This window comes from Muntiacus reevesi, chromosome 9 (genome assembly GCF_963930625.1).
Source record: "Muntiacus reevesi chromosome 9, mMunRee1.1, whole genome shotgun sequence".
NCBI classification, from domain to species: domain Eukaryota; kingdom Metazoa; phylum Chordata; class Mammalia; order Artiodactyla; family Cervidae; genus Muntiacus; species Muntiacus reevesi.
In genome coordinates, this window is record NC_089257.1 from 6,538,273 (window position 1) to 6,610,361 (window position 72,089).

General features: G+C 38.6%; 3 protein-coding genes and 1 pseudogene across 3 annotated transcripts; all 4 read left to right on the forward strand.

Annotated features, from left to right (window-relative positions):
- Nucleotides 1-12,941: 12,941 nt before the first annotated feature.
- Nucleotides 12,942-13,844, forward strand: LOC136174034 (olfactory receptor 4C6-like). Its single transcript, XM_065943826.1, has one exon. The coding sequence runs from the start codon at nucleotides 12,942-12,944 to the stop codon at nucleotides 13,842-13,844; it is 903 nt and encodes a 300-aa protein (XP_065799898.1).
- Nucleotides 13,845-29,318: 15,474 nt separating this feature from the next.
- Nucleotides 29,319-30,262, forward strand: LOC136175032 (olfactory receptor 4C15-like; annotated as a pseudogene).
- Nucleotides 30,263-37,837: 7,575 nt separating this feature from the next.
- LOC136175220 (olfactory receptor 4C11-like) lies at nucleotides 37,838-38,752 on the forward strand. Its single transcript, XM_065945546.1, has one exon. It carries the CDS (start codon nucleotides 37,838-37,840, stop codon nucleotides 38,750-38,752), a length of 915 nt encoding a protein of 304 aa, XP_065801618.1.
- Nucleotides 38,753-54,574: 15,822 nt separating this feature from the next.
- Nucleotides 54,575-55,507, forward strand: LOC136175267 (olfactory receptor 4C16-like). The gene has a single exon (XM_065945584.1). It carries the CDS (start codon nucleotides 54,575-54,577, stop codon nucleotides 55,505-55,507), a length of 933 nt encoding a protein of 310 aa, XP_065801656.1.
- Nucleotides 55,508-72,089: the final 16,582 nt, after the last annotated feature.

The window sequence follows — 72,089 nt, forward strand, 5'->3', positions numbered from 1 at the left end:
TCTCTCTTTTTTTTTTCCACTTTGGCATAGTGAGCTATGCCAACTCACTTTTACAAAAGGCCAATGTTAGTATGGTAACAAATTTGTTTCTTTCTTAGAAAAGCAAAAATCTTCTTCCATCTCTTTCCATTAGTGAGATTGAGTACTAATGTTGGTCTTCAGTGACCCAAAGGACTGTAACCTGCCAGGCTCCTCTGTCCTTAGGATTCACCAGGGAAGAATACTGGACTGGGTTGCCTTGCCCTCCTCCAGGGGATCTTCTCAACCCAGGGATCTAACCGGTCCACCCTGGATGCCCCTCAAGCTGTTAAAATGATCATTTACAATTGATAATGATAATTAAGCATTTCACGGGTGTAGACTTAAATAATATGTGGTTCATTTTTTCTTGTGACAGTTAGAGATTAGCTGAGCATAATCCAGGGATAAGAATAGGGAAACTCTTGAATAAATATTGCTTCTACTCTAAGACTAAAGGGAGAATCTGAAGAGGAAATCTGAGGCCAATGGTTGGGCTTTAGGGGCTATATGAAGGGCTTGCTGGAGGGGTGAGATGTTTAATGAGGTGTATATTAAAAATTGTCAACAGAAAACTTAGAAGATTTCAGAGCTGAAGATGGAAATATAAGACCATCTGGCATTCTCACTTGGAGACTTGCTGGCTTGTGAATAAATTTAAGGTAAATTAAGATGCCCTTTCATACTCATCATCAAGAATGTCTCTTGAAGACTAACAGCTACCTGATTATTTCCAATTTTTTAAAAATAAAACACATAAGCATGCAAGTATGTTTCCTTAAAATTACTGACACAAATGTGTGGATCTTTATATAAGGATACATTATTTTAATCTGGACTTTGGTGAAATTATTAGGCATTAAATGAGGAAAGTGAGTTCTCTATTGTTGAAGGCAGGCTACAAGGCTTTTCTCTCCCTTCCTCTTCTTGTTTTTCTGATGAAACCAATCAAATATAGTGAAACTATCTGTCTATATACAGTCTAGCGAAAAGGCTTGAGTTAGAGCTTGAAGCTTTCATACCAACATGCTAGAATAGAAACGTGACTATTAAAGTGAATTTTGTTTTTTAATAACCAGTAACTGAAGAAGACTCTCCCTCTGCAGTGTGATAACATTGAAGTACTTGCTGTATTGCATCTGAAGTCATGGCTGAGCTTTTAAAATTTGAATTAATTAGCAGTAACAATTTTAATTTATATTTAAACATAAATTTAAGATTTACCTTAATAATAAGACTAACTGTTTTTGAGTAAAATTAATAAACCATGTGCATGAAGACCAGCACCACTTACACAAGAGATGCAGGTTTGATCACTAGGTCAGGACCATCCCCTGGAGAAGGGAATGGCAACACATTCCAATATTCATGCCTCGGAAATCCCATGGACATAGGAGGCTGGTGGGCCGCAGTCCATGGACTTGGACAGGACTGAGCAACTAACACAACTACAAGGCATACTTTTGGGTAGTTTCTTTAAATAATTTAGGCAACAAGTGTAATTAAGGACTTTACTGCATTTCATAGAAAAAGATATGACTCAATGAAGGTAAGCCACACATTAAGTTTTTAGACTTTGTTTCCTTCCTCTCTTCTCTGCTGACAACAGTGGTCCTTGTTGTCATAATGTGAAAATATCAAAACACAGATGTGATCACTTGCCACATTGTGGATACTGCCACTGAGACGTTGCCCCCTTTGTGGGGCGGGGACGCTGCCCTCTCTCAGCTCTCCCTTGACCTTCATTCCTCGGGTGACTGCACTTTCCTGATTCCACTTTTGTTGGAGAGAGGCCACCTGATGATCTCATCTTTGAAGATATATTACCCTCCATGGGCATCATGAAAAGCGAAACATAATGGGCTCAAGAAATGAAATTCAGTGGTTGAATTTCAAAGAAAGTGGCACTTGGGTGAAAGGCATTTGGATGAAAAAAAACAGCTGAATCATTGAGGAGACTGATCCTGGGCTCGGGCCTGAGGGCGGCGCCTTGAGGAGCTAATCGGTGTCGTTTCTCTAGGGCCTTCCCCACTGTTATCCCACAAGGTCACCGTCTTCACTGGAGAAATGGCTTCATGGCCAAGTCAGTTTAGGAAATCAGACATTTAGTTCATTCAAAAAATATGGGTCGGTGTCTACAATGAAAAAGAAAAGCTGTGGGATTAGGTCTACGACATTGAATAATACAAATAGGGTTGTATTTGTGTGGAACTAATTCCGGTGGTGAGTAGGTAAGTAATAAGCAAGTGAAGAAGTAAAAAATAAAATGTTGTTAGTAATGGGTAATATGAAGAATATTTTATCAGAGGGTGGTGTAGGAGAGAAAAATTGGATATAGATTTGTGTAGTTGTTTGAAGCACAGCTAAAATTTCAGTTTACTCAGAGTTTAAATAACCATACTATCCTCCTTCCATTTTCAAAAATAAGCAAGTTATTTAAAAACATGCATTTGAAATGAGTGTAATATCTTTCCCAAGTAAGTAAAAAATGGTTTCTTGGGGGATGAACTTTTTTTTACTGTTTTTGCATATAATGCACAGACATACATACATCACATAAAGAGGTAGCAAATTTGTGGCATTCCTATTTCAGAAGAGGAAGCGATTAAGGAAACGAAACATCCAACAAAATGCCCTTTGGGGCGGCAGTACTGGAAAAGAACCGTGCTAAGTTGCCCTGCGCTGGCTCTGCCTGGTCGCTCTGTCGTGCCCGACCCTTTGCGACCCCGTGGGCTGCCGCCCGCCAGACTCCTCTGTCCGTGGGGATTCCAGACAGCAATACCGGAGTGGGTTGCCATGCCATCCTCCAGGGCATCTTCCCAATCCAGGGATGGAACACGGGTCTCCTGCGTTGCAGGCAGATTCTTTACCGTCTGAGCCATCCGGGAAGGTCAAGTAGCCCTAACTCATGTCTATGTTGTTAGATGAGCGCATGGAGTACTTTTAGAATGCCAGGAAAGTTAATCCAAGCAGAGGTTGGCCCATCTCCTGACCCTCAGTAAATCTGAGACTCTTGCTTCTCTGGAGACTTCTGAGAGTGCGGTCAAGTATGTTTATTGGGCCAGTTATAGTCTGTGAAGTATGTTGCAGATGTAGGATACTGATTTTTTAATTATTAATGGTAGAAAAAGAATAATGGCCCTAGCCCCCAAATATTTTTAAATTTTAAACATGCTCTTTGAGAATACCAATTTTTAAGGAATGTGAAAGAATTTAGCCTTTCCTTTTTCTTGCCGAGGAGCATTTTTAAATGCTTTATAATGGCAGTTAGATGTGATACTATTTTAATGACAGTCTTAAAAGATACAGAGAAAAACACCAATACAGTATACTAACACGTATAAATGGAATTTAGAAAGATGGTAATGATGACCCTGTATGTGAGGCAGCAAAAGAGACACAGATGTATAGAACAGTCTTTTGGACTCTGTGGGAGAGGGCGAGGGTGGGATGTTCTGAGAGAATAGCATTGAAACATGTATATTACCACATGAGAAATAGATCGCCAGTCCAGGTTCAACGCATGAGACAGGGCGCTCGGGGCTGGTGCACTGGGATGGCCCTGAGGGATGGGATGAGGGAGGTGGGAGGGGGGTTCAGGATGGGGAACACATGTACACCCATGGCTGATTCATGTCGATGCATGGCAAAAACCACCACAATATTCTAAAGTAATTAGCCTCCAATTAAAATAAAAAAATTAAAAAAAAAAAAGATACAGAGAACTCCATATCAGGTGATGGAAAAATTCAGCCCCGGAGCTAGTGAGGTGATCAACAATAAGTCCTACTGACTTTTCTTCATCTCTATTATCAGGCAGATGAACCATTGTGTGGTTTTTCTTCTACTGAAGAAGAGAACTTAGTTAAACAAATAGCTCAATAGTTATCACCCGCCGTGACGGTTGTGTGTTTGTGGAGCATGTTTGGCCTCGCTCCAGTGAGGGTCCTCTCCTGGGAGATGTGGGTCATTGCAGGAGTGGATGCGAGTTCACTGGTATGGTGATTAGTGTCTCAGGCAGTGGAGACACAGCCTCAAAGGGGTGCAGTTGAATTGATGCAAGTCTACACTTTTTGAAATCCTGTGTCATTTGAAAATAACACTCTGTCCTCTTTAACCCAAGTCTATTACCCAAAGGAAAACGTCTTAGTAATGATGTTTTTTCTAAGATATGCATTGAAAACTGTTTACCAATTAAACTCAAATGTAGCTAAATGGTAGGCAGTTCCATGAATGATTTTGCAAACTGTTTATATCTGGCTGCCTTTTTAAGAAAAAGTTCATGTTTGAATTTTGCTCCTATCCACAGAGGCTGTTTCCTATATAAATCCTTGGACATTTAGATATGTTTTAAATGTGTTTTTCAAAATCATTAGAAACTCTGGTCCTATCAAAATTACCTCCCATTGACTGACTGGATGATTTGCTTCCAGGGTGATCCTGATTTCCTTCATTCCATACTTGAATTTTCTAAGTTGCAACTATAATACATCATGATTTCTAGACCTTTTGTAGAGAAAAGTTCATGTAAGTATATCCTGGATGGAGCCAGACTTTTGATTACTCTGACATGATCTTAGAAAATTACTCACACACTCTCTGCCTTCTAGTTACAGAGATCATCAGGTAATTGGAGAGATGACATGAAATTGAGTTTTGGAGGTGATTTTAACAATTTTTTTGAGTATTAAACATGGTCTTAATAATTTGAATTACTGTTTTGAGGTCACTGAAATTACTGAATCATATACACACACAATTTTATTTAAATGTCAGTTGTCAACCTGTTTTGTCTGTATAAGCAAATTTTAGCCTCAGGTTGAAAATTCTTGAGTTATAAACAATTTTTAGCTTAATTTACTTTAAACTCTTTCTTTGGGCAAATTACCAGAACTTAAGTGTCTACTTTTTGGCCTCTATCCAGTTCATGAGATTAGCAAATAAATTGTGTGTTTACATGTCAGCGGCTTGTCTTAGAAAAGGCAGGAATGGGGGTAGCTGGTACACATAGGAGAGTTGTAGACAGACTGAGTTTCCTTCTTTCAAGCAACATTCTGTGTGCATGTGTATCATACAAGCAACGTATGTGTGTATACACATAGATATAGCTCTGTGTTCCTCTTGTTCCAGCTGCCTTTCTTTTTCTATTAGTCACCTTTGATAAAGACCTTATTTAGTATTTTTTCTTTCTGTTTTGATAAATTATTGATTCTAGTTATTTCATACATATATTAAATTTATATATATAAAAATAATGCATGTTAAATTTGCATATATATATGTTAAAACACAGGCATTTATTTCTAGGAGCTCTGCCTATAAGGATGGTGTCTGCATTGGTCCTGAGGGTGAAGCAAACGGTTGTTCAGGGTTGAAGGCCCCTGCCTCTGGAGTCATTTCAAGAAAGCATTAATTTTTGTATCTACAATGATATACTAATTTCTATCCAAAATCGTGCTGCTGTATATAATTGCATGTCTATTCCTCTTTCAAGGAAAGCAGGTGCATTGCGAAGACTTAGGGACAGAAATAATCCTCTTAATGCCCTTCATTAGAGACAGTCTGTTGATGCCTGTGCTTAGGGCATGAGTCTTCTAAGAAACACAGGACACGGTTGCTCCTTAAAAACGATGACCCAGAGGCTCTCCCTAAATACCTTGCTATCACTTCCTGTTATCCAAGATTTTATGGAATAAATCATTAAGCTCCATGAGAAATTCAGACACAAGAAACACATATCAAGTTAGATTTGGCTTCTTGGGTTCATATCAAGGCTTTCTTAATTACTGACTGTATACCCTTAAGCAAATTAATCATTCGGCTTTATCTCAGTCATAGAATGTGTCTCCTCATACTTAGATGTGAGGACTAAGTGAGAAAACATGTATTAAGTATTTTCAAAATGTCTGATATATAGAATATACTAAATAATTTATTATTAGTTTGATTTGGATATGTGTATAGATGGTGGCTCTGTGGTAAAAAAATCCGCCTGGAATGCAGGAGCTGCAGGAGACACAGCTTCTATCCCTGGGTCGGGAAGATCCCCTGGAGGAGGGCATGGCAACCCACCCCAGTATTCTTGCCTGGAGAATCCCACAGACTGAGGAGCCGGCTGGCTACAGTCCACAGGGTCACAAAGAGTCGGGCGTGACTAACGCGACTTAGCATGCACAGATCAAGTATCTCTACACAGATATTATAATATCTCTACATAGATATTATATTGCTTTAATTTGGGCATCCCTAGTGGCTCAGTGGTAAAGAGTTGGCTTGCCAATTCAGGAGACATGGGTTCAGTTCCTGGGTTAGGAAGATCCCCTGCAGGAGGAAATGGTAACCCACTACAGTATTCTTGCCTGGAAAATTCAATGGATAGAGGAGCCTGGTGGGTTACAGTCCACGGGGTTGCAAAAGAGTTGAACATGATTGAGCAAATGAGCTCACAGGCACGCAGCCCAGCTTTAACTCTGGAGACTAAAATTTGCTGTTTATGTCACCAATGAGATTCTAAGACTGAATGATTTAGCAAATTCAAACTAAAATAAGATGATTTTTCACTTCATTATTTTTAATATATTCAAGGTTCTTAATATTTAGTGATAGCAAAGCTGTGAGGAAAATTAGTTTTTAATACACTATTTTGGGGAATAAAAGATACTTCAGGATTTTGAGGTCAGTGTTACAGAATCTGTCAAATATAAACATATGCATGTATTTTGTCTTGGTGATGACAGATTTCTCCAACAGAAATAAGTGAAGATGTCTGTAAATGATGTTCTTTGTGTACCTATGTGTAAGTCAAAATAGTAAAACTAAAATAAATTTCAAGAAAAAATGGACTAAAGGAATTATATTGTAACAATGAAATGGAATAATAAGTACAAATTAAAATCAAGGAAAATTCATCAATATTGACAGATAATGCTCACACAAAGTGTAATTAGGATTTCAAGTGCATTATTATATTTTGTGTATTTTCATATAGAATAAAAGCATCAGTGATGGTGAGTGAATCAGTGAAAGTCGCTCAGTCGTGTCTGACTCTTTGTGACCCCATGGACTATACAGTCCATGGAATTTTCCAGGCCAGAATACTGGAGAGGGTAGCCTTTCCCTTCTCCAGGGGATCTTCCCAACCCAGGGATTGAACACAAGCCTCCTGCATTGCAGGCGGATTCTTTACCAACTGAGCTCTCAGGGAAATCCCTCAATGATGGTATATATACCAAATACAAATGCATATTTTAATAGCATTTACTAAGCTGTTAATAGAGGATCAAATGAGTGAGTGCTTATGGTTGGGAGAGGGTTTCTGACTTTAATCTTTCTATCAATCTATCGATATAAACTATTTCTCGTGGGGCATGTCTTGCTTTTATAATTTATGAAAATAAATTATTTTAATTTGAAATATTCTACTTTTGGCTAGAAGAGTGTTTTAGGAAACAGTTGCTTTTGAAGGTTTCCTTTAAAGTCAATTCAGAAACTTAGACCTTACTAGGTGTTCAGGAGTAATTAAGCTGATACCCTTTTAGCAAATTTGGTATATAATAGACCCAGGGGTTGTTAGTTGTAAAGAATCGGCCTGCCATTGAAGGAGACCTAAGAGATGCAGGTTTGATCCCTGGGTTGGGCAGATCCCCTGGAGGAGGACATGGCAACCTCCTCCAGTATTCTTGCCTGGAGAATCCCACAGACCGTGCCGCCCAGCAGGCTGTGTTCCATGGGGTTGCAAAGAGCCGGGCATGACTGAGGCAACTCTGCACACAGAGACACATGTGTATTGATAAACGCCTCACCCAAAGGCAGGTGGTCTGTTCTAAAATGGCTTTCTGTCTGTAGAATTCTACTCATTCTGGGGAAAGAAACAGGGGTACTTATCTAAGTTCTCTACATTTATAAAGTTATTATTAATGTATTATTACAATCATTGCAACAAGCCTTTCAGGTAGGTAACGTTACTTTGCATTTTTACAGGGAATAGAACTGAGGCACAGAGAGGTTATCTGACTTATTATAGAGCTCAGAAGAAAGAACAAACTGTAATGTGAAAAATCATGAATTTGCGTAGATTTCTTTAAGATTATAGCTCTTACTTGTGCTTCTCACCTGGTGCTAGTGGTAAGAATGTGCAGAGTCAGAGATGACTGAAGCATCTTAGCTCATAACTCATAACTTATTCCCAATGGACTCTAGTATGGCTAAATGCCTCTACTCAAAGTAACTCATATATGGGATTAAAAGGAGTGTATGTGACTTTCATGAGACATACAACATATACCAGGGCATTGCAATATTTTAAAATATTTAAGCTACAATTTAAGTTCACACTTTAATCATATATTTTTTTTAATATGGAGAAGGAAATGGCAATCCACTCCAGCATTCTTGCCTGGAAAGTTTCATGGACAGAGGAGCCTGGCAGGCTACAGTCCATGGGGTCACAAATAGTTGGACACTGAGTAACTAAACCACTTTTTTATTACATTGAATGTTAAAATATAAACTGTAATACTAAAAACTTAATTTGTTTAATATAATAACTCTGATAAAAGCAACTGAGATTTAGAGAGAATAAGTAACTTTTAGTTAATTATACCCCTGGAAGATCCATAATGAAATCCAGGTTTTCTGATGTCAAAGTCCATATATTTTGACGATGCACCCCATATTTTCACTTTATTTTCTTCATATCTTGATCATGCTGTTGCTCTTCTTACTCAATTTCAAAATTACAAATTCATAAATTTAGAGTTGTCTAAAATCTGATGTCAAGGACTAGCTGATTTCATCTTTTTTGAAGTCTGAAGAGCATCCCGATGTTTTACCTTTTGCACATGCATTGTTTCAGGAGTGCTAATTCTGTCTCCCTCTTATGGAGAAGTCCCTGCCTTGTACCTCTCACACCATCAGATGTGCTATAAATGAGAAATATGTACAGTTTAGGTAATAATTAGGCAATTGAAGAAACAAAATTCTTCACTTCCTTGTATGGACTGTCTTTTGTGCAATGGTATTTCAAGGAACACTGGAAAGGTATAGCATTGCAAAGAGGATTTGATGGCAGCAATTTAACACTGATTGAGAAGCCCAAGGTATGGTTCAGCACTTGGTTTTGATAAAGCATAAAAATGATTAAAAAAAAAAAAAAAAGAACGGTGATAGATTGGAAATTTGAGCCTGATTGTCAGAGGAAGAACAGCCAAGCTCTGACAATGGCCCTGTCAATCCTGGAGGTAGAGACTGTCACTGGTTTGCTTGTGCCCTAATTGAATACAGTTTTCTTAAGATAAATTCAATTTCATGAATATATCTAACTTTAATTAAATGACTCCTTGGAAGGAAAGCTATGAAAAACCTAGGTAGTGTATTAAAAAGCAGACACCTCCCTTTGACAACAAATATACATGTAACCAAAGGTATGGTTTTTCCAGTAGTCATGTATGGGTGTGAGAGTTGGACCAGGAAGAAAGCTGAGCACCAAAGAATCAATGCTTTTAAATTGTGGTGTTGGAAAAGACTCTCTAGAGTCCCTTGGACAGCAAGGAGATCCAACCGGTCCATCCTAAAGGAAGTTAGTCCTGAATACTCATTGGAAGGACTGATGCTGAAGTTGAAGCTCCAATACTTTGGCCACCTGATGGGAAGAACTGACTCCTTAGTAAAGATTCTGATGCTGGGAAAGGTTGAGGGCAGGAAAAGAAGGGGATGACAGAGGATGAGATGGTTGGATGGCATCAATGACTCGATGGGCATGAGTTCGAGCAAGTTCTGGGAGTTGGTGAAGGACAGGGAGGCCTGGTGTGCTGCAGTCTGTGTGGTCACAAAGAAGTGGACACAACTTAGGGGCTGACAACAAACTTTCCCTGATGGCTCAGACAGCAAAGAGTCTGGCTGCAATGCAGGAGACACAGACTTGATCCCTGGGTCTGAAAGGGAATGGCTACCCACTCAGTATTCTTGCCTAGAGAATCCCATGCACAGAGGAGCAAGGTGGGCTACAGTCCGTGGAATCGCAAAGAGTCGGACATGACTGAGTGACTAACACACTCAGAGTGTACAGGGAGCAGCATTCAAAATTTGATAGAAAGAGATTAAATTAGCTATCACTAAGCATCCACGTCATTTTTAAATTTATTTCATAAACGTTAATTTTCTTAGCTAACTAAGGAGATACCTGAATTACTTCTGATATGCAAGCTATACAGATGCATATAACATATATCCAGAATAACAGGTGAAGGAGATTTGGGAGATGATGTGAGACTGAAAGCTGAGAGTAATGGGTTTGTTTAACAGATGACATGAGTGTAGAAAGGGGAGGCCAGGAGCTTATAGGAATGGAAGATAACCATGATGACTCCTTGGACAGAGGTCTCCAAACATTCTCATGTTTGTTGCTTCCTTTGATTTTCATGACAGTGTTGTGAGACAGGGTGTAAAATTTGTGGAGGAGCTGTGGTCAGTGACCTGAGCTATCAACTTAATCACAAAGGCATCAAGAGGCTTTGAGCAAGTTATATACATTGTCTAAGTCTTATTCACTGCTTTGGAAAATCAGGATAATGCTAGGTCTTTTTCCATATGGTTTCTGTGAGAATTAAAAAAGAAAATCATAAAGATTTTAGCACAGTACCCTCAATTAATAACTCCTTGACACTTAATGACTTTAACTGCTGTGGCACTGTTTTATTTTCACAGGATGTAAAGGTTAGCTAGTCAGTAAGTGGCCTGATTGCAGTGGGTAATTAAGTTGCTCATTCTTGACCTCATGGACTTTCCCACTGTACAAATCACACTCGGATGTGTTCTGACAGAGATGGGCTTGATGGCAGTGGGAGGGAGTCACAGAAAAAGATGAGCTCGACTTCTTTGGCAAGGGAAGTTGAGATGCAGACTAGTAGTCAATAGATATTAAAATAGAAGGGGCATTGTTATCTAGTACAGTGTACTTTGTTTTAAAATATTTGAAGTCATGAGATAGTTCAGATGAAATATTACTTGTAAGTGTAAACATTTATGTAGATAAGAGCTGAGCTGCTGTGTTTGAAAGGAACAGAGTCTCTATGCTGGCTCCTTTGAACCCCAGTTCTCTAATAAGCTGCCATAGCCTCCTCATTCTCTAGACAAGAAAACTGAGGCCCAGAATAGTGAGCAATGTAGCAACACAACCTAGGAGTGAGAGGGGCAACCTGGAATAAAACCAAGTTATCCTGATTTCCAAGAACAGGTCCTTTACACTTCATTTGTTCTATTAAAAATTTTTGAAGTTCTTAGGCTGGAGATGAGCGAGATTGAAGTTAATCTACACTGTATATTTGCAAAGAGTGTCCTGGAAGTTGTATAATTTTGTTTAGCAAGAGCAATAATCCTAAGAGTGGGTCTTAGGTGTTTACGGGAGTCTCAGAAACTGTGTAGCTTGCATCCCCATTTCCCCATTTAAAGCAATCATCTCTAACAGAGGTCCACTAAGACAGCCTCTGCTTAAGTATCCCTAGCAAAGAGACCTTGGCTAATGAAGCACTTCTCTTAACATCTCATCATCCATCTGTGGTAACAAATGTGTTTAGCCAGTGGAGGCCACCATTCACTTCTTTAGTGGGATAAGACAAAGACTAAGAACTTGTGTTTTAAAAATGAGATGACACGGATTTGTAATTTTCACTCTTTTTAACTGAGATACTCAATGTGTCTAAGCCTCTGTTGCCTCATCCTCAAGATGAGATCTGTGACAGTACCCTGTCCCAAGTGATATGAAAATAAATGTAATAATGCAAATAGCAGACCGATCACCTTTCGTCACATAGTGAGTGCAAAACAGATTAGTTGCTTTGTTAATGTTTTTATTATTCGTTAGAATCTATGGCTTTCTCTGGGGGTACCCCTTTACAAGAAAAAAAAAAAAAATGGAAGAAAGGATTTATGTTGACTCAGGCTTGTCTGCTGGGATGAGGCAGGCCAAGTTGAATCTGGGTCTTCCTAGCTCAAAGAAAGAGATTTAAGCTTTTGTTTTTTTTTAATCAGCATTTTTGCAAAATAATTAGAATCTCAAGAGGTTAGTTAAAGGTTATAAATCATGGTTTCAGGATCGGATTATAGTTATAATAAAAATTTATTCTTCATTGTAGTCTCATCATTGAATTAATTATTGAATTTTACTGTAGAATTATTGAATAAGATAAGCACAGGAAGCATACATTTGCCTCTCTGGATTGTTATGATATAGAAATTATTGGGGTATAGTTCTTAATAAGTGGAGAGGCCTTGGGATATGACCTACCTGCTTTGCAGGCTCTTCAACTAGAGCATCCTAGTGATCAATAAGAATATGAAACAAATGAGATGAAATAAAATGTTCTGAGGTTACTAGGTATGCCCAGTGATACACTGAGCTCAGCTTCCTGGCTTGAGAGTCCTAAAAGGCAGCAGCTGAGAGGACTTGTGTGTAGGTAGTTCATTTTGGAAAAGAGAACAAAGGTAGTGAAGAGGGGAGAGTGAAACAGGGGAGGAGCAAAACTGAATCCTAGATTGCGCTAGGCTGGTTACCGTCTATCCACTGGCTCCTATCGACTGGTGATCTAGGCTTTCCTAAAGGTATGCTAATTCTCCATATTGCCACATGGTTTACATCCCAGGGTGATGAACCAGGATCTTCTAAGTGTCTCAAGCAGCAAGTGTCAGAAAAGCAAGAGATACACTGGTTAGAGGTTTTACAGGGGTAATGACAGGGATCAAGGTGTTATCAGGATACGATTGTTTGCAGCTAGCTGCTGTACTGATGGCTGAAGGAAAAGGTAAGTCAAGACGAGAGAGAGTCCAAAAAATAAAAATCCCAAATTTGTAATAATTACTAACTTAGAATAATACTCTTTTGTAGATTTTCCAGCTTAGAGAGATAAGCTTACACCAGCCCGCAGTAAATGGGGAACCCCAGCAATGTGACGGAATTCATTCTTTTGGGCATTGCAAAGAACCCAGAGCTGCGGAAAATACTCTCTGCTGCGTTTCTAATCATGTACGTGTCCACCGTTTTGGGGAACCTTCTCACTGCGGTAACTGTGGTCACAAGTCAGAGCCTGAGGTCACCCATGTATCTTTTCCTTGCCTCCTTGTCTGTCATGGATGTCACCTACTCTTCCGTCGTTGCCCCCAAGTTGATCGTGGACTCCCTCTCTGAGAGCACCGCCATCTCGCGCAAAGCCTGCATAGCCCAGCTCTTCGCTGAGCACTTCTTTGGTGGAGTGGGCATCATCCTTCTCACTGTGATGGCCTATGACCATTACGTGGCCATCTGTAAGCCTCTTCACTACAAGACCACCATGAGGCCTCCTGTGTGCTGCCTCCTACTGGGAGGGTCATGGGTGGGGGCATTTATCCATGCAACTGTGCAGCTTCTCTTCATGTATCAAATTCCCTTCTGCGGTCCCAACGTCATTGATCATTTCACGTGTGATTTGTTTCCGTTGCTGAAACTGGCCTGCATGGACCCCCGCACCCTGGGCCTCTTAGTCATCCTCAACAGCGGGGTGATGTGTCTCACCATCTTCTTCATCCTCGTCACCTCCTATGTGGTCATTCTCTGCTCCCTGAAGTCCTGCAGTTCTGAAGGGCGGTGTAAAGCCCTCTCCACCTGTGGCTCCCACCTCACGGTGGTCTTCATGCTCTTCATGCCTTGTATTTTCTTGTTCGTGAGGCCTGTGGTCACTTACCCCATAGACAAGGCAATGGCTGTGTCCTCCACCATCGTTGCACCCATGTTAAATCCCCTGATCTACACCTTGAGGAACATGGAGGTGAAAAACGCCATGAGGAAACTGTGGTGAAACAAGGGGCCTTGTGTGGTCATTAGCTCTCATGCCAAAAGCAGTTCTTTCTTACAAGGACAATGTGCCTTTCAGTTCAGTTCAGTTCAGTTCAGTTGCTCAGTCGTGTCTGACTCTTTGAGACCCCATGAATCGCAGCATGCCAGGCCTCCCTGTTCATCACCAACTCCCGGAGTTTACTCAAACTCATGTCCATTGAGTCGGTGATGCCATCCAACATCCAACATCCTCTGTTGTCCCCTTCTCCTCCTGCACTCAAACTTTCCCAGCACCAGGGTCTTTCAAATGAGTCAGCTCTTCGCATGAGGTGGGCAAAGTATTGGAGTTTCAGCTTCAGCATCAGTCCTTCCAATGAACACCCAGGACTAATCTCCTTTAGGATGAACTGGTTGGATCTCCTTTCAGTTCAAGGAATTCTCCAACACCACAGTTCTCCAACACCACAGTTCAAAAACATCAATTCTTCGGCGTTCAGCTTTCTTTACAGTCCAACTCTCACATGCATACATGACCACTGGAAAAACCATAGCCTTAACTAGACAGACCTTTGTTGGCAAAGTAATGTCTCTGCTTTTTAATATGCTGTCTAGGTTGGTCCTAACTTTCCTTCCAAGGAGTAAGTGTCTTTTAATTTCATGACTGCAATCACCATCTGCAGTGATTTTGGAGCCCCCCAAAATTAAGTCAGCCACTGTTTCCACTGTTTCCCCAACTATTTGCCATGAACTGATGGGACCAGATGCCATGATCTTAGTTTTCTGAATGTTGAGCTTTAAGCCAACTTTTTCATGCTCCTCTTTCACTTTCACCAAGAGGCTCTTTAGTTCTTCTTCACTTTCTGCCATAAGGGTGGTGTCATCTGCATATCTGAGGTTATTGATATTTCTCCCGGTAATCTTGATCCAAGCTTGTGCTTCATCCAGCCCAGCATTTCTCATGATGTACTCTGCATATAAGTTAAATAAGCAGGTTGACAATATAGAGCCTTGATGTACTCCTTTTCCTATTTGGAACCAGTCTGTTGTTCCATGTTCAGTTCTAACTGTTGCTTCCTCACCTGCATACAGGGTGCCTTTGCCTTCCCATTCATTCCAATCTATTGAGGATACAGCAGTCACTGGCATCATTTAATCATGCAAATCAGGGGAAGATTCTCTAATCCTGTTTATCCCCACCTCTCCAGTGCATTTTGGGTTCCATTCCCTTTCTCACAAGGCTCTGGCCACTTTCTCTTTCTCTCTATTTTTTTATCCTGCCTTTTGAGTAATTCAAGCCTTTTTTGGTTTGAGGCTTTTGCTTTTCTTACTCTGCTTACTCCTGAAATTCTCTTTCCCAGAGTTTTTCTTCTCTGTCTCTATCATTTTTTTTTCCCCCTCTTTTAGATGAACTCTCATTTCCTTAGACAAGTTTTCCCTGATGGCTTTCTCTAGCCATTCTTCTAGGTTACTCTTTAACTCTTCATCTGATTATATCCTTAGTATCAGAATCACAAACTATACTTTAAAAATTATTTCTTGGCTTTTTTTATTAGCTTTTTTTATTTTTATTTTTTTTCATTTATTTTTATTAGTTGGAGGCTAATCACTTTACAATACCGCAGTGGGTCTTGTCATACATTGACACATATATATGGAATTTAGAAAGACGGTAATGATAACCCTATATGTAAAACAGAAAAAGAGACACAGATGTACAGAACAGACTTTTGGACTCTATGGGAGAAGGCGAGGGTGGGATGTTTTGAGAGAACAGCATCAAAACATGTATATTTCTTGGCTTTTATTTTATCTTTTCTTTCGAACAAATTTGTAATCTTTGTAAGGTCAAGGATTATGTTTATTGCTTCATGCTTTGGATAGAACACTGTCAGTAAGCTAGTAGGTGCTTAATAAATATCTTTGAATGAATATAAGTGTAAAAGTAACTTGTTTTTTAATATTACAAATTAATACTGAAAAGTAGAGGTGTATATATATGTGTGTGTGTGTGTGTGTGTGTGTGTGTGTGTGTGTGTGTATGTATATATACAATATAGGAGTTAGAATTATCTGGTTTGCATATTTCCAAGTGTCTTTTCTGGAAACTTTTGGAAGTAAACACAAGTTCAGATTAGTACTGTAGTCAGTACTTTACTATTTAATAAGGAATACAGCACTGACATAATTCTCTGCTGCTGTTATTTCTCCTTTAGAGAAGCAGAATAAGAATCACTCACACTGGGAGTCAAGATACTTCAGAATCTAGTGTCTGTAGCTATGGCCTTTATGAAAATGAAGTAACTCTGTAAAGGTCTAAATTTTTCTTTAATTGTGGGAAAATTTTTCTTGCTGTTACATCATAGAGCTGGATTTTAAAATCCAAATGACATTTATTTTCCTCCAGATCTTGCTTTGTCTGTCACTAGAGAGTACTCTTGCCTGGAAAATCCCATGGACGGAGGAGCCTGGTGGGCTGCAATCCATGGGGTCGTGAAGAGTCGGACACGACTGAGTGACTTCACTTTCGCTCTTCACTTTCATGCATTGGAGAAGGAAATGGCAGCCCACTCCAGTGTTCTTGCCTGGAGAATCCCAGGGACGGGGGAGCCTGGTGGTCTGCCATCTGTGGGGTTGCAGAGAGTTTGACATGACTGAAGTGACTTAGCAGCAGCAGCAGAGAGACACTGATATCTTTTTAAAAGTCTCCCTTACCTAGCATATGGGAAATCTAAAGTCTTAGACTAAATTAGCATTCTGTTATAGTTTTCTTAGCTTTAAAAATACATAGTATATATGATAGAAATAGTTACAATATCAGTCTTAGTATTTAAAGCAAAGACAATACTTAAGCCAGTATTTATTTTTATAAACAAAACATGTGTACAGTAGATATTTCATGTTAGTTATCATTAGCTATTTTCAAAAACTTTGAGGTTCATTTATTTACTGAAGAATATTTGGTTACATTGTACGAGGTGTCCGATAAGGGCACCTGTCATGAATAAGGTGATGCTTCTCTTTTACCTTGAGGATTGCATTCTAGTGCAGGAGACAATACATAGAAATGAAAACAAAGTCATGAAGTGTTAACAGATTGTCAGAAACTGTAATGGAATGGTGCCTATGGGACCAGACAACTTTAGTTAGGTGGACAGTGGGGCTTTTCTGAGAGGTTACTTCTAAACTGAGACCTAAATGATGAGATAGAATCATCCTTAAACACATCCGTGAGAAGAGCACTTCAAGGGACTCCTGAAAAGTTTGTGAAAAACTTATAAGGTAGAAGCCAGCTTGAATAGAAGAAGGTCAGGATAATCAGTGGACAGGAGGGAATGTGATGCAAGGTGAGATGTGAAAATTACACAGGTTTCTTCTGATGCAAGGCAAGATGTGAAAATTAAACAAATTTCTTTTGATCAAGAAATCTGTTGTTTTTTGACTTTTAAGTTCAAAAAGAATTATGGGCATCAGAATAATTTTGATTAGAATAATAATTAAAAATCAAATCCTCCATGTGTTTATGGATGACTCTGCAATTTGGCATCAAACATCTTTGCACATAGGCTTCCCAGATGATGCTAGTGGTAAAGAACATGCATGCCTGCCAACGCAGGAGACATAAGAAACGCTAGTTCAATCCCAGGGTCAGGAAGATCCCCTGGTGGAAGGCATGGGGACCTACTCCAGTATTCTTGCCTGGAAAATCCCACGAATAGAGGAGCCTGGTGGGCTCCATAGGGTCGTAAAGAGTAGGCCATGACTGAAGCAACTTGGAACGCATGCACTTGACCTGGCAGGGAGCGTCCATTTGATTTTTGCTACGTCATAACAGAGCGTAATGTTTACTGGCTGCCTACAATATCTTAAAGTTGAACATCTGGATTCACCTAATAATTATTTTTCTTGCCTCATGTCAAAGAAGAAGAAAAAACTGCTCAGTTTCAGTTCAGTGGCTCAGTTGTGTCCGACTCTTTGCGACCCCATGGACCGCAGCACGCCAGGCCTCCCTGTGCATCACCAGCTCCTGGAGTCCACCCAAACCCATGTCCATTGAGTCAGTGATGCCATCCAATCATCTCATCCTCTGTCGTCCCCTTCTCCTCCTGCCCTCAATCTTTCCCAGCATCAGGGCCTTTTCAAACGAGTCAACTCTTCGCATCAGGTGGCCAAAGTATTGGAGTTTCAGCTTCAGCATCAGTCCTTCCAATGAACACCCAGGACTGATCTCTTTTAGATGGACTGGTTTGATCTCCTTGCAGTTCTGACAGTGTGTAAATGTTGATCTCTGTGAGAACTTTCTGATGCTCACTTTTACTATTTTAATTATGAGAATTAGAAGGTTCATAATGAGATCCCTAAAGCTAAATAATATTTTTGGCAATTCTCTAGCATCAGAGTAGGTTCAGAATTTACATTTTCTACTACAAAGGTAAGGCCATTCTGACCTTTCATGCTGAAGTTATTATCTGCAATTAGATTCCACAAATCTCTTCTCTCTTCTGTAGGTCTCCCTAATTTCTTCACATGAAGTAGCTTTATTCATAAAACATATTACTTTTCTGCTCACTGCTCACCTTTTTTGTTTGGTTCTTTAATGCTCTTAGTTTGAAACTTATCTTGGTCTTGCTGCTTTTTAAAAGAAACTTACTGTAGATCATTGATTGTAAATAATCTAATCTGTATATATAAGAATAGAAAATTTCAGCACTATTTATGATACAAAGACATTACAAAGTAGTAATAAGATAACATTTTAATTTGAAGGAAGAGTATTGGCCTAAAAAAACACAAAAAACTACTGCAAACATCCAACTTATTTGGAGACATTAAATAAGCTTACTTCCTATTTCATTCTGAAAATGTAAGCTATCTGAAGGGAACTTCTTTAGATTCTTGCAACTATATCTACCAATTGTCCAGCACCCATTCAGATATTTGCTACCTTCTTACCTACTCTTAAAAATGCATTCATTATCTATGCTCCTATGCAAAGCAATCAACCTCTTTATTGTACACTAGACCTTATTTCCTTCTTGTTTGCGTGAGGGCATTGGTCTAAAAATAGCTTCTATATCTATTTTATCGACATTTCACTTTTTATTTGATCATTTTACTTCAGCAAAGAAGCAAATCTGTTATACCCTTCATCTTTAAAGTAAAATTTCCCATTGATTCCTTTTTCTTTATCAGCTACTCTTTCATTTCATTTTCTCTTCTTTCTTACAAAACACAAGAGATTCTTTAACACTTGTCTCCCCTTTCTCTCCTTCTGTTCTGTTTAAACCCTTTCCGCCACACTTCAGTTAAACTTCTCTTTTCTGGGTCACCAGTGCCCTCTGTGTTATTCCACATAACTGTCATCACTCACTTCTCATCTTACAGAATCCATCAGCAGTGTTTCATCCCATCTTTCTTGGCACACTTTCTTTGAGAAATGATTCTTTGAAGTTGAGACCTGGAAATCCAAATTCTTCCATGGTATTTCCACCTGAATGACTAATAGATTTCTTAAACTGGCCCCAATGACAAAGCATATTTTCATGGAAATTGATATAACAATTCTAAAATTATATTCATATGTGCTTTTCTTTAAATAAATTTGGTGACAGAAGAAAAAAAGGGAAGAATAAAAAACTAGATTTACTAGTTGTTAGAACACACCACATTCCAGGATGTCTGGCTCTGGGTGAGTGATCACACCATCGTGATTATCTGGGTTGTGAAGATCTTTTTTGTACAGTTCTTCTGTGTAGTTTTGCCACCTCTTCTTAATATCTTCTGCTTCTGTTAGGTTTATACCATTTCTGTCCTTTATTGAGCCCATCTTTGCGTGAATGTTCCCTTGGTATCTCTAATTTTCTTGAAGAGATCTCTAGTCTTTCCCATTCTATTGTTTTTCTCTATTTCTTTGCATTGATCACTGAGGAAGGCTTTCTTATCTCTCCTGGCTATTCTTTGGAACTCTGCATTCAAATGGGAATATCTTTCCTTTTCTCCTTTGCTTTTCACTTTTCTTCTTTTCACAGCTATTTGTAAGGCCTCCTCAGGCAGTCATTTTGTTTTTTTGCATCTCTTTTTCTTGGGGATGGTCTTGATCCCTGTCTCCTGTACAATGTCATGAACCTCTGTCCATAGTTCATCGGGCACTCTATCAGATCTAATCCCTTAAATCTACTTCTCATTTCCACTGTATAATCATAAGGGAGCTGATTCTGGAATGTGAAGTCAAATGGGCCTTAGCAAGTGTGACTATGAACAAAGCTAGTGGAGGTGATGGAATTATAGTTGAGCAATTTCAAATCCTAAAAGATGATGTTGTGAAAGTGCTGCACTCAATATGTCAGCAAATTTGAAAAACTCAGCAGTGGCCACAGGACTGGAAAAGGTCAGTTTTCATTCCAATTCCTAAGAAAGGCAATGCCAAAGAATGCTCAAACTACCGCACAATTGCACTCATCTCACACACTAGCAAAGTAATGCTCAAAATTCTTCAAGCCAGGCTTCAGCAATATGTGAACCGTGAATGTCCAGATGGTCAAGCTGGTTTTAAAGAGGCAGAGGAACCAGAGTTCAAATTGCCAACATCTGCTGGATCATCAAAAAAAGCAAGAGAGTTCCAGAAAAACATATATTTCTGCTTTATTGACTGACTATGCCAAAGCTTTGACTGTGTGAATCACAATAAACTGTGGAAAATTCTGAAAGAGATGGGAATACCAGACCACCTGACCTGCCTCTTGAGAAATCTGTATGCTGGTCAGGAAGCAACAGTTAGAACTGGACATGGAACAACAGACTGGTTCCAAATAGGAAAAGGAGTACGTCAAGGCTGTATATTGTCACCCTGCTTGTTTAACTTATATGTAGAGTACATCATGAGAAACTCTGGCCTGGATGAAGCACAAGCTGGGATCAAGGTTGCTGGGAGAAATATCAATAACCTCAGATATGCAGATGACACCACCCTTATGGCAGAAAGTGAAGAAGAACTAAAGAGCCTCTTGATGAAAGTGAAATAGGAGCATGAAAAAGTTGGCTTAAAGCTCAACATTCAGAAAACTAAGATCATGGCATCCACTCCCATCACTTCATGGCAGATAGATGGGGAAACAGTGGAAACAATGGCTGACTTTATTTTTCTGGGCTCCAAAATCACTGCAGATGGTGAGTGCAGTCATGAAATTAAAAGACACTTTCTCCTTGGAAGGAAAGTTATGACCAACCTAGATAGCATGTGAAAAACCAGAGACACTACTTTGTCCACAAAGGTCCATCTAGTTAAGGCTATGGTTTTTCCAGTGGTCATGTATGGATGTGAAAGTTGGACTATAAAGAAAGCTGAGTGCAAAAGAATTGATGCTTCTGAACTGTGGTATTGGAGAAAACTCTTGAGAGTACCTTGGACTGCAAGGAGTTCATCCTAAGGGAAATCAATCCTGAGTGTTCATTGGAAGGACTGATGTTGAAGCTGAAACTCCAATATTTTGGCTACCTGGTGCGAAGAGCTGACTGATTTGAAAAGACCCTGATGCTGGGAAAGATTGAGGGCAGGAGGAGAAGGGGATGATAGAGAATGAGATGGTTGGATGGCATCACCAACTCAATGGATATGTTTTGAGTAAACTCCGGGAGTTGGAGATGGACAGGGAGGCCTGGCGTGCTGCGGTTCATGGGGTTGCAAAGAGTCAGACACGACTGAGCAACTGAACTGAACTGAACTGAGAACATACCACAAGGCTTTAGCTTGTAAATTTTTTGCTATATTCCCATGAATAATGAATCCTAAAGAACAGAAGAAATGGTTCAGACTTGAGTCCTTTGTGTTTGTAGATTTAATATAAATGCTATAATTTAATTAATTAATTTTCAGTATGGAATTTTAATCTGTCAGGAAGCATGGACTATTGGATAAATTCTGGAAGAGCCATATTGTCACTAACTCCCCTCTACATCATCCCCTCATGTCCTTCTCTCTTTTCTGATTTGTAAGGTTTTTCTCAATTTACCCTATTTCTATAACATGCCTGTTACATTTTCTGCCCCATCCAATTATCACAATATTATTTCTTATCCTACTCACTTCCTCTAGCTGAAGCAAATAATAAAGGATTAAGTAAATCAGGACTTGGAATAAAGTAAAAGATGCTACATGTGCTTTGAAGTAGGAACCAGGATTCCAGGATTAATTGCAGGAGTCCTGCTGTTGAGTAATAATTTTAAAATATCCCCTCTAGGAGTGTGGTTGGTCTGTGTCCGATGGCTATTCCATGTCAGGAAAAGCATCTAAAATTTCATTGAAAATATAATAGCACTTGTCCCTTAATACCATGTGCAAATGAAGTCTAGGCAATTACGAATATTTACCTTTCTGATGAATCACTTCAACAGTGCTTCATTCTGGGGAGTGTGACTAAGCATTAAAAATAAGTAGAATACAAGAGGAGCACATCATTGGTATAGACTCTCTGCAGGGACCTCATGAGCTAAGCCCCGGTTTTCCCTACAGCTTCAATTGCAATGCTATAGTCCATCAGAGTAAACAGTTAATCTTGCTCTTAAAAAAAAAAAAAAAATTAAAAGAGAAAGATTTATTTAAGATCTGGAAATTGTACTTTTAATTAATTTCAAAATTATGGCATATCGAGTACTGAGAGAAGAAAAGCCGAATTTGGATTAATGTATAGGTTTTTGCATGAAAAACATTCACACATAAAATTGTCACTCTTTATTAAGCATGACTGTTGCTCTAGTCCCCACACAGCACATGCCTTTCTGGATTGATGCTGTGCCTTATCCCAGAAGTCATCTTTTGCATTTAGCAAATAAACACGCATTTCATTGCCCTCTGCAAAGGGACTATGTTTTGTCCTAATTTATACAGTTTTCTCTTTCTGAACATGAAGGGAATTGAAAGCATCTACAAATAGAAGCAGCCCAGGAGAAGCCAAAAAAAAAAAAAAAAAAAAAAAAAAAAAAAAAAAAAACCAAGCTAACTGATTGGGGTCATAAAATTTTTACAAACACTTGAGCAAGTCAAACCATAAATAACTGTGTCTTGGAAAACTATAATGATGGGAAATTCCCATACCCTGAGGGGAGCTGAGATCCAATTCTAAGGTTCATGACCTCTCAGGGAAACCTGTTTAAATTCCACTTACAGGTCAAGGAGGAAACTTTTGCTTGTTTATGTTTTCATTGAGACCATGAAGACAGTGTTTGAGAATCAGTAGGGAAAATTCTTTACCTCATTTACCAGAATTGCAATATCTCTCTTTCTTAGATGTAGAAGTAAGACTTAGAAATTTTATATTTCACATTTTGACCAGCTATTGAATGGGTTTTTCGCCATAGAGAGAAGCATACTACCATTACGAGAATTTTCAAGAGACTGACACATGGTGAGATTTATAATTCACATTTTGCATATTCACAGGTGATTTTAGATTGCAATGTAGTATGTAAAATTATGGGTATTGTGGGGTAGGCTCCCAAGTTCAAGGCAAGCTGTGATCTATCCCTTAGTTGTGTACATTTGGGCCAGTTCTATAAACCTTTTTGCCCTCAGAATGTTTATTTTTAATGGAGATTATATGTTCACAAGGCCAGAGGATTTGGAAACAAATAAAGTAATCCATGAGGAATTAATTAGATAGGATGACATAATTTAAGTGTTGAATATATAGCTGCTGTTTGAATACAAACATTTTTGGAGGGTTGCAAGTTCCTGTTCAATTCTAATGAAATTAGAGATATCATCAGTTTTTTATCTTCAAGTTAAATCCAAATAACTATAAAATGAAACATCTGAGTATTTTTGTTAGAGCTAATCGATAACATTTTATTTACTGTTTGTTGATATGTTATCATTTATCATTATTGTTTCTTAACTTGTTATCATTTAATTATTGTTTATTAATATGTTTTATTTATCATTCATTGACCCCTCATCCTAGCGTTTTAGATTTAAAAAAGTGGACTACATAATATCAATGTAGAAGGAAGGTGATTTATTTAGAGAGCTATTCATATGTAATGCAGCAGTTAATTTCCCACAAAAAGCACTAAAGAATGGCCCAGGAAAGGACATGAAGGGTAATAGTGTCTTACTCAACTGACAGAGCAGTCTCCTGTTTTTAAATTTGCTCATTTAATTTTCTCTACGTACACTTGATGTCATAAATAGCATTAAATTTCTGCTGCAGAATTGTTCAAGAATATTTAAATGACTGAAGTTTCTAACTGCTTTAGTGCTAGTTGTTGTGGCTTTTTCTCTCTCTTAATATGAACTAAATCACTAGGATAACAGAAGGAAAAAAGGCTCAGGCATCCATCAGGAAGGACACTGAAAGGTTATTTTTCTAAATTCCCCAAATAGCGAGAGTATAGAAGCTGAGACTTTCAGGGCAATCAGCAGAGCAATGTTGAGGGGAGGGGAAAAGATTTGAAATCTGAAGAGAACACATTTCTCAGGCTGTAAAGGAAAAGAATATATTTAGATAGATGAAAAATTAAACTATTATTGTTGAAAAAAATAGCAGTGTTGGATAAAAATTCAGCGGATTCAAGGAATTTAACTTGGAAGGTAATTAGAATGGGTTTTTAATCTATTAACTTAATATCAAAATAGAAAACACTGCATATAATGATATCTTTATCCCTAATTTCTCACATAATTTTGAATAGTATATTTATTTTATAACACTATTATGTAAACTATTGTATAATAACTATGTCAGCTTTAAATTAGACACAGGGATTTCTATATTATTTTCAGAATGATCAATGCTAGAATAATGTTGCTGCCAAAATGAATGGGAAAAAACAGTAAGAGGCAGGAGGCAAAACTTCCAGGGCCCCAGATCCGAGAGACGGCTCAGAGCCCACAGTTCACGGTGTGAAGGGCCCTCAGCAATCTGCTGAGCATCTCCAGCGTCTGAAGAATACGGCTGTCAGGAAAGGGAAGTCTGTGAGACATTCTCTCAGACATGTGAACAGAGCAAGCTGTTTCCAAGAGAAATATATGTAGTTAAAACTGATAGGGAGGGCTAGGCCTATGATTTGGCTATCCGTGGATTCTTTACAGCAGGTAAATACTTTTAGTACAAGATTCTATGTTATGTTAGCATGTTTGTTCCACCAGTACAAATTAATTACACGGGATAAGTAATAAAATTATCTTCAAACATCATCTTTTCCTGAACAAATACTTAGGTGATGAATAATATGATGTTGTGGGCTTTAAAATTTATTTTTAATGTTAATTTTTCTTGTAATTATTTCAAAATGCATGTTGAAAATAAAGTCTCTACTATCTTCATACATTCTCTTCTTGATTTTAAAAATTAAATTAGGATGTCTGTATAGATGAGTAGGGTTGCTATAATTTTTCATATAACATGCTGCAAAACTTCTTCACTAAGTATGTCTTTATATTATTAGTTAGTGTTTCATTCATAGCATATTTTGTTATAAATTTATATTAGACTGAATTACATAAACGTCTTGTTCAACATTTTAGATATTTCTGATTTTTTTATAAATGAAATATCATCTTCCATAAAACTTATATCACTTCATTTCAGTTTTAGAATAATTTTTAGGGTTGGGGTTACTTATATGCCTCTAAAAATATTTGCTAAAACATTTCCCAATTAGATAATATGAATGAAGCTGTTTCGTTGCAATTTAGAAGACGTCATTATTTAAAAACCTGACTTAGAAACCTGGTTTGTTTTTATGATGGATTCAATTCTTCAGTGCACTTTGTACATCTAAATGCTATTTAAAATTAAAGTTTATGTCAACATTACACATCTCCCTGTTGAATTATACATTGAAAAACAGTTCATAGTAACTGTCTTATTTGACACTCACAGGTCAGCAGCGTGAACAAATGTCACTCGATTTTATGGGAAAGGACTCAGAAGCTTCGTGGTTTCTTCAGGGACACATGACTATAAATCTGTAGCTTCTAGATTTTTTTATATTGGAAAGTGAGCAATTGTTGTACTATTTTAATTAACTTTTCATTTTGGAATAATTTTAGATTAATTGAAAAGTTGCCAAGATAATATAGAGTTTCTGTCTAGTCCTCAATTATTTTCCCCTAATAATTATCATCTAACATTACTAGTAGCACATTTGTCAAAACTGTGGAATGAATGTTGCTGTATTACTCTTAAAGAAGCACAAGATTTTATTCATGTTTCACTAACTTTTCCCCTTCTATCACTTTTCTGTTCTAGGGGTCAATCCAGGACAGCACAGCATATTTAAGTACCTTTTAAATGATTTCTAATCATAAAGCTTGTGATCATAAGCTCTGAGGACGCTGTCCTCTCCATTGCCTAAGTATTCACAGTAATTTTGGAAGTTCCTTTTATATTAAAAAAAAGAGCCGTTTGATTTGTTCATGCTTGATGAGCATTTTGATTCTAAAATAGTATTTCTCTTAGAAACTTCACAGATTAGGGACATACAGAGCCTAAGATCTACTTGTTAGATTAATACAGAGCCTTGCTCTCTCTCCACTGTTTGCATTATTTGATGTTCTTTGTTCAATGACACTGCCTGAAAAAGCAGCAGGCTTCTGAGGATCTGGGCTTCCTAGGTGATGCTAAAGGTGAGGAACCTGCCTGGCCAGTCCAGGAGACAGAAGAGATGCAGGTCTGATCCCTGGGTCGGGAAGATCTCCGGAGAAGGGCACAGCAATCCATTCCGACATTCTTGCCTGGAGAATCCCATGGACAAGAGGGGCCTGGCGGGCTCCAGTCCATAAGGTCACAAAGAGCTGGGCACAGCTGAAGCAACTTGGCACCCACACACGCACACATGAGGGTCTGAAGACTATAAAGCTATATTCAGGAGCTATTAAAGACTTAAAAGTGCTGCACATTTAAATGATACCATATCTTCACTGTGGCAACCAATAAAGATATTTTATATTTGTGAACATGTAAAAGGATGAGTGAAGACATTTGTAAGCCTAGATCATGGGAAAGCAGAAATTAGGAGTAAAAGCACTGTCATTTCTGCTCTGTGTCAAAGGCTCTGGGAGTTTTCTCACTGACGGCAACTTTCTCCAGTGCATCCTACTGCATTCATGGTTTTATCAATATCAGTATTGCTTATCCGTTTCTTCCAAGAACCTTATCAATAGGTGTTGCTAAAATACCCAGTTACAGAGAATCTGAACTCTAGAGAATTTTAAGTAACTTTTCTTGTCACATAATATAACTTAGCACAAGAGCTTGAATTTGAACCCAGGTCTCTGTGACTCCGGAACTGATGTCTCTATTTCATTTCATTGGCTCCACATATATTAACAGCCGCTACTTTTTAATATACAGTCATTCACGGATCCAGTGATCTTACAAGGTTTGTTTCGTGTTCTTGTTCACTTGATGGCACGGCTGAATATGGAGTTCAGGGCACAGGTGCTGCTTACGAATGTCTGGCATCCTGGAAACAATTTGTTTTAAAGTAAGTAAAAAGACATACTGCATGTATATCTGTATACGTGCTAGTTTTATTCATATTTTCAATCATTTTTGTTAGTTGTCAGTGTCATTCATAAAAATCAACTCACTTTTACTTCTTTCAGAGAGCCCAATTATTCTTTTACTTCCCTATTTAACAAGCATAGGCCGTATGTATATGTACACACACACACATACTCACTGGCCCCTGACTGATGAACCTCTCAGATGCACAAGGAAGGACAATCAGGCTTCCCTGGTGGTTTAGTGGTAAAGAATCCGCCTGCCAATGCAGGAGACGTGGGTTTCATCCCTGCATCAGGAAGGTCCCCTGGAGAAGGAAATGACAACCCACTCCAGGGTTCTTGTCTGAGAAATCACACGGACAAAAGAGCCAGGCAGGCTGCAGTCCTGGGGTCACAGAGTCAGACACGGCCGAGCGACTAAACAACAAAGGCCACAGTCATTCTTCAAACGTGTCCTGATACAAGAAATGAAGCCAAAAGTTGGCCTTTCTGTGGGTAAGCTGTCTGGCTTTTTAAGAGGGAGAAGAGTCACTAAAATCAGTAAGGGTATTTTATCATGAGCAGCAATTTCACATTTTCCAATTTGACCCTCATTATAATTGTATGAAATGAGTAGGGAGGTTATATGTGAATCTCCCTACATTACAGTAAGTCATATACATTTGAAACAGATACACACTGGTGAGTATTACTTGATCTGATTGGGCCACATTGAATAAATACTTAGCAATCAATTAATAAAGCCTCAGGCTCTGGCTATAGCCAGCGTACTGTTTCTAATCCTTACCTATGTGGTTATTGTCAATTTGCATCTATAAATATTTGGACCATTACCTTCTGATTCTACATCATTGGCTCTGTGTCCTTCATCAAGAAGCATCAGTCAAACTTTGACACAGAAATCAGAAGGTTATAACCTCTACAGTGAATGGAGACTCTAGAGAAGCCCGTCCTTCTCTGAAGCTCTTGATAGGAAAAAAACAAAAACAAAAACAAAACCAAAAACTTCTTCTTTCCCTGTAGTCAGTCACTTCCATGCTGGAGTCAGAGGTTCTGGGTTAAGATACAGAGCCAGCATCTGTTATTTCTTTAATTCTATCTCTTTAAGCATGGACTTCCTACCAGTAAAATTGGGTAATAAGATCTAACGTGGAATGTTTCTTAGCCACTTAACTCTGAACTGCTCCCTTGCATTATTTAGCTTAGTCATCGTAACAGTACACATTAGTAGGTATTACTTATTTTTGTCAGCTTCTATTCTTGTTTTTAAATAATGAGTGAAGAGAAAACCAACTTAACACATGGAAATTTATTATGTCTTAGTCTTCAGCAAGGTGTGTTCCCAATGATAATTCTCCTTTTAAAAGAATGAATTAGTTGATTTTAAACTCTCAATTCTGTTTAGAATTTTAAAGAAATAACTAAGGGAATAGCCATGATCCAAGCATCTCTGCAGTTTTGTCTTATTTCTCCTTCTAACTGTAGATAAGGAAGTCACCTAATCATGGACAGCTTGCAACACCCCCCTGCCCCCTGCTTCTCACATCCACACACATGGCAGGCATGACCAATAAACTGCAATTTTCCTTTCCTCAGATCATGGATGTGGCTTCAGAACTCTTCTCACAATTCACTCCAGGAAACCACTACTATTAACATATGACCAGAGCTGGCAGTTGAGATAACAACTATTTCTTATCCCCACAGGTTGATCCCTATCCTTCTCCTACATTGAAGCTCTGTCTTAAAATATTTAATAATTTATCTGTACTTCAATTCTTCCTGGTAACCCCCTAGCACCTTCAACAAATTTCTAGCTTTGTGTTCTCAATGAAAAAACAAGCACAAGAACATAAGTTAATTTTTCACATGGATGCACCAATTTGTTGATGACTGATGACCCCTCCAACTGGCCTGAGACACATTTGTCTTTTTTCTTTCTGTAGATTCTACATGCTCACTGTGGTAGCTTTCAACTTTTCACTGGAAATTATGCAAAACCAAAGCTTTGTGATGGAATTTGTCCTCCTGGGGCTCTCACAGAATCCAACCGTGCAGAAAATAATATTTGTTGTATTTTTGTTCATTTACATTGCAACTGTCGGGGGCAACTTGCTAATGGTGGTGACCATCAGTAGCAGCCCAGCACTCCGGGGCTCCCCCATGTACTTCTTCCTGGCTTTTCTGTCCTTCCTGGATGCGTGCTTCTCCTCCGTCATTGCCCCAAAGATGATTGTGGACTCTCTCCTTTGGAGGAAAACCATTTCTTTCAAAGGCTGCATGATCCAGATCTTTGCTGAGCACTTCTTTGCTGGGGTGGAGGCGATCGTCCTCAGCGCCATGGCCTATGACCGCTATGTGGCCATCTGCAAGCCTTTGCACTACTCTTCCATCGTGAACCACAGACTCTGCGCCCTCCTGATGGCGGTAGCCTGGACAGGCGGCCTCCTGCATGCCATGATACAGGTTCTTTTCACTTTCCAGCTGCCCTTCTGCGGCCCCAGTGTCATCAATCACTTCATGTGTGACTTTCCCCGCTGCTGGAGCTGGCCTGCACTGACACTCACATCTTTGGGCTCTTGGTAGCTACCAACAGTGGGCTTTTCTGCATCCTAATCTTCTCCTTGTTGCTTGTCTCCTATGTGGTCATCCTGCTGTCTCTGAGAACCCAGAGCTCTGACGGGCAGCAGAAAGCCCTCTCCACCTGTGGAGCTCACATTGCTGTTGTTGTTTTGTTCTTTATCCCATGCATATTTATGTACGTATGACCTCCATATTCTTTCTCCTTTGACAAAATGGTAACCATATTTTATACCATCCTAACTCCCTTGTTCAATCCTTTGATTTACACTTTCAGGAACAAAGAAGTGAAAAGTGCCATGAGGAAAGTGTGGAATAGGGTAATGGTGGTTTCTAATGAAAAATAAAACATTTAAAGTTGAATAGAAAATTCAAAGTTTCTAATCAAATCAGACAAAAATTTTATATGGATGAGGATTGCTTGACAGGGTGTAAAGTAATGTAATATTATAAAAAAATAGCATAAGTTTCAGGAAATAATTTAGTTTTCATTCTTAGATCACTTATGGACTCTGATTTGACAATTCAATATCCTCAAATGAAAATTAAGAAGACTTGAATTTTATGCTTACTTAAAATCTAAAAGTCAAAAAAGAATGAAAAAAATTACTCTCAATTCTTGCTACTAATTTGATATCTTGGGAAATATTTCTGGAGGGAAGACAAAATTGTCTTAGAGATTAGGTTTATACATATATAACTATATATGTATACCAATGAACTTTTTGCCCAGATTAATGTATCTGGATCACTGCTGTGCAACTGAAAATAACAAAATATTACAAATCAACTCTATTAAAAAAATAAACAATAGAATGAAAAACATAAACATATTAATATTTCAAATTTGGCAAAGAACTGTAATTATTGCTGATATTAGCCCTTTGATATTGATGATAACTATAATTAACACTTTGAAAGTGAAAGTGAAGTCGCTCAGTTGTGTCCAACTTTTTTGTGACTCCATGGGCTGTAGCCAACCAGGCTCTTCTGTCCATGTGATTTTCCAGGTAAAAGTACTGGAATGGGTTGCCATTCCCTTCTCCAGGGGATCTTTTCAACCCAGGGATCAAACCCAGCTCTCCCCCATTGCAGGCAGATGCTTTAGCGTCTGAGCCACCAGAGAAACCAATTCAAACTTTCATGTAACGTGAATAAGAGTAGTTATCCACACATATTACAGAGTGTAGGAAGAGCTTACTCCAATTAAGTTTCCAAGAACGGAAGTAAGAAATTCACTTCATTTTCAGGGCACCCTCTCTGCTCCACTACAGACCTTGCTGTTCTGTCTGACCCAGTGTTTCCAGAAAGGAGCTGTGTGAATTATGGCTACATGAAGTGTTCCCTTCTCCATAAACTCTTTACATCCCATCCTCACTTGTGATAGACGGCAATGATAAATCTCAGTGAAGTATAGTTTATGTGTTTTATTCAAGCATCACATAATTCACCTTCTAAGTAAATGAGAGTTGAAGATATGAAAAGTACACTCTGTTGGAAGTCATCTGTTTGGTTGTAAGAAAAGAGGTAAGTTTCTTGATCTGTCTGAAGTATTTTCTTCTGTGCTGTACTTAGCCTCTCAGTCATGTCTGACTCTTTGTGACCCCATGGACTGTGGACCACCAGGATCCTCTGACCGTGGGATTCTCCAGATAAGAATATTTGAGTGGGTTGCCATGCCCTCCTCCAGGAGATCTTCTCAACCCAGATATTGAACCCAGGTCTCCTGCATTGCAGGCGGATTCTTTACCATCTGAGCCCTAAACACTGATCTCTTGGAATCTGTACTCAGTGTATCTTCTAACAAATGATAGTGCTCCTGGGGAGTGTTTCTCCCAATGAAGAATATGGTGGTTTGGGCTTCCTAGGCCTTCCCTGGTCTCAGCACACAGCTGAACTACCTCCCAAAGGCATCTCTGCCCACAGAGGATGCAACACACTGAGTCAAGACCAGCTTGGCAGAAGTTTCTACCTTGGGGAGCACCTGACTCAAAGTTTATGGCCAGGGCTGATGTTTCTGGGACAGAGTATGAAATTGGGCTTCACTTTCTACACACCTGGGTTTTCAAGATCCTTGACAATCCTTGCTATGACACACAGCAACAATCTCTCTTTAATTGGGGTAAGTGAAGGTGTAGGAAAAGAACAAGGGCGCGGATGAATGATGCGCAGTGGATATGCACTGATATTGGTGATGTTGTGATACTTGTTGTCCTAATAATTACACTAGCATTTTCTGTCCAGGACACACCATCACCCCTCCTTACAGCCCCAAATTGCATTCTCTTACTGGGATTGGAGTAAGGGATAATATGAGGACTGGAAAAGAGAAAGATCAACTTTCTAGTGAAACCCTGGGATAAACTACTTTTTATCCCTAACATGGGTCTTTGCTCACCCTTGTCTAGTGAGATTTGCCCTGTTTCATCCCCTGATTCTTCTTCTCTTTCTGGCTCTTTCCCACAATCAAAATTTCCCCTTTTGCTCTGATTTCTCCCACCATTCTCTAATCTCTCTATCCCTTACTCCTTACTATTATTTTTCAGATATACATCTAAAATGCTGATCTCTTTCTTTGACCCATCTGGAAGTTTGCACTCATTTACTAGTCAGGACATGCACTGAACATGTCAGAGGTTTACTTCTTTACCTGCTTAGGATTTTCTGGCCTTATGCTGGCTCCTCCTGGATGGCTGGAGACTGATATTTTATGTAACTGTGTGGAGCAGAGTGTTAGCAAGAATTGCCATGGAGCACAAATGCTTCAGTTCCAGTACAGGTTCCTCTCTGACTATTCTCTGCTAAATCCTGCCTCCCAGCTTAACCTGAAGTAAACAAAATAGAATAGTATGAACGTGCCTCTGTGTGACCGTCTCTAGGCCCATCCACATCTCTGCAAATGGCACAGTTTTGATCCTTTTATGGCTGAGTAATATTCCATTGTGTATATGTGCCACATCTTATTTATCCATTCCTCCGTTGATGGAGACTGCTTCCATGTCCTAACTATGGTAAAAAGTGCTGCAATACACATTGGGGTGCATATATCTTTTGGAATTATAGTCTTCTCATATAGCAGAAAATAATGCAACTTTGTAAACCAACTCTGCTCCAATAAAAATTAAAAAAAACTCAACACATGAACTTGCCTTATGAGATGGCAAAATCAAATGAACAAAAAATATTAAAGCAAATCTGAAAGGATTGCATAATTCAGTAAATACACACACACACACACACACACACACACACGTGCGCGCGCGCGCGTGCACGTGCAAACATGCCCTTTAAAATGGACAACCATTAGCAAGCACGTGATTTGACAGAGCCAGGCTGGGCTGCTGCATGTAGAAGCAGAAGCACTGAGTTAGAGGACTCTGAGAGCCACAGTGAGTATCTCAGTCATTGTTCTTGAAAACCACAGTAATCACTTTACTGCATTTATGAGGTGTCATGTCTTTAAAATGTTCATGTTTCCTTTTCTTTCTTTTTTCCTTTGGCCTTGTCTAATGGCATGCAGGATCTTAGTTCCCTGACCAGGGACTGAACCTGTGCCTCCTGCACCGGGAGCATGGAGTCTTAACCACTAGACGACCATTTGTTAAACTGATGTTTATGAAATATCAGCCTGACTTAATGGTATGTAGGAGCTAATAATTCTTACAATCAAAACACACAGAGAGATCTCACTCAAAGTGTTCCTTTTCATCCACTAAATTTTTGTGTGAGACATTTTATTTAGAATTGAATGAAAATTAAGCACTCTGTGAAAAGACTTAATATGTTCCATGTTTTAGAAATATAAAAATGATCACGTTTTAGGGCAGTGAACATATTCTCTATAATATTATAGTAATAGACACACATCATCGCACATTTATTCAAATCCATAGAATGTCCACCGCCAAGAGTGAGCCCCATGGTAAACCATGGACTTCAGGTGACGGCAGTGTGTCCATGTAGCTTCGGCAGTATAACAAACGCACCGCTCTGGTGGGATAGTCGATAATGGGGTGGAGGTTATATATGTGTTGGGGCAGGAACTCTATGGGAAATCTCTGAACCTTTCTCTTAATTTTATTGTGAACCTAAAACTGCTATAAAAAATAAAGCCTTAAAAATGATAACAATGACAGCACATGATCCTATTAAATTTTAAAAAGATATATTTAATTTTGTTGTTTTGCATGAGACTAATCAAAAAGGAGCATTTAAGATCCCTCGCTAAGAAGTGAAAGTTGCTCTGTCATGTTCGACTCTTTGCAACCCATGGACTATACAGTCCATGGAATTCTCCAGGCCAGAATACTGGACTGGGTAGCTATTCCTTTCTCCAGGGAAGGAAGTAAGAAATCCAAAGTCACCAATGAATCATATCTGGGGTCACTGAGGGTCCAGACTTTATTTCGTTGGGACCACAAAGGATCAACTTGTATGCCTCCCACTCAGTTTCTTAGTGTAGGGAATAGAAAGACATATCTCCCCTGGAAGCTGCATATCTTCAAGAAGGTAGACATTTCATTGCAGATGAGCTTACACTCCAATTGGATTTTTTTTAATGACAATTTTGTTAAACAACTTAGTTATTTCTGTTCTTAGGTAACGAATAAGTCATAATAAAAGCTGTTCACATCTTTTTAGGCCTCTACATTTTATATATTCCCAAAAAAACATATTCAAACAATACATTCTTGTTTTCATGGCCTTTCACTAGGTAGAAAACCTAGTTTTCGAAGCTTTTCTACTATGACTTTGTTGTTGTTCAGGCGCTATATCATGTCTGACTCTTTGCCACTCCATGGACTTCAGCATATCAGGCCTCTCTTCCCTCCATGATCTCCTGGACTTTGTTCAAATTCATGTCCATTAAGTCAGTGATGCTATCTAACCATCTTGTTCTCTGCCACCCTCTCCTCTTTTTGCCTTCAGTATTTCCCAGAATCAGAGTAATCCAACTAAACTAAAAGTTTTGGTTTGATTTTCTTTTTATTTGCTTGATAAAATATTTGCCTTATCACGTCCATTTGGAGAAGGCAATGGCAACCCACTCCAGTACTCTTGCCTGGAAAATCCCATGGACAGTGGAAGCTGGTAGGCTACAGTTCATGGGGTCATGAAGAGTTGGACACAACTGAGCGACTTCACTTTCACTTTTCACTTTCAAGTATTGGAGAAGGGAACAGCAGCCCACTCCAGGGTTCTTGCCTGGAGAATCCCAGGGACAGGGGAGCCTGGTGGGCTGCCATCTATGGGGTCGCACAGAGTCGGACATGACTGAATGACTGAAGTGACTTGGCAGCAGCAGAATCCTGTCCATTAAAATATTGCTTTCCTCTCTTCTTCCAAAGCCCTCACTCCTCTGAATTTTATCTCTGGATTCTAGACTTTTTCACATCCAAGGGCCTATGTTCCTTCTACTTTTCTCTTATCAGGGGCCCGTATTACTGAATGTGTTGTGTACTTTTGTTTATTTATATTTAGGTACATATTAAAATTTCTGAAAGCATCATTCCTAACTTCTGGTCACCATGAGAAAACTGGTGTGATACACAGTGCTGATATGATTTCAGCTACTTAGAAAGGGAACTTAATGTTTGAAACAGTTGTGCAGTTGTTTTATAGGTAAATAAAAATTTGGAGTTGGTATCTTTGAAAAATGAACAATCCCTCTTGGAAAGCTAACACTCATAATCATAATGGAAGTAACCACTGCACTTGAAGGTACCACATACCCACATCTTCCATATGTTTTGCACATTCTGAATTATCCAACCTTCATAGCAATCTTGAAAGGTAGATTGCTTTATCACATATTTTCACAGCTGGAGAAAATGAAATGCACAGAATCAAGGAATTTATTAAATATTACACCCTCATAGGCAGCAGGTGGAGTGTGAATCTAGGTAGTGTGGCCTCAGATTCTATGCTAACTCACCTCTTAGACCTGATTTAAAACCTGACTTTCTTCAGTTAAAGTTCATCTCTTTAAAAAATTCTGAATTTTTCACTGACTAATGTACTATTTAGGAATTTGTACTTTTATCTCTGTAGATGGTTTCTACTCTTATAACACCAGTGGTATGATGACTTACATAATTAGTGATCTTATCTCCAAGTACCTTAAAACTCATATTAAACTTTTAGGAACAGGGAGGATGTTTTCCACATTCCTCACAATAAATCCAAATAATTTCAATTCAATGTTTAAAGTGAAAGATAATTATGGAATTATGGAAGGTGAGTGGATACTGTATTACTATTTTAAAGTTTTTTCAAAATATAGACTACATTAAAATGGGAAAATTGACAGTTTGTATTTTATAAAAAAGAACAAGGTCTCATAAGAAGAAAAGAAGCAAAGTCATAAAAGTACAAGTAGTAGAGACTGAGACTTACATAGTTCTTACTTACTATGAGCCACCTGCTTCTTCATTTTAACTGCATAGTAACCATAATTATCTCTAGTAAACTAATAACTAGTTTACTAGCAAATAGTAAATAGTGAATCTGGGATTTGAACCCAGACAAACTGACTCCATCAACTGTATTCTTTACTAAGAAATATCATTTTGCTAGATTAATATTAATGGTAAATAAAATACCAAAATTACAAAATATAAGACAACAAAAGATAAAAGATACTCAGGACCATATGTTTTCATAAAGATGTGGTAAAAAATAAAATGTGACTTGTAATATAATTTGATATACGTGTAATAAAAATACATTTTTACTAACCAAATGAGATAATACAATAACCTTTCTTTACTTTGCTTGTATGTGCATTAATTTTTCTGCAATATTCTAAAGTTTTATATATCATTATATCATTAAGTCAATAATTAAACTATGGAAATTATTGTGAAATTTCACATATTAATGTGAAAATTGTTATAATAATTCTAAGTGAAAGTCAGAAACTACACTACAATGATGAATTCATTCAAACTATATATGATGTTAACAAATATCTGAAATAGAAAAATTGTATTACTGTATATTGGAATTGCAGGGTTTTTTTCAAACAATATTTTTAGCAAAATACTCTGGAAAATTTAGAGTAAAGAGAGACATGTGTAAGTAAGATCATATATTAGATTATACACATATTGGAAATTTAACAAGTCAAATCCATAGGCAGAAAGGCTTAGTACTTTAATGGGGTAAGTTCAGGAGTATAGTCGAGAGGGCAAATAATAGTTTCCCAAATTATAGAAACCTTAGTGTATTATCCATGCATTTGTTATATTATGACCATCAGTGAACCTGACATCTAGAACACAAGAAGCGCAGGTAAAAATTGTCAAAGCATACTTCAACCAAGACTCCAGTGGAGTCAGGTATAATAGACACAAAAATGAACCAAACTAAGAATGGTTTCTTCAGCAGGGCCTCTAATAGTATTAACACTTAGTATTGAAATAGTGCTATTTAGATTTTAAAGAACATAGAAAAGATATATAATGCCTGGAATATACCTGTGTATATTGATGTCTATGTGGGTACAAAATCAGCTTTAAATTTTCAGGAAAACTCAGAATAAGATATGGCAAGTGTTTGCACCCCATTTCTTGTCAGAAGGCTAAATTTCAAAGTGTTGAAGTCATTTGTCCAAGGAAAGTACTAGTTCTGGAGTTCGTGATCTTGGTTGGAATAAAAAATTTTAAAGGCCATTCATTCTGTATTCTCAAAATGCAAAAACTTTGATCCAAGGCTGCTAACTTCTGAATCATAGATAGATCTGGGTGAGAATAGGACATGTGTAGATTTCCAGACATTCATATGGGATTAAAGGCATTTGGAACCAACAGAGCATGCAGCATAAACTAGGACTTCAGAATTCAGTCCACTTATCTTCGCAAGATGTCTGTTCTTTTCTTCTTTCTGCAGATTAAACCTTTGTCACCTAGATCTCGTCTACAGTCATTACCATGTCAGTGAATAAGAGTGTGACTGAATTCATTCTCTTTGGCTTGACACAGGATGCGGAAAAGCAGAAAGTGATATTTGGAGTCTTCTTGATCCTATACCTTGCAACACTGTTGGCGAACTTTCTTATTGTAGTGACTATTAAGACAAGCAGGACACTTGGGAGTCCCATGTATTTCTTCCTGTTCTATCTGTCCTTTGCTGATGCCTGCTTCTCCACAACCACAGCCCCCAGGTTAATTGTGGATGTCCTTTCTCAAGAGAAAACCATTTCCTACAGTGAGTGCATGACCCAGGTCTTTGCCGTCCATTTCTTTGGATGCATGGAGATCTTTGTGCTCATCCTCATGGCCTTTGATCGCTACATAGCGATCTGCAAACCCTTGCGATATACAACCATCATGAGCCGGCACCTCTGTGGTGGACTGGTGATTCTAGCCTGGGTGGGATCTTGTATTCACTCGTCAGCACAGATTTTCCTTGTTTTGAGGTTGCCCTTCTGTGGCCCTAATGTGATTGACCACTATTTCTGTGATTTGCAGCCCTTGTTGAAACTTGCCTGCATGGACACTTCTGTGATAAATTTGCTTGTTGTTTCTAACAGTGGGGCCATATGTATGGTGAGTTTCATAATCCTGTTTATTTCTTATGTTGTCATATTACACTCCCTGAGAAACCACAGTGCAGAAGGAAGGCGAAAAGCCCTTTCTACATGCACCTCCCACTTCACTGTGGTTGTCATATTTTTTGGCCCATGTATATTCATATACACACGCCCACCAACCACATTTCCAATAGACAAGATGGTGGCTGTGTTTTATACAATTGGGACACCCTTACTTAACCTGCTGATCTATACACTACGGAATGAAGAAGTGAAAAATGCCATGAAAATGTTATGGTGTAGCAAAGCATGACTTCACTTGATAAGTGTATATAGAGGAATCCTTGTGTATATTTCCTTAAAGATTTAGTTCTGCTTTATGGACAGAAGAGATAGCATATTTTTGTCCAGAAGCAAGAGTAGAGAAATACAAGGATATAAGGACAGAGATACACAGTATCCTCATTCTGAGAGGCTTGCATTAGAAAATAAAATCCATAACAATTTTGAACAACCGTTGATGACTCTTACTTTAATTCTATCAACATCAGACAATATTCACATGATAATTTAGTTTCTTGCACAAATATTTCTTCAGAGAGAAGTGGACTGACAGTGTGTGTGTGTGTGTGTGTGTGTGTGTGTGTGTGTGTGTGTTTATGTGTGCGTGTGTGTGTGTATGTGTGCACATTGATTCTTTTTCTAGATTTTATTTTAGATCTTATGAAGGTGGTCATAAGAGCTTATCCACAGGGGACTGGTACTCTACAATCACAGTTTCTCTCTTGACAACCTAACGGTTAGAGAAGATTCTCTGAGAAAATGTTATTCCGGAAATCAGTGCCTGAATCCACCTCACTAGTGTATCTACACTGATGACCCTCAAACTCCTATAAAAGCTGGAACTATCACTGAAAACTGAGACCATCCCTGAAAAACCTCTTAAAATATCGTGAATAGTTAAGAAGATGAAGGGTCTTATATTTGGCTCAATAGGAAACAACAGCCAGTCAATCAATTGCCCTTCAGAGTCTTCCACATTGCTCTTCATAAAGGAGAGGGAAGAGGAAATCAGAGTTTGGCAGCATGAATGTGCAGAAGGGAGGGTAAAGGGCAGGAGGGAGGACAGAAAAGGTGCTTTATAAAGGGAGGACAAGTAAAGGAAGTGGTCATTTTACCCAAGTAGGAGAGAAGGCGCTTCATCTTCCTTATGCTTTGAGAATCACTTTTGGGAATATGAACATTTGCAGGAAATAATGAAGTTTCAGGCTCTTCCCATACCATTAAATTTTCTCTGTTATATTTATCTGTGTACAGGAAAGAAGAATTTTTTTAAAAATTTTGCTTCACCATAACATCTGAAAACTCAAGTTTCAGGATTCTGGGAAGAACCTGAAATTGAAAGCTTAGCACTTCTCAAAATTGGATCTTTTATTTTATATAAGGTTATTAAAAAATGTGTATTTGAAGATAGCTTAATATATAAATAATGTTCACTCACCACTCCCACTACCACAACCACTATATAATCTCATGATTAAGTACTGTCATGCTATTTTAGAGCCTGAGCTTATAATTCCAATTCAAATTGGCACCAAGAGTATTATTTTGTGATATTTAATATCATTTAATACTCAAGTACTTAAGTATTGCTTTACGGAAACCATTTCTGTCAAGTGAAGACAAAATGTTAGTATGTTGCACCTAAGATCCCCAATAGCTCTAATATAAAAAGTAGTGACAGGAAAAAAACATAAGAACAAAAATGACATCTGTCAGAGCCTTTAATACCATATTCACAAGTTGTAAACTTGCTATACGCTCCCTCCAAATAACCGCCCCCCCCCCATTTATCTACTTTTATGTCTGAAGTTCCACTTTTAAAGCATCTCCGTTTGATCCTATGCTGTGCTATGCTTAGTTGCCCAGTCACGTCTGACTCTCTGCATGGACTCCAGGCTCCTCGGTCCATGGGGATTTTCTAAGCAAGAATACTGGAGAGGGTGGCCATGCCTCCTCCAGGGGACCTCCCCAAGGATTGAAGCCAGGACCCCTGCACTGCAGGCTGGTTCTTTGCCAGCTGAGCCCCTAGGGAAGCCCAAGAAGACTGGAGTGGGTAGCTTATCCCTTCTCCAGGGGATCTTCCCAACCCAGGAATTGAACTTGGGTCTCCTGTATTGCAGGTGGATTCTTTACCATATGAGCCACCAGGAAAATCCAAGCATACTGGAGTGGGTAGCCTATTCCTTCTCCAGGGGATTTTCCCAACCCAGGAAATGAACTGGGGTCTGCTGCATTGCAGGCAGTTTCCTTACCAGCTGAGCTGTCAGGGACGCCCCTGGTCTTAATAAGTTTACATTAAGTGTGACTGGTTCTTTTTTGTTGTTGTTGTTGTTGTTACTGGTTCTTAAGTTGTTATTGTCCAATCGCTCAGTCCTGTCTGACTCTTTGTAACCCCATGTCAGACTCCCTCATCCTTTACTATCTTCCAGAGTTCTCTCTAACTCATGTCCATTGAGTTGATGATGACATTCAACCATGTCATCTTCTGTCACCCCCTTCTCCTCCTGCCCTCAAATTTTCCCAGCATCAGGGTCTTTTCCGATGAGTCAGCTTCTTGCATCAGGTGGTCAAAGTATTGGAGCTTCAGCTTCAGCATCAGTCCTTCCAATGAGTATTCAAAACTGATTTCCTTTAGGATTGATCGGTTTGATCTCTTTGCCATCTCAGGAATGCTCAAGAGTTTTTCCAACACCACAGTTCAAAAGTATCAAGTTTTCGGCACTCAATCTTTAAGGTACAACTCTCATATCCATACATGACTGCAAGATAAACCCTAGCTTTGACTACACAGACCTTTGTCTTCAGAGTGACATCTCTGATTTTTAATATGCTCTCTAGATTTGTCATAGCTTTCTTTCCAAGGAACAAGCATCTTTTAATTTCATGGCTGCAGTCACCATCTGCAGCGATTTTGGAGCCTAAGGAAATAAAGTCTGTCACTGTTTCCATTTTTCCTCCATCTATTTTCCGTGAAGTGATGGGATCAGATGCGATGATCTTCTTTTTTTCAACGTTGAGTTTTAAGAGAGCTTTTTCACTCTCTTCTTTCACTTTCAACAAGAGGCTCTTTAGTTCCTCTTTACTTCTCCCATTAGGGTGGTGCCATCTTAAGTAAATAAGACATAATCCAAATATAACTTTCATTCTTTTTTCTTGTTGTTTATTCAAATTTAATATACTGGGAAAATTATTTACCCATGGTTGAATAAAAACTCAGAGGTATCAGGATTGCATACAAGATCTGAGTCTCTCATACATTTTTGATCCTGCTTCTGGCCTCTCTCTGCCTGGATCGCTATGTTTCATTCACTCTGTTATTTTACATTTCCTCAAAAACACCATGATGTTTCTTGAATTAGAGTGTTCTCACTTTAGAATCTTCATCTCATTAATCCTTACACGACTGTTTCCTTCTGGCCATTTCTGTAACTACTCAGCTCATTGGTATTAAAATATTAATATAGCTCATATCTTTTTTCTAATGTAATATCAATAGAATTCCAGTCAGTTTAAAAGATGCATGCTAATAGAATCCTTTTCTGACTGCCCAACATGAAGTACTTTCCATGAAATAATCACTTCCTGCCATTTCCTTTCACTCTATTATAATGTTCACTTTCTGCCTTTTTGTTTCAGTTACTTTTAATTTTAGTGTTTGCTTCTTTTTATGACTCAACCATCTGAATTGGGCTATTTGAAAAATATAGGCTCTTGTGTTTTATATTCATCCAAAAGATATTTATTGAAAAATGAATCCATGGGAAGGATAAATAAAAACCCCTTCTGGGCTTCCTTAGTATCTCAGTGGTAAAGAATCCACCTACCAATGCAGGAGTCATGGGTTCCATCTCTGATCTGCAAAGGTCACACGTGACACAGAGCAACCAAACCCAGGTACCACAACTATTGAACCTGTGCTCTAGAGCCTATGAACTGAATCTGCTGAAGCCCACAAGCTCTAGACCTCATGGTCTGCAACAAAAGAAGTCCCCACAGTGAGAAGCCCACACATAGGAACTAGACAGTAGCTGCTACTAGAGAGAAACCCATGAGACAATGAAGACCCAGCACAAAAAAAAAGAAAAAAAAAAATCCCTTCCTGGAGACGTGTCCAGTCTAGACCGGCATGGAATGTAATAAAAGTCAGAGGATAGTTGCACAAAATAAACTTGCTTTTGGTCATTGTTACTAAGAAAATGAGAACATCGACATAGAGGTTAATGGTGAGAGTATAAGAACCACTGAATAGAGTCACAGAGGAAGGCTCTCTAAGGTAACGACCCTTCATCTAGTACCAGAAGTTGGAGAGAAGTAGTCACCTAAGTGGGATGAAGGCTTGTTTTGAGAGAGAGAGAAGCAAAATCTTTCATGAATCTAAGAAGTGAAGTGAAGTGAAATCCCTCAGTTGTGTTGGACTCTTTGTAACCCCATGGACTGTAGCCTACCATGCTCCTCCGTCCATGGGATTCTTCAGGCAAGAGTACTGGAGGGGGTTGCCATTTTCTTCACCAGAGGATCTTCCCGACCCAGGGATCGAACCCAGGTCTCCCGCATTGTAGGCAGATGCTTTACTGACTGAGCCACCAGGGAAGTCCTGAGGGCAAATGACAAATCTCAGGATGTCTGATGCACACCAAGGGGTTGGGTGAGGCACTCAGGATGCGATTAGAGATTCAGAGGAAAGATTAACCAGGAAATTCTAGTAGAAGGCAAGGAGATTCCAAATAACCGACAAACTATAAATAAATCGGTTCATTGAGATTTTAAAATGTGTACACTGCACTTTCAAAAGTCAGTAAGAATGAGTCCTAAAAAAGCATCTAAATTTTATAGTAAATTGTGGTTTTAAAAAGTTCATTTTTTCCACACAAAAAATAAGCCATCAGAAAACGTTCCTATCTAGCAGTGGTTCTGCTGAGAGAGGGCTACGTTTCCTCATCACTGATAATGAAGCACTTGATGGTTTGTTATCCAGCTTTGTGATAGAACTATCAAACTCCAATTGGAATTATGTTAATGAAAATGAATTAAAAATAAAAATAATAAAAATAGGAATAATAGCAAGAAATTTGACGATTTTGTTTAGATTGAACTTATCCATCAATTCTCCTTTCTCATGTTTTTCTTTTAAAATAATTGCATTTATTCGCATTTTGACTTAAGCTGTTGAGATATTTTCTGGGGCATTATGTAATTATAATTTAAAAATAAGAAGGAAAAATGAAAAAAGCTATGAAGGCAATAGGAAGCTAAAGAAGAACAGAAAGCAGAAAGATATCATAATCCTTAAACTGCAAACACTATCAATCAAAATCAGATTTATATTTTTAAGAAATCTCTCTGGTTGTTAGTGGAGAATGGATAGTTTTCTTCCCCCACATTCCTGAAAGAACAGAGTTCTCTTTAATGGAAACACATGATATTCTGAGCATGACAGTCACTTGCCAACCAAACTCCCCATTTTCATCAACAGTTTTCTCATGGCACATTTCACCTCCATAATCCTCGGGGTGTAGATCAAGGGATTTAACATGGGTGTGATGATGGAATCAGACTCGGCCATCACCTTGTCTATGCGGTAGGTGGCCACAGGCCTAACATACAAAAACATACAAGGCACAAAGAACGTGATGACCACAGTGAGGTGGGAGCCACAGGTGGAGAGGGCTTTACGCCGTCCTTCAGAGCTGCAGGACTTCAGGGAGCAGAGGGTGACCACATAGGAAGTGATGAGGATGAGGAAGATGGCCACACACATCACCCAGCTGAAGAACTGGGCCATGCAGCCTTCCAGGGAGATGGTAGTGCTCTCAGAGAGGGAGTCCACAGTCAACTTGGGGGCAATGATGGAAGAGTAGGTGACATCCATGACGGACAAGGAGGTAAGGAAAAGATACATGGGTGATCTCAGACTCTGACTTGTAACCATGGTTACCACAATGAGGAGGTTTCCCAAAACGGTGGACAGGGACATGATTAGAAAGACGACAGAGGGTATTTTCTGCAGCTCTGGATACCGCGTAATGCCCAAAAGAATGAATTCTGTCACAGTGTTTTGATTTCCCATGTGTCAGCTGCTGATACGAGCTCCAGTTAAGAGTTAGAAGACCTGAAAAAGCAGCACCTGATTTATAACTAGTGATTATTTGACTTCAAGTATTTCCAGGATCTCAGGGAACTTATGGGTTTTTTGTTTGTCTGTTGTGTTTTTTCTGTCTTTTTTTTTTTTCCATTTATTCATTATCCAGCATTTGGCTCTTAATAACCTGCTAAATAAAGAGCTTAAAAGAGAGCTACTTCATTAATGCTATGTTCTTCTTAGGCTTTTTATTTTTCCTTCTCTTTTTAAACGGTGTTTCCATGTGAAATATATTTCTCCCTTTTACTTTTATTATTGATTGTCAGCACCTACCTTCTCCAGGCACTAGAATAATGCCATACAGACTCTATTTTACAAATCAGAGAACTGATTCTCACAGACTTGAGGCAACATAGCCAAGGTTGTACAGCAAGTGAGCGGTGAAGCCAGAATGTGGACCATATATTCTGACTCCAGAATCAGTGCCCTCAAACATCAATATTTCTCCTCTGGTCATTGCACTGTGATTTTATCATTTACCAATTATGGTACTAAGTATATTACAATATACCATACAACCCTGCTTTATCTTCAAATAAATATGAAGTAGCTTCTTCTTTCTGTGCTCTTCTCAAATGTTATGATGATTCTTCAGTAATTCAGTGCCTTGCTTATATATATTAAGTTAATGAAATACATCTAAAACTATAATTTCTGAATAATATATTGCTCATTAATTAAGATCACAAAGCATGACGATCTAGCAAAGACCCAGGTCACAATATAATCCACTCAAACCTGTGTCAGTCCTAGTCATTCCTTTTAGTTTTCTCTGTTCCCTAAGTGGAGTTAAGGATTCTAGAATACAATAGTGACAATTCAATAATTAGTTTTTATGCTAATTTTTAGAAGTGCCAAAATATATTGAACTTGCAGGCCCTGAGGTTAGAGTTTGCCGCGGATAACATCAAAATGACCAAAAGTCAATTCCGGAAGACTTCAAATCTAATCAAAAGCCACTCTAATCTGAGGGCACACTTTACTATGGATTTTTATGACCCAGTTGGGGGAAGGAGTTCTCATCACATGTTCCCAGAAGCCTGGGTCACCACAAAATGTTCCTCAGTTCTGGTTCAGATGATCACCCATGATGAGTTAACTTTACCGCACACCGCTGATATTACAGTGGTCTCTCTACATACTCAAACGGGCCAGCATCCCTCTCCAACATCCCACAGCAAGAATGGAAATCTTGGCAGCTGTCAGTTCTTCAGTCACATTTCAGTATCTGGGAACACCAGGCTAATTTCTGTTACAGAATGCCCTGGTGAGAAACAATGCAGAAAGATGATTCTCAAAATATTTGTAGGCACCAGATGTTGTACCGAGAGCATCTGCCACCCTCAGTTCGTTCCAAGAAGAACTTATTGTCCTTCCCTGTTAAAGGTCATGCATTTTTAACCTGATCTATCCTATATCCTAAGTTTTCTTTCTCCTCTTCCTGCCCAATTATGGTAGCTATTTTCCAATATCTCATTAGAATTCACAGACACCCCTTACAATGATCATCATTATATAAAAATCTTCAAACCAAACAAAAAGTAAATTTTTAGAGGTAAATGTCATATATTTTAACGGTTTTCTGTGTGTGTGTGTGTGTGTTTATGCACACACACCCAATTAAATATCACAGAACTGTGAAAGTTCTATTGAGTAATTTTGTTAATTAATTTGCAGCAATAACCTGAAGTGAAAAAAAATGAAATGAATAAGGAGATATTGTCTCAGAGTCACACCTAAAATATTCACCAATATTGAGAGTAAATGTTCTCTTAGGGCTTCCTGGGAGCGCAGTGATAAAGAATCTGCCTGCTTATGAAGGAGACAAGAGACCTGGCTGTGATCCCTGGGTCAGGAGAACCCCTGAGGTAGGACATGGCAGCTCACTCTAGGATTTTTGCCTGAAGAATTCCATGGACAGAGGAGTCTGGAGGACTGGAGTCCTTGGGGGCAGAGTCAGACATGCCTGACAGACTGAGTGCACATACGTGTGTATTAACAATAAATCTGAATCCTGTGACTGGGTTGTGGACGCATCATTATGGAGATTGTACGTGGCAGTAAATTATGCTGTCATGTCCCAGAGGGGCAGAGAGGTCACAAATGACACTAATGTAGGCATTTAGCTCTTCTACCTTTCAAATGCTGAATATTAAGGTGATAAATAATTTTGGCTGAAGTCCAAGCATGAAACTGAACTTCACAAAGTCCCTATTTAACAATCTTCTGAAAGATACTCAAATATGAGAAATAATTGGCTACACATTGAAAAGTTAGCCTTGGGTGCTATGTATGTAGACAAAGAACACTTCACAAAGGGACACCATGTCTCCAATGTGAAGATGGCTCTGGGCCCATGCCCTGAGTGACAGGAAGTGGGAGAAGAGTGATCTTAGGAAGATGCGCTGCGTGAAAGCAGAGAGTCGGCATGAGCTTACAGATGGGGAGAAAGGATAGGGGCCTTGGTCTCCATCCCTGACTGCGCAGTGCACTAGAGACAGAGGCACCATTCAAGGTGGCTGATGTAACGTCTTCAGAGAACCTTTTATTATGTTGGGCGAATTGCAGCCTGCTATGGGAGCCATTTTCAGTAGCTTGATAGTAGGATTCAGGTCTAAAGCTTTTTTCCAAGAAACCACTGTTGCTAAATGAAGTTGTCATTGGAAAGTTGATAAACCAAAGTGTCTATTAATGTGGATAAAGTTTTGGCACCAAGTGTTCTGAATAATTAAAGCACTGCATCATCCATGGACACCGAGAGACTGCATTGTGAGGGGGCAGTGACCACGGCTTGCCGTAACCTCAGAGAATGCACTTTTCCTGACCTGCTTCATGAGCCAAAGGCAGGAGCTGGAGCCCCAGGGCATCTCTAAGTAAGGTGGATCTAAAGAATATGTCATAGTCCTTGCCTCAATGTAGCTCACGACTCCAAGAAATTACACTCTAGAGAAACACCTGGCATTTTCATGTAGAAGTCTCTACATCAGGGAGTATCATCATTGGATTAAATTTAATAAAGGCTTTATTTTTAGAGCAGTTTTAGGTTCACAGTTTAGTTGAAAGGAATGTACAGGTTTCTCATGTAACCCTACCCCTACTCATATGTAGTATCTCCCATTATCAACTTCTCCTAGAGTTGATTGTTCCAAACAAATGATGAACTTACATTGACACGTAATAACCCAAAGTCCATAGTTTACCTTAGGGTTCTCTCCTCTTTTTGTATATTTCATGAATTTGGAGAAAAGTATAATGATATACTTTTGATATACATCCATCATTATATCAATAGTGTCATAAAGAGTGTTTGCACTGCCCTAAAGATCCTGTACACTTCAGCTATTCACCTCCCGCCCACCAACTCATGTTGAATTTCTGATTTATGTGATAGAATAAAGGTAATCTATCTTTCTGAGTCCTTCCCTCAGTGTAAGGAATCTGTCATAGGTTAAGATACTTGTAGACAGTACTCACCATTATATGGTACCAGGTATTGGGTTTACTTAGGACTCAAGGTCCTGGAAGTTAATCTATTTATAGAGCTGTTTAACAAGTCGATGGGAAAGTAAATATGACACATCTCATCATTTAAACAACAGGATATATTATTCTACTTGGTTAGGGTTTTGAACCCAGGCCATATTCAGTTGAACAAAGAACTATGATATCATGCAACACTCTAATAAAGATCCTTCATTATTATGCCTCTTCTCCTAAATTTTAAAAGTGGTCTTTAACCGAAGTATGCATGCAGGAGTATGGAAATACTTTTATAAATATTTTCCATATTGATAGAAACATCATAAACCACTGATATAATTGTATAGATCACATATTTTAATGATATCTAATAAATAAGAATAAGTCTTTCTGCCTCAAAGAAATTTTCTTTCCTTCACAGGACTCTGGTCCACGTTAGTGTTGAAAAAATTGTCTTACAAATGACAAGGAAAAAGAGGTTAAGAATTGACATTTTTAAACTCATATTGTAAGCCATGAACTCAGGTTGTTTTGAGGATTATAATTTTATCCACGTTCTTAATTGAGGCAACAACAAAAGAGAACATAAGTTTGTTTAATTCTTTGCTAATCTTGTGAAAGTTTTCATCTCTGGTCACAAATACTCTATTTGTCTTCTTTTCTGGCACATAACTAGATTGCATCTCCTTACTCCTTATTGAAATTTATGATATTATTTTGTAAATCTTAATACTGGCACATCCTGAAACCTATCAATTACACTCATAGGAAACATATTTTTATGTTCATAATTGCTGTTCATAGTAGTCAAATATCTATTGACTGGATATTGAATAAACACATTTTGAAATAATCCCATAATGGAGTGTGATAAGGCCATGGAAGTGAATTTACAACTAAATTCAACAACCAAAATGAAATATAGTAGGGCTGGATAAAAAAATAAAAGCAATTTCAAGAAGTCTGCCTATAGGATGCTATGTTCTGTAAAATTCAAAGCCAGGGAAAATATATATAGATAAAAATGTTTTATTTTTAGGACAAAATTAAAATGTTACTTTTAAGAAGAGGTGGACAGCAGATAGGAAAGTGTTTAAAATGTTTAATTATGGGTAATATTTTAGTTCTTGAGATGATACTAAGTTTACTAGGATTTATTTTGTTATTACATGAATGCCAAAAAGCAGTATGGAGTAGGAAATGGCAACCCACTCCAGTATTCTTGCTTGGAAAATTCTATGGACAGAAGAGTGGCAGGCTACAGTCCACGGGGGTTGCAAAGAATCAGGCATGTCTGAGTAGATACACCTGAGCAAGCGTGCATGCACAAAAAGGCAATAATATAAAATGAATAAATGAAAGATGGTAAAATTTTTTGGAAATGGGTGAATTCTACAGCTGAAAATTTATTATAAAAATGGGTCTCTTCTATTGGTTGGATCTGCTTCCTTTTTGTTGACTTCATTTTTAATCAGGCTGTCTCCATTATGGTAAAATTAGGCAGGATTTCCCAGTCTCCATTTTTGGTAATTCTATTAGGAAAATAAAAGATAGCGACTTTTCTCAAAAGTGAAGAAAAATTATTTTAATGAGATGTTTTCCTGAATAAGTGTCTCTTTATTAGTTATCAAAACAAATGGAAATGAATTAGAAAAAGATGAGATTTCTACTCATTGTTTGTATACATTTTAATCCTCAGACTACTTGTTGCAAATCTGTGGTTTCTTGGTGAAGGAAAGCTCTAGCACACAAAATAAAATCTTGTTTCAAGTCCCTGGTGCCTTCCCTAGATGTAATTACAGAGAGTTTACAAGGGATAGCGAAAAAGAACAAAGGGGCCCCCTCGGATCGTAGAGAGTCAGGAGTGCGAACCGGAAGTCTCCCCTCAGAGACCGGCGGCTCTGAGGTGACCTGGGGGCTCCAGCTCCTTCTCCTCCAAGGCCTCCAGCTCACACGCACGTCAGGCGGGCCGAGCCTAATATGATTGAATAGATCTCACATGTAGTTGCAGTCAACCTGAAATGAAACGTAGAAAATGGGTGTAAAGGCTATGAATGTAGAGCCAAGGGATTTCCCTTTATTCTTAGGAAATTGGGAACCTTGCAAGGTAACAGAATATGAGAGGATAAGGATGAAGACAGATTTGAGAAAGAGTGAAAGTGGATGTTATTCTAGGAACGACCTTTGTCTGTATGAAGTGTGCTGAGTTTAAGCAGGGGGATGGAAAACACAAAGGATCACTGGAATCAGACTATTTTTAATAATTGACATAATGTGTAACAGAGCATCAGTAATGGGAAAGTAACGAAAAGATACAGAAGCTACTGTAATACAATTGATATATTTTTAAATATAATAACTTTATAATAACTAATAAATATACTTTTAATGCTTGCTGTATGCATGGCATGATTGCAACCTATGTAAGTGGTATTATTTCATCCATAAAACAGATGACAAACAATCTTATTATATAGTACTAATAATATAGTAATAATATTAGCTAAAGCTAATTGTAAAGGAAAGATACTTTGTCATTTAGGCTTCATTAAAAAGACATAAGGTGGTGAGAGCTTATGGTGAACCATGTCGGATTCGTGATCTCTGAAGAAGAAGATCGAGCTTCAGGACCGGGACCAGGCTTGATCCCTAAAGAGCTTTCGTGTACCAGAGATTTATTAAAGTATGAAAAGAGACAGAGAGAGCTTCTGACACAGACATCAGGAGGGGGACGGAGAGTACCCCCCTCGCTAGTCTTAGAAAAGGGAGTCAGGTACTTTTTCAGTTGATTATTGCAATAAATCAAAAGGATGTCTCAAGGTTGTAAAGATCTTACTAGACCCACTCCCACAATTTACATTTAAAGATGACAGGATTAGAACTAACAATAGAAATATATTACCAGATCCACTCCCATAATATACATTTACTCCCATAGTATACATTTTAAGATAACAAGATTCTTCAGAAATTTCTCTTAAGGAGAAACAAGCAAGATACATTGTTATATTGACTAATATGTATAGAAAAAAAGCATTTGTCCTTTTCTCCTTGAGAGCACCAGACCCCTTTCTCCTCCTTGGGGACCCCAGACTTCTTGACAACCTGCCTGGGAATTGCTGTCTCTGTAGTTACTACTATCATTTTTATACTTATTTTGCACATTAAGAAGTGTAGAGTGCCTACCTCAAATCAGGCAGCTAAAAAGGGCAGAGCTAAGATTAGTTTAGATTATGCTTTTTTTTTTTTTTACTTCAAATACTTAATTCATGCCCTATGTCATTATTATCATGTCCATTGAGTCCGTGATCCTATCTAAATATCTCATTTCATTGACTATATTATAGCACAGTTTTCTGATCTGCTAAGCTAGAACACCAGGAAGGATAATTTAGGTACTAGCAGGTAGCAGAGTTCTTTCTGAATGACCCAGTTTCTCTTTAATGAATAGCTATTTTTTTTTATACATTCCATAATTTATTTAACTTATCCTCTTTTTTTCCTTTTTTTCCCATTTATTTATATTAGTTGGAGGCTAATTACTTTACAATATTGTAGTGGTTTTTGTCATACGTTGACATGAATCAGCCATGGATTTACATGAATAACTTTCTTTTTTTTTCTTTCTTTTTTTTTCACCTATTCTCTCTATCATTCATTTGTTTTATTCCTCCTTTTCCCTGGTAAGATTGTTCAGTGTGAAGAAGCTAAGAATTCCAAATACTTGTTTATGTGTGATTAAAGGGTATGAGAAAAATTAACTTGTTTTCCTAATAAGCTAAATAGACAAATGAAAGCTGTTTATTACATATGAGATGTTTCTGACTAGCATAGTGGGGAAAACTTTAGGGAGAACATTATGAAGCCAAAACCTTATGTCATTATTTCTTAAAATATTCCCCCTGGAATTCAGAGAAGAGCGTTTTTTCACTGCTCTGTGAAACAGGTTGCTACCAAAAGGGATGGTCAGAATCGACACTTACTCACTGTCCTCTAGCAGGTAGGTGAAAAACATTTTCCATGTTTTACTCTAGTGGTGTAATTACAAAATTAGCCATCACAAATTTCTAATATATTTCCATATCTATTTTGAATGCACTTTTTACCACAGAACTCTGCAAAAGAAACAGGTTTTTTTTTAAGATTTACTGTTAATATAAGAAATAAATGAACACAAATGAGAAAAAATGATTTTATGAACTCAATGAATCTTGACATGTTAAAACTCATTATTGTCATTAAATAATAGAGGAATGTATTTCATGTGTTATTGTTTTCAATACAAATTCTAGAGACAGCAGAGTGTAAGAAAGTTCATACATAATGTTGATATAAGGTAGTGTGACAAGATAAAGCCTCACTAGGAGCTAGGAGTCCTAGAAATAAGACATAAGGTTCATGGAGACAGTGACCGTCACATAGCTTTGGGAGAATAGCAACTTCTCCATCTCCATGTGACAACATTGCACAGAGTATTGTATATCACAGTATAGAATCATTACTCCTTATATTCTCCCAAAATAGCATCGTGAGCTTTTAATTGGCACTTTCCACATTTCAAAGGTTTAATTTGAAAGGGTGAATACCTAATTCTCAGAAACCTTTTGAAAGAAACATGGCCATGAAGAGCCTGAAAAGTATAATTAAGGTGAAAGATAATGTGCCATTTACGTGGGATGAGCACTGCTGAGAAATATTGGGTAGAAATATTTCCTTTTCATCAATATTTGTACCTGCCAGTATTCTTCCACATTTGGTCTTATTTACCCTGACCCCTCCACCAGACACCAGTTCTATGTCTAATAAGCTATGAAAAGAGAAGAAATATTAATTTATCGACATATCTATAAATATATATATATATATATATATATATATATATATATATATGGCGTGAATAATGAGCACCTTGGGGGCACTTTTTGACTCCAGACCGGCTGTTTTCTAAGGTGTCTGTGGGTCAGATAATCAGGAATCGTGGGGACAGAGTGAGGAGCTCAACGAGGGTAGATTATATACTCTTTTACTTGGACTATTGAGTGATAAATAATCTTCGGACAATCTGTTAAACTTTTCACAAAGAATGGCAAGTTCTACAAAGAAATAAAGTGAGTGTAGAATTTCCTCTAAAGATGGACATCTAGGGCAACTGAGTCAGAGGGAAGTGGACAAAGAGCCTCCTTAAATTAAGCAATGCTTCTCCCTGTGGCCTCTGCCGTAAGACAGCTCTTTAAGCATGGAAGAATTTGCCTAATGCTAACTAGATAATGTTTCACCCTTATCCATTTTTCAGCTTTGCCTGCCTGCTTTTCTTTTAGCTCTTCTCTCCTAGCTCCTATGTCAAAAGATTATCTCTTTATTTTTAACAAATACAGTCATTTTAAATTTGTAACATCCATTTGAAGAGTAGAAGTGAAGACCATATCTATTGAAAACCAGCATTGCTTCTTTTTAAAAGTACATCTTCTGGCTTCTCCTTCTTTGCTTTTTTCTGAGACTCGCAACTTTTCAGATACTTGAACAATACAAACTCTCCTGGGAATAAAACCATGATTGGATCCTTTACCAACCATCTGATGACACACAGCCATCACCCAAAATTACTCCAGATCTAAGATGCTTAAGAGAAAAATACTAACTTTTGAGTAATAACCCACCATCCTTCATTTAATACCGCAACTTCAGGAATTCTGAGTATTCTAAATAGTGTTTTTAGATGTTGGAAAAAAGATAAACTGGGATATATGAGATAATGGCATATGAAATAATGTTTATTTCTGATTGTTAGTTTTTGTCTAATACAAAATTTCACATTCAAGATGATAACAGCAGATTATTTAAAGGGTATATTTCCTGTTCCATTGCTCAAGCTGCAATAATTGGAATAAGAGTTCAAGGAAGAGGTAGAATGTATTAAATATATGTATACACATATATGATTGTATATCTTTATCTATAGCAATGATGTGATACATAAGTGTTTATGTATGATGTTTTTAACAGAGTTAAAGGTGTAGTGTGACTTTACATCATGAACCTCCATAGGCAGTCATGTATATCCTAAATCCCAAGTGATATACCATGACAAACATGTGCCATAAAATTTTTGATAATGACAAACAAATGAAAAAAATTACAAAGACATATCTCTTAATTATACATTCAACAAATTGGAAAATTTAATCAATAATGATATCAAACTTAGAAAGCTTTCTAAAAAGAAAATCTTATAGGAAATTATTACTTTCAGAAGCTTATTTGAAACTCACAGTAAACCTTTCCAGTGACCATTAAAAATTATCACACAAAGTGTTAACATGAGTCATAAAGAAATCACAGGTACAATGGCCTCCAAAAGCAGTATTTCAAAATATCATGTAACATCCTATGAATTATTTCCTTATTTTTTGCAGATTAATCATTTTGCACTCATCTGTTCTCTTTCATGAAATCATGCAGCTGAAAAATAATGTGACTGAGTTTATTCTGCTTGGGTTGACACAAGATCCTGTTAGGAAGAAAATAGTGTTTGTCATTTTCTTGATTTTCTACTTGGGGATATTGCTGGGTAACACGCTGATTATTGTCACCATCAAGACCAGCAGGGCACTTGGGAGTCCAATGTATTTCTTCCTTTTCCACTTATCCGTATATGATGCCTGCTTCTCTACTTCCATAGCTCCTAGGATGATTGCTGATGCCCTTCTGAAGAATGCCGCTATCTCTTTCAGTGAGTGCATGATCCAAGTCTTTACATTCCATTTCTTTGGCTCCCTAGAGATCTTCATCCTTGTCCTCATGGCTGTTGACCGCTATGTGGCCATCTGTAAGCCTCTACACTACACGACCATCATGAGTCATCGAGTCTGTGGTGTGCTAATGTCCCTGGCCTGGTTGGGGTCCTGCGTACATTCATCAGCTCAGATTTTTCTAGTCTTGAGTCTGCCTTTCTGCGGTCCCAATGTAATTGATCACTACTTCTGTGACTTGCAGCCTTTGTTGAAACTTGCCTGTACAGACACCTATGTGACCAACTTCCTCTTGGTGTCCAACAGTGGGGCCATCTGCACAGTGAGTTTTGTCATGCTGGTGTTATCCTATGCCGTCATCTTGCACTCTCTGAGAAACCACAGCACTGAGGGGAGGAAAAAAGCCCTCTCCACCTGCATCTCGCACATCATCGTGGTTGTCTTGTTCTTTGTTCCTTGCATATTTGTATACACTCGCCCGGCTACCACCTTCTCCATGGATAAGATGATAGCTGTGTTTTATACAATTGGGACACCTTTGTTCAACCCTCTGATTTATACTCTGAGGAATGCAGAAGTGAAAAATGCCCTGAGGATGTTATGGAGTAAGAAGTTGATGCCAGATGACAAAAGATGAATAGAAGTTTCAAGATTTATTCAGTGTTTGAACTGACCTAGAAAAAGTCCATAGAGACCATTCTCGTCTCATTGTGAAGTCAGTATAATTCCATCTTCGGGCGTGACAGCCCCTGCCCTTAAGGCTGAGAAGCAGTGTGCACACACATACATACTCGTTAGCGCTGAGTCAGTCTTACGGAGAGGACGAGAGGACAGTAGGTATAAGCAGGCTCTAAGGCCCAGGAGCTTAGATGCTGCGTCTCTATGTCTCTCGCTTGCCTGGTATCAATGTCTCTGTGGTTTTCATCTAATGTGTTCCCCACCCTCCTTCCCCTTGCTGTCTACTGTTCTGCCCCTATGTAACCTTGCCCTATATTCTTATATACGCAACTTAGTATGTCTTTTGTTTTTTCAACATTTATTAAAAGGCTCTCTTTCATCATATCTATTCAATGCCCTTCAATTAGTTTTTCTTCCCCCGATTAATACTAGATTCAATTAACTGCAGAAGCTTCATGTAGTAAGAGACAGTATACAATATAGCATTTTTTTCTTTCAATTATTTATTGTTCACTCCAAATTTTTACCATATGTTTAGCCAGACCCTTCCTTCTCAGATGGAAAGTTAACATTCTGAGGTCAGTTTTTTCAGTCTTAAGAAGGTTTACACTGTTAAGTTTCTTCTCAGTTTAACATTTTAAATAAAATCTACACTGTGTTCCTCACATGACTGAGGTGACTTAGTTCACATGCACATTGTACTTCTAATATGATTTCTTCTAATTTGGGGACAATATTAAGGTTTCTCTTGAATCATACCAATCATGATATTGAAAAAATAATGGTGGACTATTATAAATATAGCATATATATTATAAAATAAATAGATTTATGTGGGGTTGGAGATAGAGTGTAGACAGTTGATGTTAGTGAATTTCAAAATATTAATATATTGAATATGTTGAATGAGATAAGTCAGAAGTTATTTATGCTTGAGAAAGAATTGTTTATTTACACATATATGAATATTGAATTTCCTTTCTTGAAAATGAAAAGCTAGAATCATGAAAAAGTATAGTGGTTTCTGGAAATTCCAAAGGAGAATTAATGGGATGAATAGGTAGCACACACGCCAGTTTTAGCGAAGGAAAAGAATCCTGTTTCAGACACTTCAAGGACGACGTACAAATGGACAGCAGGCATGTTAAAGTGCTCAATGTTAATAAGTATTAAAGAGATGCAAGTTGAAGCTGCAATAAGATATCACCTCACAGCTTTCAGAAGTGTCATCATTAAAAACGTCTACAAATGATAAATGCTGGAGAGGGTATGGGCAAATGGGAATTCTCCTACATTGCTGCTGTGAATGTAAAATGATACGATAGCTAAGGAGAACAATATAGAGGTTCCTTAGAAAACTCAATATTGTATGACCCAGCATACGGATCCTGCATATACATTAGGAGAAAACCATGGTTCAAAAGGTTACATGCAGCCTGAGGTTCATCACAGTGCTGTTTACAACAGCCAAGGTTTGGAAGCAACGTAAATATCATAACAGAGAATGGAGAAACAGGACACAGTATAAATATACAGTGGGATATTTCCCAGCAGTTAAAAAGAATGAAATATACAAGCTACAGCAAGGTTTGATCTGAGATTATCACGCTAAGTGAAATAGGTCAGACAGAGAAAAACAAATATCATATCATATGGTTTATATGCCAGAATCTTAAAAGACACAAATAGACTTATTTATAAAACAGGAACACTCAGAGACTTAGAGAACACAATGATGATAACCCGGGTAAAAGGGGGGAGGGGAGGGACAGACTGTGAGTTTGGGATTGACACGTGCATGCTGCTATATTTAAAATAAATAATCAAGACCTACTGTATGGCACAGGCGTCTCTGGTTAATATTCTGTAATAATCTAAGTGGGAAAATAATTTAAAAAGCAAAGGAAGCTTGTATGGGTAACTGAATCTCTTTGCTGCTGTTAGTGCAATTAACACATTATTGCTAATCAACTGTATCTTAACATAAAATAAAAATATAGAAACAACTAAATGAACAAAAGCAAGGTTGCGAAGTATTGATATAAGAATAAACATAAAAATTATTGAAACATAATAGAAAGTCCATAAATAGACTTAAATAGATGAAAAGTTTTACAAAGATATCAAACTAATTAAAGCAGAAATAATATATTTTTCAGCAAATTTTACCACATCAATTGGATATCATTATATGAAAAAAAGGAACCTCAACCACTATCTCATACTATAGACGAAAATTAGCTCAGAATGAGTCATAGATCAAGAAGTCAAATCTAAACCTATAAAAATTCTGGAAAAACTACAATCAAGAACTATAAAGAAACTAAAAAGTTGAACATTGTTAATATTTGAAATCTTCTGATCATTAGAGATCATACATTTTAAAAATAAAAAGGCAATTCACAGAGTAGGAAAAAGTTGTATCTACATTCACATGTACAAAATTTTACACTATATTTAAATTTATGTGCAAATTGTATATGTAAATTCATTCTATATATGATGCATATATATGAAAGAAGAACTATATCTAGAATATGTATGTGTATATATATATATATATATATATATATATATATAAATCACCAACAATTTAGTGATGAGAAGCCCAGAACTCCTTTTTTAAATTGCACAGAGATCTTAAAAAAAATAATAACTTCTGAAAAAGGTATAGAAATAGCCTATAATATAACATTAAAAATTATCAGCTTCAGTAGTTATCAAGAAATCAAAGTATTGCCTCAATAGTTTCTCACTACATACTTCCTACAAGGACCAAAAGGATACCAAGTGACAGAGATGTCCAATAATTAACTTTGAAATCAGAACTAATTTCCTGTGTTTTATGTATCTATCCAGATGTGTAATGTCACTCAGTATTCCATGATGTCTGTCACAACTGTCCCAGACATAACTTATTGAAAAACTTTTTAGAGTTTCTCTCTATAGTCATAGCCTTCTAATGACTGTGAAAAACAAGCTTTGTATTCAAATACTTTTAAATGGCTGCCATTAGTTTTATGGCCTCACTGCTCCAGCTCTCAAGAAATCAGTACTGGGTTTCCAGGAACGTTGATACTGAAAATAAGAAAGAAGTTCTCTCTCTGACATGAGTGCACAAATTAACCACAGCGCAGGTCCCAAGGCTGGAACACTACTCTCCTTGTCATTCACATGGCATGTGTCCTTCTTAGAAAACCAGGCTCCTATAAAGGGGATTCACCTATTTTAGCTGCAAGTGCAGGGAATACAACTCCCCACTCAAGAATGAGTGTTTCTCAAGCATGTCTCTTCAGAATACCTGCTTCTAAGAAAAAACCTTTCCATCAAAGCAGATAATTAGTTCCTGGGAGAGAAAAGAGCAGCTATAAGACAAAGTCCTTGAACCTGTATTGGAACCTTGTTAAACATCCACACATGCAATTGAAAATGACTTTAGTTGTAATTTACACTTCCAGAGAAAGACTTATCAAGAGTTGAAATATCCATTTGAAGGTGTTTCCACCACATTTTCTGCCTGCTGACTTTTGGAGTAGACCATCCATGGATGAACATTTCTCCATGGTTTTCTATATCAATGTATTCTAAGTTCAAGTTCCAGGTTTTCTGTGAAATTTCACTGGCTGTTTAGGCTAGAAGGAAATATGCAAACATACAGAACGATTTATCTCCTATTGATTTGATATTGAGTTCTCTGAATAGCTTCTTTCTGAATGTGTCAAATCTTTCTTATTTAAAGTTCTTTATCCTAAGAGGAGGTCAGTTTGAAGTTGGGATTACTTCTGAATACCCTCAAATATCATTAATATCATCTAAGACCAGAAGGTACGTTCTTCAATCTTGGTGATGCTCAGTAAAGATTGTTACTTTATATATATTGTTGTTGCTCAGCTTCTCACTTGTGTATGACTGTTTGCGACCCCATGGACTGCAGCATGCCAGGCTTCCCTGTCCTTCACCATCTCCTGGAGTTTGCTCAGACTCATGTCCATTGATATGAGTTTATGTATATAGTAATTATGTTTTAGCACTTTTCAAAAACAATAGCAATTTTAAAGAAGTAAATTTTAAAATTTATTTTTAATAGTAAAAGAATCAATTCACCTCATACTTCTGCAAAATGTTGAAAATGACAATCCCAGTGACTGAGCATCTTAGTTTGGGAATTAGAAACCCAGATTAGAATCTTGCCTTTTCCCACCTGCAGCTTCTTGATCTGGGGTGCCTTTCTTGCAACCTTATATTATTATTTCTTCTAATATTAAGTGTGAAGATTAATACCCCTCACAGGCTTTTATGTGAATATAAATGTACCCAGCACATTGATGAAGACACACAGAGGAATTTTACTTATTTTTATGACTACTTTTCACAGAGGATTAGAAAGAATTGACTTTTATGGCAATAATACAGAAAAAAAATTTAACCCTACATTAAACTGAGGAACAGTCATCTGCAATTTTAAAGAAGCCAAAGAGACCCATATTATGCATAGCAGTTGTTCCAAAGGAGTTCTACATATCCATGTTTGGACTAAACAAGTCATGGCTTGTATCAATTAACAATCATGTTGATGTATTTTTGTGTATGCGGTATCTTTAAATTTTGTTTCCAATGTCATGATTAATCCTAATTATTATAAAAGGTATATGATGGCAAAATAAATGTAGGTTAGCGAGTTGGGTTTTACAAATTTCTTAATCTTGATGAGATTCAGTTTTTCATCTGTCAAGTTAAGTTAATGACATAATTATTGCTATTGTGTGCTATGATTATTTTCACTATATGGATGGAACGATACCATTCACATAGATTTATCCCAGATCAATTCTCTAGATGGATGACTTCTTGCATGCAGCTCTGTGTTTGAAAGGTGAATGGTCCATTCATAATGTACATATTTATTTGTGCACCATTTGCAAACACATTTTTTTTAGCAGTTTACTAATATCACACATTTAGCCTCTGATTATTTGCGACTTCATATACTAACAGTCCAGAAGTGTACCTGTTGGAAAGGAACTGTCCTTTTTTTTTCTGACCCTTCCACAACTCCCCCAGCATTCTCTCCAGAAATAATGAACTGCAGTTAATGGCTGGATGTGCATTTTTGTAGATGGTTTGTATGCATGAATGTGTTTTGTGAAACGGCAGTGGGTCATAAGGTACAGCTGATTTGTTAAGTGTTACTGAACCGTGTGTGTGTGTATTTCTGCCCCGTCCTTTTCCTGTTGTCTGGTCTATCTGTCTGTGTCCATCACTTTGATAGCTGCCTCCTATTCTGTGAGTCATTAAATCTAGTCCTCATGATGGGACATTCGCTGATCTTATAAATAGCTCTAGAGCCAGCATCTTTGCACACAGCTGTTTGTCCCTTTATCTGCTTCCTCAGGATAAACTCCTAGAAGTGGGGTTGTTAGAGCAAAGGTAGGCCGTTCCGTGGAGGGCCCAGGAAGCATTGCCAGCCTGAAAGTCTCACTGGCAAGGTTGAGAAACCATTTCTTCCCAGCTGTCCCAGGGGTCACTGCCCAGATGGGCCCGCCCACCAGTATTGACAGTCACACATTTCAGGCTGAGGCTCTAAGCCTAAATTTGCATTGGTCTCTGTTTACTTGGCATGTCCACTTTTTTTCTATCGCTGCACGGTATGAAGTAGCGCTAGTGGCAAAGAATCCACCTTCCAAAGCAGGAGACATGAGACGTGGGCTTGATCACTGGGTCAGGGCGATTGCCTGGAGAAGGAAATGGCAAGCCACTCCAGTATTCTTGCCTGGAAAGTCCCATGAGGAGGGGAGCCTGTTGGGTTACAGTCTATGGGGTCGCAAAGAGTCAGACATGACTGAGGCGACTTACCATGCACTCAACCATGCCACGCATATAGTAATCTATTGTTAAAGGTATATCTATAGAATATTGGGTTAGGGAAATTTATAGGAAAGATGTTAATTTTGTTACTCTCACTCCTGTATCTTTTCATTACTTTCCCATACCAACGCTCTGCTACAATTTGTGTCAACTCATACATAGTCTGATTCTTGTATTCCTTTCAGCCTTGCATCCTCCTATCATAAATATCACACAAATAGCTTTCCTGGAATTGTATGCAACATTCCCTGTTTCTCAGATCTCTATTCATCCTTATACTCACATTCTCAACTCCCTTATATGGTTTCCCATTTCCTAAGAGTAGCGAGAAAATCCATCAGCCATTCATAACTTTTACATTCCTTTTCAACCTCTTGGGCTTAGCTATGACTATGTGCTTAGTCATGTCCGACTCTTTATGATCCCATGGGCTGTAGACCATTGGACTGCTCTGTCCATGGGATTTTCCAAGCAAGAATGGAGTTGGTTGTCATTCACTTTTCCAGGGAATCTTCCTAACCCAGGGATCGAAGCTGCCTCTCCTATTTTTCTTGCATCGTCTGGCAAATTCTTTCTCACTGAACCACCTGGGCAGCTTTGCTACTGCTATGTGTAAGACCTGATGACTCACATTAGGCTCTGGGTCAGCTCAAATGATCAAATGTGCGCAGATGGTCTACTGCTGAGCGTGCATAGGGCTCCTCATGTATCCAACTCTAAACTCCTAGGAGAGGATTTGAGTTAACTTCAAGAGATCAGAAATATTTTCTTCCTTTATCAAAAGAAAAAAAAAATACTCTTCAGAATTCAGAACTCAATAGAATTTGGCAGTTATTACATGGAAAGGATAATGAATTCAAGATTGAGGTAATACGATGTATTTTTTTCAGGTTATGTAATTAACCATAACATAATATACATGGAGAATAGGAACAATGTGACAGAGTTTGTCCTACTGGGACTCACACAGAACCCAAAGCTGCAGAAAGTCACATTTGCCGTCTTTCTGGGCATCTACATCATCTCTATGGTAGGAAACGTGCTCACCTTGGTCACCATCACAGGCAGCCCATTATTGCGGTCCCCAATGTACTTCTTCCTGGCTCATCTCTCTTTTATTGATGCTTGTTACTCCTCTGTCAATAACCCAAAGTTGATTGTAGATTCCCTCCATGAAACAAAAACTAGCCCTTTCAATGAATGCATGACTCAGATCTTTGCGGAACATTTATTTGGAGGCGCTGATGTCATCCTGCTCACCGTGATGGCCTATGACCGCTACGTGGCCATCTGCAAGCCGTTGCACTACACAACCATCATGAACTGGCAGTTGTGTTGGCTGCTGATTGGAGTGGTGTGGGTGGGAAGCTTTCTTCATGCAACCATTCAGATCCTCTTCATCTTCCACTTACCCTTCTGCGGCCCTAATGTCATAGATCACTTTATGTGTGACCTGACCCCTTTGCTCAAACTTGCCTGCATGGATACCAACACTCTAGGGCTCTTTGTTGCTGCCAACAGTGGTTTCCTCTGTCTGTTAAACTTCCTCCTCTTGTTGGGCTCCTATGTGGTCATTGCATACACCCTAAGGACACACAGTTTGGAGGCGAAGCGCAAGGCCCTCTCCACGTGTGTCTCCCACATCACAGCCGTCATCATATTCCTTGTGCCCTGCATTTTTGTGTACCTGAGACCAGCAACTACCTTTCCGATTGATAAAGCAGTTACTGTGTTTTATACCATGATAACTCCCATGTTAAATCCTTTAATCTATACCTTAAGAAATGCCCAGATGAAAAATGCCATTAGGAATTTGTGTAATAGAAAGGTGTTTTCAGATGATGGATAGACAAAATGTACAGGAAGCCCAGCATTGATTCTACTAATGCAAAGGTCAAATGGAGATTGCTGATGGTTTTAGCAGAGAATACCTATGAGATAAAAGGAAAATAAATAGCCAGAATACATCATAGAATCTGCAGGGGAGGACAAGAAAAGTCAGGAAAAACTTAGCAGGAGACTAGTTTTGCATGTTTGGGACATTCTACCAGGTTGACGCTTAGGTTTTCTAGTTTCATCAGTATATGTGGATCAATAAACTCATTCTAATAAAACAAAATAAATTAAAAAGAAACCACTCATATTTAGCAGCAATCTCTGTAACAATCCAATGCAGTCGATATTGCTACTACCCTCATTTTATAGGTGGGAAAGCAAGCAGAAAGAGGAAAGTTCCCAAACAGAAATACTGAAGATTATTTATCTGTGTTGAGCTGACCTCTCAGACTATGTTCTCAGCTGCTGAGCTGTGTTGCCATGCAATGACAACAGAAAGGACACATGACTACTTTATTGCTTCCATTTTTGAGACAGGCACTGTGCTGAAACACACGCACATATATACATATATTTAACTGTATATATAGTATATAACTAGTTTAGGGGCTCAAACTAACAGGCCATTTACCCTCTAAGGGGTGCGTACGCTATGTTGCACCACATTTCCAAATTCTCTTGTTGCTTTCAGAATCATTTTGCTTTGCTTAGGTCATGACCTTACCCTGATAATCCATCAAAAAGAGTGAGGATTCAGATAAAAGCATAGTTTAATGTCAGACAGAAATGTTGCTTTATGAAATAAATTAAATGTCATACTTTCTGTAACACTTACCTACTTGCTAACAATAGTTTCTGCAAGTAGCACAACACCTGGTTTATGATAAACACTGAATCAGTTCAGTTCAGTCGCTCAGTGTGTCCGACTCTTTGTGACCTCAAGGAATGCAGCCCACCAGGCCTTCCTGTCCATCACCAACTCCCGGAGTTTACTCAAACTCATGTCCATTGAGTCGGTGATGCCATCCAACCATCCCATCCTCTGTCATCCCCTTCTCCTCTCACCTTCAATCTCTCCCAGCAGATACTGAATAAATCAGTGTAAATATAAGGGAAGATGAAAAACTCACATAAAATATACAGCAAAATGTAGCATTGCACACCAGGATTTATATTCAATATTACAGCTGGGGCAAGTAAGAAAGGCTCTAATAATTTGTATCATAAATCCAGGAAATGTATGAGGGAATGAATAGAAGTAGAAAGTCACTAACTTTGATCAGCCTGATTCACTGCTATGGACTCACTAAGCAGTGGTGATGGTTTAGTTGCTGAGTTGTGTCCGACTATTTGCGAACCCCATGAACTGTAGACTAGTCAGCTCCTCTGTCAGTGGGATTTCCCAGGCAAGAATACTGGAGTGGGTTGCCATTTCCTTCTCCAGGGGACCTTCCCCTCTCCGGGATGGAACCCAGGTCTTCTGCACTGCAGACCATCTCTTGAATTGCAGGCAGATTCTTTGATTTCTTAGCCACCAGGGAAGCCTCCACTAAGCAGAGATCCTGCATTTAATGTAGCAACTGCAAGAGGTAAGACAGGTTTTCACAGGCTTTCATGTGGTGTCTAAGATATGAACCAAATGGTAACCCACAGTGAGCAGCTTAGAAATACTCAAACTGCTTTGGTTTAATACAGAGGATTAATTCATTCCTGGTTAATCAACACAAATCGACTGCAGCATAAACAAATTTGTTATTGAGAATCCACTCAACCTCCCTGGGAAGGGACAGAGCACAAAGCTGTCATCAGAGCCGTGAAAGATAAATTTGAAGGGGGAGTTTGGCATCTTGAGAAGCTCTGAGATGGCTCTTTTATATGCCAGCCCTCTGGTTTCTGGTTTACAAATTTGAATGTGTTACGAGTGATTTGATCCTGGGGAACAGGAGCCAAGTAGTGTCACTCAACCCCAAAGGCGAGGCGGGCTTAGTTACTGTACTGGGCAGTACAGGGTAGTGCTATTGTTAGTAACTCAGTGTTACTCCCCATTCGGTGGCCGTTGTGATGATGCCTGCACCAGATGGTGACCTGATGTACTGTGTTCATCGCTTCTCCCCAGACAACTTGTATACTTAAACTTTACTTGTACTTAAACAACTTATGTCCTTAAAACACAGTGAGGCACCATGAAACATCATGAAAACATTAACAAAGAAAGGCGGAAAACTTGAAGAGTATATAAAGATAAGGAACAGTAAGGGTTTTGGGAATACTCTGTTTCCTCCTTTGACTGGCCAATTGGGGGGAACCTGGTCGATTTCCACGTCTCTCGTGCACAAACACTTGGAACTCCTTTGTGAACAAAGAACTTTGTAAAATATAAAATGGTGGGCTCCCAGACTCATGGTGAGGTCGCCTCCATGCATGGATGCATGGATGGCGGTCTCTCTGGGACTCAGGCGTGCTGATTACTGGACTCAACAGCTGCTAAGAGCCAGATGAAGGTGCTTTACCCCTGACTGTTGCGATTCATTTACTATGTGCTATTTCAAATTCACTTCTTTCCTTTCACTTTGATCCTTGAATGGTACCAGCTGAAATACTTGATAAACTGGTGTTTGCTACCAACCTATGGACAACATCTTGAATTTTGTAGAAGAACCTCTGAAGCAAAGCAAAAGATTGAGCCACAATGACAATCAGAATAATCAGCAGAAGAGGACTTATAGTGTTGTCCAGCTGATCGTGGTGTTCCTAGAGTGAAATAGAGAGGACCCTTTCTCAGTTCTCAGTTGAACTGTCAGCAGAAAAGTTCTAGATTACATAAACACATATCTAGCTCAAATCATTAAAAGAGAAATTCATGTCATCAAAATCAATTCCCAGACTTGAGCCAGTTTACATTCAGAATGCTATGAACGAAATGGGGGATTCAATACCCTTGAAGAAAGACTTTGGTACCTTGCTAAGATTTTGTAACGTATTTTTCCCTCAGATCTGGACCTCCAACCTTTTATCAGGTTAACTGTGCACTGTGGAAAAGCAAATAATCAGATCTTTCAGAACACTGGCTTTGACCTGAAAATTATTCCAAGAGATCCAAAGCAATACTGTAGTCTCTCAATCATAGTAAGAGCATATGGAGGTCTGGCGATCAATGGAATTTTAGCTCAGGTCTGTTTCCAGTGGGCCCAGTGATCATGGAACCCATGCCGTGGATATTTCCTCAACTCCAGAATGCATAATTGGAATAGATATACTTAGCAACTGACTGAATTGTTTGGCTGACCTGTGAAGTGAGACATTATGTCAGGAAAAGCCAAGTGTAAGACACTGCTACTGTCCTACCTAGGAAAACAGTAAATCAAATCTAATTCACACCTCTGGAAGGATTGTAGAGATTATTGCCAATGTCAAACCTTGGAAGATGCAAGGGTGGTGATTCCCACAGCATACAATTTCAATTCTCTCATTTTGCCTGTTGCCAAAGACAGATGGATCTTGGAGAGTGAGTGGATAATTCTAAGGTTAACCAGCTTCTGTGTCAGATGCAGTTTCATCCCGAGAGTAAATTACCAGAACTGCTGGTACCTAGTATGTAGCTAAGTTTCTGCTTTTATGTCTCTGTCAATAAAAACTGCCAGAAGCATTTAGATTTCAGCTTGAAAGGCCAGCAGTAACCCTCCATGGTCCTACATCAGGAATGCATCAGCTCTCACCAGAATTGTGCTGTAATATCATTTATAGGGATCTTGGGTGTCATATTCTACAAGGTATCACATTGATTCATTGTACTGATGACATCATGGTGATTGGACCTACTGATCAAGAGGTAGTAACTGCTGAGGTAATCGGAACACAGGTTGGAAAAGAATTTCTAGACACAGATCATTTCAGAAGGGAGTGAATTTATTAAGAGCATGAAGCAGAGATAAGGAAGGCACTGCAAATGCAGTGGGCCAGTCTCCTGACAGACCAAAAAAAGTCGAGAGTTTTCATGGGTTAGTAGCCAATTTTTACAGCCTCCAGGCAAAGCAAATTCATGCTGAAAAGTTGGCATTAGGTGATTGGTTTGGGTGCTACAGGGTGACTATTGGGGTGGGTTTTTGCATAATCTGAGGTCAGGAAGCCTACTGGTGATGATCAGGGGTATTTTCAGCAACAGTTACAATGGGGCTCAGCCAGCTTTGGAGGTGACTTCAGTTCTGGGCTCCGCTTCTGTGCCTTGGTGCAAGGCCTCGCACCTGTGGCCTTGGGGCAGAACTCAATAGAAATTGCTTTAGAGGTTTGGTAAAATATTTCCTGTGTTACAGGGCAATACAAGTTCAGCTAAAATTAGGAGACTCAAGCTCAGTGAAATTTCTAGGGGCCCAGTAGCATGGGGCATATCAAGCTACCCCTTTTAAGATTCTGAAGGATCATTTGTTCCATCTGGCTTCTCCTATAACCAAAGATGAAGCATAGTGTCCCTGGGGCATCATTGGATTTGGGAGTCAACATATCTTTCATTTTGGAGTATTAATCTGGCTGATTTATAAATTATTCATAATACTGTTAGCTTGAAGTGGGTGCCTGAAATAGAAAAGATTCTGCAAAAGTTTGGGCCATCGCATAAGCTTGTCTTCCACTTAGAACAAATGATCCAGTAGATCTATGGGGCTTGGTGTGTCAGTGCCAGATAAGAATGTTGGAAATGTTTGCCCTCCATATGTGAATTTCAGTGAGACACTTAGGATTTGGGGAAAAATTCTTGCCATCCTCGAAAGATAACCACTCCCCTTTTTATGAAAAAGCTTGTAGCCTGCTAGTGGTGCTTAAAGGAAACTGAATGCTTCATCAAGGGCCATCAAGTCACTATGCAACCTAAGTTTCTGTCATGCACTTGGTATCTATCATCTAACCCATCAAAGTCATAAAGTGGGGTGTGCACAGCAGTACTCCATCATGAAATGAAGTAATACATACATGATCTGGCCCAAGTAGAACCGGAAGGCAAAGTTCCAGAGAGAAGTGGCAAAAATGATCATGGTCCCCGCTCCCACTATATTCCCTTCTCTCCCCCTGCCTGCACCTATTGATTCATGGGGTCAACTGACTGAAGAATGTAAGACTTCAGACTTCTAAAGGGATAGTTCTGCAATGATCTCCAAGATTGGAAGCTGCAGAAAGGCAACCTCATCCTGAAAATGCTTAAAGCTCAGTAGTGAAGGGAAACCGTCACAGTGGGTGCATTCAAGGGGTGCATCTAGTTGATTACTTTACTTGGAAGGAGGAATGTACAAATGTACAACATATACTCATTCATAGTTTTGGTCTATGAATTTTCTGAATGGTCAGAGGCTTGTGGGGGCGAGGGGTATAGTTGCAAGATTGGTGACAAGAAAATTTGAGGAAGAGGTATATATACACACTTGCTTGAATGGGCAAAAAACATGAAACTCCTTGCTTCCCAAATCACAAAGGTTGAAAATGGAAGTAACAGTCTCTACTCTTCACTGCAGTTAACTATTAGCAAAATTTGTGCTTCCTGTTCCTATTAACTTATGTTCTGTTTGCTTAGAGGCTTTAGTTACAAAGAGAGAAATGCTTCCACCAAGAGGTACACAAGATTCTGTTGAACTGAGCACTGAGTCAGTGATGCCATCTAACAATCTCATCCTCTGTTGTCCCCTTCTCCTCCTGCCCTTAATCGTTCCCAGCATCAGGATCTTTCCAAATGATTCAGCTCTTCCCATCATGTGGCCAGAGTATTGGAGTTTCAGCTTCAGCATTAGTCCTTCCAATGAATATTCAGAACTGATTTACTTGAGGATGGACTGGTTGGATCTCCTTGCAGTCCAAGGGACTTTCAAGAGTCTTCTCTACCACTACAGTTCAAAAGCATATATTAGTGAATTTCAAAATATTAGTAGATTTTAGCAGTACAATGGAGAACCAAAAATTATTTAGACTTGAGAGAGAATTATTTATACCATATATTTGAATTATGAATTTCCTTTCTTGAAAAGGAAAACACTTTGCCAGCAGAAATCTATAGTGGTTTCTAGGAATTCCAAAGGAGAATAATGGCATATATAGTAGAGCCCAGACCAGTTTTAGGGAAGGGAAATTATTATGTTTGATTTTGTGATGGTGGATAAATGATACAATGCACTGTGTCAAAACTCATAAAACTATGTAAGAAAATTGAAATTTATGTCCTTTATTAAGCATGTATCACTTTTGCTCATCAGTTTTAGCAAATATACCACACAAATGCAAGATGTCAGAAAACTGTGAAATTGAGAGGAATACAGAATGGGTATTTGTGAACTGTCAGTATTTATGGCACAGTTTTCTGTGAACTTAAAGCTTTTCTAAAAGTAGCCTGTTTAAAAGTTTATTTACCCAGGTGGTTCAGTGATAAAAAAATCTGTCTGCCATGCAGGAGACACAGGTTCAATCCCTTGGTGGGGAAGGTCCTCTGAAGAAGGCAACCTGCTCTGGTGTTCTCTCCTGGGAAATCCCACGGACAGAGGAGCCTGGTGGGCCACAGTCCACGGGGTCACAAAGAGTCGGGCACAGTTTAGTGACTAAGTAGCCAGCAGCAAGCTCAACTTCTCTTTACCATATTTAAAATATTTTATTTGAATTTTTATTTAATTTATTCTATATGTGCATGTTTTATTAAGCTACATATTAATGCCCACAAGTTCTCTTCAGTTTACCCTAGGAAGCTACACAGATATCATTAATGAACACACTGCCTCTTGTTTAGTGGCATGGTATGACATCACTTGACAAGATAACTCTGAATGACTTTTGAGCATTAAGAATAGACACAGGGATGTTGTGGGGGATGCCACAATAATCTAGAAAAGAGACTATGATAGTTTGAACCAGGTGAGTAGCAGTGTGTGGTCAGAAAATGTCTGCTATGAATTCAGTTTTAATTTTTGATGGGAGTGTAAAATGGCACATCCACTTTGGATAATGTTCGAGATGGTTACCATAAAGTAAACATACACTTAGCATATATTCCAACAATTTTATTTTTAGCCAAATATCCTGGAGAAATAGTATGCTTTCCAAAGCTTTGTACTATTATGTTCACAATTGCTTGGTAGATAATAGACAAGAGACTGCAATAATCCAAATATATATTACTAAAAGAGAAGGATAGAAAGAAAGTGAAGTCACTCAGTCATGTCCGACTCTTTGTGACCCTATGGACTGTAGCCTTCCAGGCTCCTCCGCCCATGGAATTTTCCAGGCAAGAGTGCTGGAGTGGGTTGCCCTTTCCTTCTCCAGGGAATCCCAACCCAGAGATCGAACCTGCATCTCCCCCATTGCAGGCAGATGCTTTACTGTCTGAGCCACCTGGGAAGCCCCAAAGAGAAAGATAAGTTGGAATAAAAATATAAAATTAAATCTTTCTCAGCCATAAAAAGCAATGAGTTATTGATACACACATCATTGATTAATTGCAAAAATATTTTGTTCAGTTGAAGTCTTGTTGGATGGATAAGACAAGTGCTCAGGGCTGGTGCACTGGGAAGACCCAGAGGGATGGGATGGGGAGGGAGGTGGGATCGGGATGGGGAACACATGTAAATCCATGACTGATTCATGTCAATGTATGGCAAAAACCACTACAATATCGTAAAGTAATTAGCCTCCAACTAATAATTTTCCCCACATTTCTGAAAGAACAGAGTTCTCTTTAATGGAAACACATGATATTTTGAGCATGGCAGTCACTTGCCAACCAAACTCCCCAGTTTCATCCAAAGTTTTCTCATGGCACTTTTCTCCTCCATAATCCTCGGGGTGTAGATCAAGAGATTTAACATGGGCATGATGATGGAATCAGACTCAGCCATCACCTTGTCTATGGGGTAGATGACCACAGGCCTAACATACAAAAACATCCCAGGCACAAAGAACATGATGACCACAGTGAGGTGGGAGCCACAGGGGGAGAGGGCTTTATGCCCCCCTTCAGAGTTGCAGGACTTCAGGGAGCAGAGGGTGACCACATAGGAAGTGATGAGGATGAGGAAGATGGCCACACACATCACCTGGCTGTTGAGGATGACTAAGAGGCCCGGGGTGGGGGTGTCTATGCAGGCCAGTTTCAACAGTGGGAAGAAATCACATATAAAGTGGTCTATTGTATTGGGACCACAGAAGGAAATTTGATACATGAAGAGAAGCTGTACTGCAGCATGGAAAAATCCCCCACCCAGGCCCCTCCCAGCAACAGGCAGCACATCCGAGGCCTCATGATGGGCACATGGTGAAGAGGCTTACAGATGGCTACGGAGCGCTCACAGGCCATCACGGTGAGGAGGAGGATGCCCACTCCACCGAAGAAGTGCTCAGCGAAGAGCTGGGCCATGCAGCCTTCCAGGGAGATGGCAGTGCTCTCAGAGAGGGAGTCCACAGTCAACTTGGGGGCAATGATGGAAAAGAAAGTGACATCCAAAAGGGACAAGGAGGTAAGGAAAAGATACATGGGTGATCATGGGATCATGATCATAAAACTATGTAACAAAACAGTAAATTGAAAATTTTGTCCTTTATCAGACATGTATCAATTTTGGTCATCAGTCTTAGCAAATATACCACACAAATGCAAAATGTCAGAAAACTGAGTAATAGAGAGGGATACAGAGTGGGTATTTGTGAACTGTCAGTATTTATGTCACAGTTTTCTGTGAACTTAAAGCTTTTCTAAAAGTAGCCTGTTTAAAAGTTTATTTACCCAGGAGGTTAAGTGATAAAAAAATCCGTCTGCCAAGCAGGAGACACAGGTTCAGTCCCTTAGTGGGGAAGGTCCCCTGCAGAAGGCAACCTGCTCT

Bases quoted from the DNA above. Each gene is read 5' to 3' on its own strand.
- LOC136174034 (XM_065943826.1), top strand. From the start codon at position 12,942: ATGGGGAACCCCAGCAATGTGACGGAATTCATTCTTTTGGGCATTGCA.
- LOC136175220 (XM_065945546.1), top strand. From the start codon at position 37,838: ATGTCAGTGAATAAGAGTGTGACTGAATTCATTCTCTTTGGCTTGACA.
- LOC136175267 (XM_065945584.1), top strand. From the start codon at position 54,575: ATGCAGCTGAAAAATAATGTGACTGAGTTTATTCTGCTTGGGTTGACA.